This window comes from Canis lupus, chromosome X (genome assembly GCF_011100685.1).
Source record: "Canis lupus familiaris isolate Mischka breed German Shepherd chromosome X, alternate assembly UU_Cfam_GSD_1.0, whole genome shotgun sequence".
Taxonomy (NCBI): domain Eukaryota; kingdom Metazoa; phylum Chordata; class Mammalia; order Carnivora; family Canidae; genus Canis; species Canis lupus.
The window spans coordinates 33,964,189-34,035,554 of NC_049260.1; the positions used below are offsets into that span (position 1 = coordinate 33,964,189).

Genomic DNA, 71,366 nt, shown 5'->3' on the forward strand with positions numbered 1-71,366 from the left:
CAAAGCTGCATAGTCGTGACCCCTTCGTGGAGGAGAGCACTAATGGGACCGTTTGTAGGTTTGGCTTGAGATGTGGGGCCGAAAGGGAATTGTGGAGGGGTAGACTGAGGAAGAGAGGAATCAGAGAATATTTAGGCTTCTCTATGGCTTATTTCAACTCTAAGCAATTTGGTGGCTATGCAAGGAGCATCCCTTGAAGGGAGGGGATGATAGAGGACCACTGTCATATTAAGGCTGATCTGATAAGGTGGAGAATTAACGAATGTGTTAACTTCCAGCCTACAAACTAAGCACTGTCCACCTGACTTGAGACAGGCCCACCACCTCATATCAGGAGGAAAGGACAGAAAGCTGCTTCCTAGTTGCTACCTCTCACATATGTCAAAATATCAACTTTAAAGTTGCTGAAATCAGGACTAGTTTTCTCACTGGCATTCTTCTATGATTAACTCAATGATTAACAGGCAAATGAAGTTGTAGGAAATGACGTTTTCATTTTCCCACATGGGAATAAACAGAGTCATTTTCAGCGAAACAAATGCTATCAAGAAGCATTTCTTTTTTTTTTAACCCAGAATTGGCAAGGGTTTGCTCATCACTGTTCTACTCATCCACCATGGATGGAGAATGGTGGCCTCACTGGTCCTCTAGTATTATCACTAGGACGATCCAGAAAAACCACTTATATTTTCTTGGTCTGTGGTCTAAGAGCTTGTGGTAGATGGCATTGTGCTTGCCAGTTCTTTACCCCACCCTATGGCCATGCCTTTTGCCAGGTGATTTGCTGTAGCTAATGAGATCCTGGAAGACATGATGCCCATAAAGGCTTGAGATGGGCTGTGCTATCAGGCTTGCTCCCTCATGTGGTGGCTGTGGCCCCTTTATCCTGGCCTCAGAATCAAAACACGTGGAGCGGAACTGAGTGCTCCTTGTAGCGTAGATTCAAGCCCAGCTGAACTTGAAGCTTGAAGTGGATCCACTCAGCAGAGGCTAGCCTGGGTCCACTGAGCCATGGGCACTACAGATCCATAAATGTGAGATAGAATGGTGATTTTGTTGATCATTGAGTTTGAGGATATGCATCATAGCTGAAAGTCACGGAACTCTTTAAGCATTTTTTTTTCATTTAATTCAACAGTGCTATATGTGGGCAGTCTTGTTATTCCCATTTTAAACATGTGGAAACTGATGGTTAGGTTAAGGAATTTGCTTAGGTTCACATTGTTTAAAAATGTCAGAATGGTACTTCCAATGCAGGTGTGCAGGGTTCCAAGGCTCGCGCTATTAACAACTGTGTTTCCTTCACCAAGGGCAAACCTACAGTGTGCCTAGGGCAAAGAGGGAGGAATACCACGTACTGTCAGCCAGCTGACTTCCTGTTTCCGCATCACTGGACAATTTGAAACCTTGAGATTTTGAACTGGTCCCCTCTTCTCCCCAGAGGAGGGGTCCTATTCTTAAGAAAACTAGGGCCTATGATACTGTTGACTTTTCAGAGTTTGGGGAAATTCTCTGGTGATGTATTTGCTTACAGAAGGTTAGCTGTTTACTTACCAAGAGTTGTAGGGGGAGTGAAGTTGCATCCCCTGGCAGCTGAAGGTCAATCAGAAGTGATGACCAAGAACCTCTGAAGCCTGATTTGTTATATAATATATCCATTTCAGTCTAATTTCCTAGGAATTTGGGAAGTATGTAAAGCCACTTGGCTTTACTTTTTACTGGCTTAGAATGTGGGTTTTGGAGACAGATACCTGGATTCGGTAACTAAGTGACTTTGGGCAGTTACTTAATCTTTGGTGCCTCGGTTTTTTTCTCCTTTACAATAGAGATAATAATGCTACCTCCTTTTGGGTGGCATGTGGATAAAATGAGATAATGCATATAAAGTACTTAACACAGCGTTTGGCTTTAAGATGCTTTTGGCTGTACGATTAAGAAACGTATAATCTCACATAGTTGGGTGAAGGAAGAGAGCTCCAGGTGGGATCCAGCCAGAGCTCTGGTCTTGATATATAAGCCATTCTCTGGACTTGGCTTTCCTCAGATTGGTCCCCATAGAAACAGGAGAGCTGCTGGTCCCAACTGGGGTGATGGGATTGCTCATCCATGGCCAGTGGAAGAGAAAGAGCAAACCACTCCCAAATATGGAAAGAAATTCCTTCCTGTACATCTTATTGAGCCAACCTAGGTTACTGCCCTCCCCCTTAATCAGTAACTATTGCCAGAAGAGTGTTCCATGGCAACTGGCTTTTGCTTGGCTCTGCAGACTGTCAATCAGGAGAAAAGGAAAATGGATTATGGTGATTGATTCACATGAGTCCGGATTCATCTTTGTTGCTGGAGGTAGAGGATCCCTTTCCCTAAGTTACATGATCTGGGTGAGAAAGGAGTGATTACTTGAACAAGAGTAAGATCTTATTAGAAGAGAGGCAGGGAGGAAGAGATTTGGTGAAGGCATTTAACAGGGGTGACCACAGCAGACAGGAAGTGCTCAATAATTGCTAGCTTTGCTCTTCTACTTTTGCAACCAAAAGTTGTTGTTTTGTTTTTTTTTTTAATCAGTCAGTTTTGGTGTTTTATGATAAGGCAACTGATGTTTGGCCCTTAGCCATGCCCTGAAAGACAAATTTGGGAACTCTGGGGTGACGAATGATTTACATTGAAAGCCGTCTCTACTCCTCCTCCTCTTCTTCTTCTTCTTCTTCTTCTTCTTCTTCTTCTTCTTCTTCTTCTTCTTCTTCTTCTTCTTCTTCTTCTTCTTCTTTTGGAAATTAATCTACCTGGAAAACAAATTCCAAGGACTTGTGAAGACTTGGTTGGTCTAAACTCAATTCTTCATGTCAATGTCACCTTGAAAAGGCAAAGTTGATAATGCACAGCAACTTTTTCCTCCCTGGACCAAGCCATATTTTCCTTAAAAAATATTATGCTTCAACAGTTTCTGTACAAAACCTTGGCACTCTGTGGTGGACATATATTGTTTCTTCCTACCTCTCTACCTTTCCCTCTTTTCCACCTAACAGAGCTTCCAATTCCTATGTGAAACTTATTCTATGTGATTTGGCTAAAGCTGATCTCATTTACACACACACACACACACACACACACACACACACTCACACACACAAGCCAGGTCGACCAATCAGAAAACATCATCTCTTCCTTTGGAGAGAGTTATTAGTTCCAGGTTGGGCACACGACTCAAGCCTAGCCATTCATTCACTCTCTCTCTCTCCTGAAAATTTAAACCTTGGGTTGGATGAACGAGTGTCAAAGGCCACAGCTAAATCTTTATATTATAGGCCAGTGCCTGGCAAATATACTTTCTGTATTCTCTTTGTTTACATCCAGAGCTGATATGGTTTCCATCAGTTATAAGTTCTAATTGTCTTGATTATTAAGCTCTGTGAACTTCCCAGAATTTCTGTAATAAAAATAGCTATGGTTTGAATTGTGTCTCCCTAAAATCCCTATGTTGAGGCTTTAACCCCCAGTGTGACTGTATTTGGAGATAGGGCTTTTAGGAGGTAATTAAGGTTCAATGAAGTCATAAGAGTGGGATCTTGATCGAAAAGGACTGATGGCCTTATAAGTAGGAGAGAGGAAGAGATATCTCTCCACACACACACACACACATACACACACACACACTCAAGCGCAAAACCCTGAGGAAAGACCCTTTGACCACGCAGCGAGGAGGCAGCCATTGGTAAACCAGGAAGAGAGTCCTGACCAGGAGCAACTCTCCTGGCACCCTGATCACAGACTTCCAGCTTCCAGAGCTGTGAGGAAGAAATTCCTGTTGCTAAAGCCACCCACTCTGATTCTTTATGATGGCCGCCTGAGCAAACTAAGACAAATATCCTTTTCCTTCTTAAGTATCAACGTCTATTATTTGCCAACCAAATAAATCCTCATTTTGGAGTAGCCAAGCAGCTGGTTAAATTGTCACCCCTTGAATCTTCAGACACAGGAAATATGCCTGCCCACACCAGCTGCCAGGATTAGGAGGAAAATATCAGGATGTTGTAGTGTGGGGGCAACATTTTGGTAGCTTTCCCCAAGGTCCTACAAGAAAGCCTATTCTATTTGGAAGCTAAAATGGAGTTGTGTATACCTCTGGCTGAAAAGCATGATCCAGAGCCTTGGCAGAACTGGAAAAGTCCTACTTTATGCCCCACACTGAAGTTAGAGCTCATTAAGGGAAGGAGGAGGGAAGCACAGTGGGAAATAAAATTGGTCCCAGGAAGAGATCCGTGGAAAATGGGAAATCCTTGGTTCCTTCCAAATATCTCCAGATGAGTAGTACTCTTTGCCTGACAAAGGTTATAATTATCCTCGGTGTAATGAGTCATTCACTCAAATTGAATGGAAGCTTTGAACTTGGAAGCAAGGGGCAGATTAACTGGCCTTCATAACTAGGCTGCTGTTTTTATTGCTGAAATGCTGAGGCCCAAATAGAAGCTGTTAGATTAAGAATTAGGGGTTACCTGCTGCACACTGAGACCAATTACAACACAAAAGATGCCACAGGGCCAGGGTACAGGTCCGAGTGCCAGAACTCGACAAGGCCTTCAGCTTTGATTAGAGCCACTGCTAGGTCTGTGAGGGCACCTACTCAAGTACCGTTTTGAAGGAAGATTGGGGCGAGCTATATGCACAATTTAATTTTTTAAATGTGGTCTGAAATTCAGAGGCTTGTGTGAGGGGTAGCAATTTATCAGTGAGAATTTAGAATGATGGGTATGGAAAGAGGCACTTATGTACTTGTTTACTGTCCGATCGGTGCTAGTAAAGATTCTTGAGAGCGTCCTGGCACCATCTCTTTCCATTCCAGGCCCAAGAACCATTCTTCGTGTTCTTTAGTGCCAAATGAGTCATTCCTGGACAATTTATCTCTCACTACAAGGAAAAGGCAGCACTCCCATTATTGCCCACCATGCTTGTTGCTCTTTGGAACCTGTTTGCATTGAAACCGTATAGATTTTGTTGTTCCAGCTGCCTTGCACCACTTACTCCATTTACGCAAAGCTGGTTACATCGCCCAGCATGCTGCATCACCCAGAATGCCATGGTAAACTCTGGCAGAGAGTCCAGTGATTCTCTCAAAGGTCACAACTGTGTTTCATTGATGACCATCACAGATGCCAGTCTTCCTGAGCATTCAAGAGAGTGCAAATGATCATTCATTGTTCCAACACCGAACACATCTTCCACTTGTATCTTCCCTTGGTCTCTTTAAGCTGTGGTCATTGCCTTTCTAGAATGTGATCTTTTATGACGTCAACCTCACCCCTGCCTTTCACACATCACTGCCAATGGGGAGGATCGGTGAGGGGCCCATGGGCAGATAGAGAATTCTCATTTGTGCAAGAGATGTCCAATGCCTTATCCTGTGTAGCTTGAGATCAGCCCAGGAGAGCATGCTATTGCACCGATTGAAGGTAAGAGAGGACATAGATCAGAAAGGTCCATTGACATGGCAGGGCCACAATCTAGGAAACCCTTGGAGGAGATAAGCATGTCCACTCCTGGAGGCCTAGGGATGGAGCCTGAGGAAGAGGTGGGTGCCTACTCAGGGTGCCAGCTGCAGGAGGCACATGGGGCAGTGGTGCTGTAGACCAGAGCTGGCACTGTGGTCAGGACAAGGATAACTGTAACTGATGCATAACAGGTTCTCCTGACTCAAACTCAAAAGCCAACCATGAACTGATGGTAGCAAGAACCTTGAACTCACCCTGTGTCCGATGTAAATGAGAGACACCAAAATCAGCCTGGCAGCACCATTATGCCAGCCCAGGCTTTGTGATACTGCAAGAGAAATTCTGTGCTAGCCAGCAGAAAAGATCTCCTCACAAGACCACCCTTCTGGAACCAGGCCTAGGACAATGCCATAGGATAGAGCCTCAGAGTTTCTCAGAGCATCTGATCTATCCCTCTCAGGGGGTCAGGAGGGAGGTAGATGCTTGCAGAGTGCCCTAAAGGAGATAAACAGAGACTCAAGCTCACATAGGTCCTGGTCTGGGCTCAGGGGACCTCATCCAGACAGATGGTGCTGCCAGCCCTGGAGAATAGCTCACAGTCTCTGTTGGAAGATATAGAAAATGTTCCAGTTGGTGTTTCCAGTGACCAGGACCCACACAGAACCAGGATGTCTAGATGAGACACAGTACCCAGACAGTATTCTGGGCTAGTTCAGGCATTGGAAGAGGGTTTTGAAAATTTCAAGGAAAGCACTCCAAAGCAGAGCAGGGGTCCTTCTTGGCCACGTCTAAGGCCTACACTGGCTTTGATCACTAACCAGTTCTCTTTTTGAGAAATCCAATGACTGGTTATTAATTGAGAGTTTTAATGACACTACTTTGCTCATGTACCCACCAAGTATGGGAAGCAGGGATCTATGACTGCTTAGTTGCTAGGCAATCCCAGTCCCCTATAACTGCTTTGACAGGCATGGGGTTGCCAAATGGATATGTCTTCTGGAATTGAATTGTTTCTCATGCCCTCCTTGGGGAAGTCCATGGAAGACAATGATCAAAATAAGTTCGGCCTCTCTCTGTCTCTTATGAATGAATGAATGAATGAATGAATGAATAAATAAATAAATAAATAAATTTAAAACATCTTAAAAAAAAAGTTCTCCCAGAGATCACAACTCTGATGAGCCATGTTCTCCTTTTGCAGAGCACGGAATTTTGCTGCCAACCTCCAAAAGGATACCTAATGTGGGCTCTGGTCCTTCTGGATTGTTTCCTCTTCTCCCCAAAGAGAAGGAGCTTTTGTTGTGATTTTTTTTGTTTTCCTTTACAACTGCCTATGGGGTACATTGTGTGTAGTGGGTAGTTATATTTACCATTTAGATGTAGGGTTCTTAATATAGGGTCTATAAATGTAAAGGGCTTGTGAACTTGAATGGGAAAAAAAAGTCACATTTATTTTCAGTACTATTTAACTAAAGGTTAGAATTCCCTTTTCACAGGAGTGCCTGGGTGGCTCAGTGGTTGAGCATCTGCTTTTCACTCAGGTCATGGTCCTGGGGTCCTGAGATCGAGTCCCACATCAGGCTCCCCACAGGGAGCCTGCTTCTCCCTCTGCCTATGTGTCTCCCTCTCTCTGTCTCTCATGAATAAATAAATAAAATCTTTAAAAGAATAAAAAATAAAATAAAAGGCAATTCTTTTTCTAAAGATTTTATTTATTTATTCATGAGAGACATACACAGAGAGAGAGAGACAGAGACACAGGCAGAGGGAGAAGCAGGCTTCTTGCAGGGAGCCTGACATGGGACTCGATCCCGGGTCTCCAGGATCATGGCCTGGGCTGAAGGCGGTGCTAAACCTCTGAGCCACCCGGGCAGCCCAAGAATTCCCTTTTAATATCATTGCAGGCAAGAGGCCATGACAGCATTTGTAGTAATTTTCAAGAATAAATAATAGATTTTTTTATCATATGAGCATGGTGATAGATTCTCAAAATGTCATTCACGGAAGTCACTTTTGAAATTGCGCTAGTTATTCGACCCACCACTAGAACCATAATACTTTGCTAAATGTATTTCAATATGGTTCTGAGAAGGAGGCCATAGGCTTCACCAGACTTTCAGAGGTGTCCATGGTACAAGAAAGTTTAAGAAACCATGATTTAGATGAAGGTGAGCAGCCTATGAAGATCTACATCCAGAACTGTCTTGGGGAGCAGAAACCCAGAACTTGGAGTTGAACTGAGTATCTAGAAAAGGCTTTGGTTTGTCTTTGTGAAGAAGGTAAGTAGGTGTTTACTGTATGGGAGATCGATGCATTAAGTGGCATAAGGACATTTGTGGCATAGCGTATGGATTCTTGGCTGCCAAGGGGTAGAGTGGAGTGGGTATATGTTAGTCCTATTCCCAAGACTCTTTTCCACTTTCCACTGGAAATGGAAGCTCTGTTTTCTCTGGGGAGCTAAGACTTAGTTGTGTCTAAAACCACCCAGCTCCTCCCCTTCAACTCCTGTGCTGCCTAGTTGGAACATTCCATCCTGTTGGCCAGAGTGGATGGTTTAGAGCAGGACACATGTCCCAAAACAGACCACTCAGAGTCTTCCCTGAGATACTTCTGCTAAAAAAAATCTGGATCATTTTTTGAGATTATGAGTTGTAAGGATGGAAAAACTACAGCTGCTAGAAGCAATCTTTCCCAGCTCAGGGACAAGGTTGTTTTCAGTAGGAGAGAATGAGGCTAATGAATAAAAAGCAGAGACAAAGAAAAGAGCGAGAGAGATGAGTAAGTCGAGTTCAGTTAAGCTGTTTGAATTCATAAATCTCCCTTGGTTTGTTTTCTCCTGGTTGAAAATGAATCTCTATCACTTGTAACCAGAAGATTCCTGACTCATACAGAGAGAGTGAGAGAAAGAGAGATAGAGATAGAGATAGAGATAGAGAGAGAGAGAGAAAGAAAGAGAGAGAGAGAGAGAGAATGAATGTGTGTGTGTGTGTGTGTGTGTGTGTGTGTGTGTGTGTGTGTGTTATTCCAGCAAGCATTGAGAATGATGGAGAATTGCATTTCTATGTAATGGGTAGTAAAGCGTCTATTGTTTTTGTTTTTATTGATGAAGAAATGAAGACACAGTGATTATATAATCCTCCCACTGTCATGCGGATAGAAAGTGACAAAGCCAGGATTTGATCTATTTTATCCCCAAGCCCATATTCTATATGAACTCAAATAGGACAATGAGATAAGAAAAACATCCTTCAGCACTTGGATCCCCCAAACTTATCTGTTGTTTCACCTGGTGGGTAGGATGTGAGTGGACAGAGCACAGCAAGAAATTTTCCTGCTCACGGATGCCTTCACCATCCCAATCCTCTTCTTCCCTGCTGGATCTCCTCCTAGCCTAGTGCTGGGCAGCCTGATCTTACAGCATCATGCTGTGTTATGTCTAAGGGATTTGGAAGCCTAGGCTCTGTGATTCTTTATGGGCATCCTCTCAAAATTTAAAATGCGTTACTCTAGTTATTTACTCCATCATTTCTGCTTTAGGTCAATAAATGCTCCTAGTTGAAATGGAAGATCCCTTTGAGAATCTGGGGATTTCTTTCCTTTTTTTGTTCATCCCTCCTGTCCTCCCTCCCTCTCCTCCTTAACCTCCCTCTATCCCTCCTTCCAATCCTTCCTTCTTTCTTTCCTCCCTCCTTCTCTCTTTTCCTTCCTTCCTTCCTTCCTTCCTTCCTTCCTTCCTTCCTTCCTTCCTTCCTTCCTTCCTTCCTTCCTTCCTTTCCTCCTCCATTTCAAGCTTTGTACTTACTTATTTTTTCATTACGTCTTATCAGATCTCTCTGTGTGTTTGCAGTGGGAGCACAGTGAGCAAGGCCCTTGTTAACTCAGTCTACTGAGTTATTGAAATGCCGCCTGTCTTTCCCATGCCAGCCTTCCACCTGGTTCTTGATGATTTGTACAGATTGCCTTTGTTCTGACTTTAAGGAAACCCGGATGGTGGGGGTTACGGATGTGATCCCATGGTGAGTTTTGAGAGGAGGCGTTGCATCGGCTTGAGCCTGCCTGAGGAGACACCGTGGTCTGGAGATGGTGAGTCTGGTCCACTTCCATCCTGAGAAGTATGGCGTAGATCAGATAAGTCCTTTCTAGTATGAGGAGGCCTAATTAATGCATGCGCTGATTTGTTCTTCCCTGCTGAGGACTGCAGATTAATGCTTACTGGGTGCTGCATATGCTATCTCTTATGTATCTTTCATAAAAATAACACGGGCTACAATTTACAGTGGCCTTACTGTGTTCCGGAACCCTATGCCAAGCCCTCTGCATTCATTATTTCGTTTGCCCTCCCACTACCTGATGAGGCAACTCTTGAGCATTATTTCTCTCACTGTATAGAGGAAGGAGCTAAAGCTCAAAGAATTTCAGTAAATTTCTCAAGGTCACACTGCTAGAAAGAGGTAGGGCGGGTTTCACACCAAGGCTTGTTTGATTTCATAGCACTTAACCACTTGCCACCGTGCTGTTATGTTTTAATGTTAAGGGGAAGTGAGAAATGTAATAATAGAACTTTGGCAAGGTGGCAATAAAAATGAGGTAGCGCTGTTGCCTCCCTCTTACAACTGTCCTTCCCTTCATCCCCTTGCCTTTAAGTGCCAGAGGTGCTCGGAATACTGATGGGGCCACACGAGGGAGCCAGGAGGGCGTGACTGAGGAGCCAGCAGGCTCCCAGGTCCAAGGTGGACCTAGCCAAGCAGGAAGTGCTATTCCTGCTCCAGGGTTCACCAACTAACTAACAGGGAGCTATAGGGTCATGGTATGGAGGGGATAGGGAAAGAGGATGGAGCCAAATGGGCTGGGAAACCCTGCGGGTCTGGAGGGCTAGACACCAGCCAGCTCTGTGACCTTGGGCAAGTTCCTTAACCTCCTTGGGCTTGCTTCAGGGCTATTAGGCTGTGTTGGGGGCTGGTTCACACAGTCTATATAACACTCTGGTTTTAAGCAGGGCAAACAGAGAAGGCCATTCCAGATGACACAGGCTGAGAAAGTTCCTGAGCCGACTAGCCCTGCAGGGGTGCTTCCAATGCTATGTCTGTTCCCCTCTGGCTTTCTGACACTGCCTTGTATCACCATGTGGCTCCTCTTAACTATCAGTAGTCAGCTGTCCGCTGCATCTGCTGCTTAGCTCCAGCATGATGGTGAGAAGCTCTGGCTCAGAAGTCAGACTGCCGGGGCTCAAGTGCTCACTCTCCCACTTACTCTCTGCCTTAGTCTTCTCATCTTTAAAATGGTAGAGTCATAATAATGCTTTTCATGTGGTCAAGTAGCAATGAAACAGATCAGCAGGGGTGCCTGGGTGGCTCAGTGGTTGAGCATCTGCCTTTGGCTAAGGTCATGATCCCAAGGTCTAGGGATCGAATCCCACATTAGGCTCCCTGCAGGGGGCCTGCTTCTCCCTCTGCCTATGTCTCTGCCTCTGTGTGTGTGTGTGTGTCTCTCATGAATGAATAAATAAAATATTTAAAAAAAGAAAGAAAAGAAAGAAAGAAACAGGTTGGGAAACATTTACTGAGCACCTCCTAAGAGTAAGCCCTGCAGGTGAGCACTGTGGGTATGCAGAGAGGCACAGCCATGGTCCCTGATCCCAGAGTTCTGGGGGTGCTCACCAGGTATTGATGCTGAGACCAAGTCTGGGGTAGGAGACATCTGTTCAAAGCAAGATTGTATGGAGAAAGAACCAGAACTGTGTCACAGGCCCGACAAAACTTCAGCCAACCCCAACAGGGAGCTCCAGAACAAGGATTGTCCCTAAGGACACCCTAAGGGTGTCCCATGTCGGATCCAAATGGCCAGGCCTTCATATCCCTGCCTTGCCCACTCAACAGACATGGACCACCCCAGAAAGTACATGATCTTGGGCAAAGTGGTTCTCAGCAGCTCAGACAGACAGCTGACATTGGAGGCTGACTCTGGAGCAGGATAGCAAGTTCTCCTCTGAAGTGGGCTCTGGACAGTGCCATGGAGTGTCCACCACACTCAATGTTTACAAATGATTGAAACATTTCAATGTGGCACTTTCTCCTGGTGTGGACTGTCTCTGGTGGGCTGAGTTTACAAATGATTGAAGGCACAGATGCAGGTCAAACATGGGCAACAGATTGTCCCGGGAGAGAGCTCAGCCAAACCGAAGAGAGAGCCTTGCTGTGGGGAGAACTCAGGTCCTTGTAGAGAACCAAAGGAAAAGTACGACATCTGTGCTTCATGCTGCCTTGGAGGGCGTACAGTGAAGACCCACATTGTGGACTTAAACCCAATGTCAGAATCCTGCAGAAGGTGGGGGGTGGGTTCATCATGGTCCTAGAAGAAGAAAAAGCCAGGGCAAGTGGGCCTCCCATCCTGGCCAACATGGGGGCCGTGGGTGGGTGTCAACTGTGTGGCACTCTGGTGAGCCTGAAGACCTCAAGACTAGACATAGGCCCCATTAGGTAAAGATCCAACTAAATAGGTATTATGAGGGAGAATCCAAAAATATTCTATGGCCCCCATAAGATGATTGTAAGTAAGAAAGTTGTCAAATTCTAAAATCAGAGAGATGTCTCACTTCCTACCCACTGTGTCTCATTATCCACCTGCCTCCGCAGTGATGGTTGTCTGTCGTCTTTTGCACTATGATCCTAGCCACCGTGATGATCTCAGCACATTAACATGGCCCATTCTTGGTGAACATGTTCAGCAGAAAGAGAGAGCAGGGGCTTCCCACCTTGGCCCCCTTAGAAATCTGGAGGCGCTGGCCAGATGCATGTTGGGAAGGGCTTTGACTACCCAGACAAGGAAGGTAGACTTACTTTGGCAAGAACTAGGGAGTTGCTGAAGACTTGGTGATCTAGAGAGTGATTAAAAGAATCAGACTAGTACTTTAGCAGGATGCATTTGCTCTCAGTGTTCTAGACATTCCAGAAACACGGGAGAGGGGAGGCAGACACATAATGCCCTCGGGTTTATTGGCTTAGCTCAGGTAAGAGAGAGAAGCCTGAGCTGTGGGGTAGGGCAGCAGGAGGGAGAAGGCCTGGATCGGACACCACAAAGCCCTCCAGGTTCCTGAACTCCTGACAAGGACCGTGGTGGCTCCCGCTAACAGCCGTAGGGGGTCCACGGGAGGAGCTGGTTGGCGGGGCAAGGGAGCTAGAGAGGAAGAGTAAGCATTTCTCTTGCTTATGAGACTCTGATGGGAGGACAATGGGATGTCTTAGGCATCACCTATGTCCAGTTGACCAGAAGTCAATCCTGAGATGAGGATTTGTGTGTGAGTCGTTCCTCACAGAGGTCCTTTCCGGGTGATCTGCAGGGGCCAAGGGGAGTCAGGAAAGGAAAAGAGAAGGAGCCAAGCAGGGCCCACCCTCAGGCATATCCTTGCCTGGCCTCACCTGCAAGACAGCTCCAGAAGGTGAGTGCCCCCCAGCTGGTACCGCCCAGTGAGGGGAGCTAGGCTTTCACCCCCGGGGTCCTGTCAGCCGATGATTAAGAGCCACCAGGAGGTGGGGGTGGGTGGGTAGGTGACCCCCCCCTCCGGGCACTGCCAGTTGCCTGTACAGGTGTATGCAGCGGCTCCCTTCTCTTAGCCTTGAGGACTGACCTCCCAGGCCAAGCCGAAGTGCTGGATGAAGTGTGCAGAGTCAGAGCACAGCGACTGTAGTGGAGTGCAAGCATAAGGGGGCCACAGGGATCCCAGGGCGACTGGGCAGGACACCAACACTGTCTGCTGTCGCAAGGAGCATGGTCTTGAGAAAGAACAGCGGCATGCCAGTGGCTCTTCTGGCCAGGCTGATCTCTGTCCTCTCAGCCATCTGCTGCTTTGAGGAACAGCGTGGAAGCCTGGGCCAGGGTCTGTTGCAGATTTCACCTCACGTTCACCTTTTTCCATAGAAAATGGGAAGCCGGGAAGCGCATTTCTCAATGCCAGAGCCCCCAACGGGCTGCAAAGTGCCCTGGCTGCTGGCACACCCTTGATGCTTCTGGCCTGCGCAGAGGGCTCCCAGCTCCAGCTCATTAGCCATCCCCAAGCCGGCCACAGGTGCCACAGCCTCCTGACAGCTCTCTAAGGCGCTCACCTGTCAGCGGTCAGGAGACTGGCCTCGACACAGGGGCGGATGCTCCCAGCCCGTTAGGACTTGCTGGAAGTGTCAAGAAATTGCGGGCCACGGGAGACAGCATCCCATGTGAATTGCAGGGGCCTGGAGCACACGGAGCTGGACTCACAAAGTGAATTAAGCCAAGCCTCTGGGGGTGGGGGAGGGGAGGGATGCCACCTCCTTCCCAGCAAGGAAATAACTAACAATGGAAGTCAGGGGATACAGAGCAAGACTAGGGGGCCGCCCTCTCAGACCCTCCCTGCGGTTTAGGCCTGTGCCTGGCGTAGTGCGCCAGGGTCCCTGAGAGGTTAACCCTGAAACAAAGGGGTTGGTGAGGACTCTGCGCCTGCCTCTGGCTGCCTTCTCTTCCGATGGGGCCTTGGCGAGCCCATAGGACTTGTGAAATACTTTGCGTCCCGTCCCCGCTCAGAGCCACCCCTCCTGCCAACCCCGTGGCCTCTCAGCTGTTCTGCCAGCGTGGCCCTGTGCACCTCACCCCGAGGGAGGCAGGCCGGCAGGCAGGCACGCAGGCAGGCACGCAGGCAGGCACGCAGGCAGGCAGGCAGGCAGGCAGGCCTGGCTTTGCCCTCAGCTTCCCAGCAGCAGACAGGAAAACAGTAGACAGCCGGGTGTCAGTAGTCTTTTCCCAGAAGCCTGGCCACCATGTCCCTGTCCCCCATCCCGCCAGAGAGCCGTGCACTGTGTGCTCTGCAGCTGCCCCTCTGGGGGGTGGCCTCACCCTCGGTGGAGCTAGCCCGAGCTAAGTCACGAAGGTGGCGCCTTCTCCCGGTGCGGACCACACCACTGTCTCTGAACCCCCATTCGTCCCCCCCCTTCTCCGGGTTTGCTCAGGTTTGGCATCCTTCCAATCCCACAGGAATTCGGCTGATAAATGAATTCATACTCAAAGGTTATTGACTTAATTTGTCACCCCCATCCAGGAGCTATTTGCACTGAAAAGAGATCCACCAGGGAGAAGGCAATGTTTAACTGCGAAGAATGCCTTTCTAAGAGGCGGTAGGGTGGGGGGTTCAGGCAGTGTGGCCTTCGGGTAGCCCTCTGCGGATCACCACTGAGGTGACAGTCTCTCAGCAAATTCTGGCTGCGGGCACATCCCAATTTTAGTGTGCCCTGGAATGGCCTGGGGTGCTGGGGGGGAGGGAACTGCAGATCCCCGGGGCCCTGGGGATTTGATTTAGCAGGCCTGCAGGAGGCCCAGGGACCTGCATTTTCATCTGCTCTCTCCTTTCTGGTGGAAGTGGTCCATGGACTGCATTTTGAAAAATACTTGGCTATTAGTCCACTCCAGCTCCTGTAGACGCTGCGTGGCTCAAACAGCAGGCATTTATTTGGTTCTGTTTGTTCAGTTCTGGAGGCGGGGAATCCAAGATCAAAGTATGGACAGATTTGGTGTCTCCGGAGGCCTCTGTCCTCAGCTGGGAGACGACTGTAGTTCCCTGTGTCCTCACCTGGCAGGTGCTGTGTCCCTGCACGCCCCCGTGTCTCTGTGAGTGTGCAAATGTCCCATTCTTAGGACACCAGTCAGACTGGATTAAGCCCACCCTAAGGGCCTCATTTTACCTTCATCACCTCTTTAAACACCCCGTCTCCAAAGGCAGTCACCTCTGAGGTCCTGGTGGTTAGAGTATCAGCATGCAGATTCGGGGAAGAGATACGCTTCAGCCCCAGGCGGGCATGTAGAAACAACAGCAACAATTAAAGCATTTTTGAAGTGGTTCCCAAGTTCGCTGGGTTCGCTGCAAGAGAAAAGAGAACCTGGGCTTGAAGAGGTGGTGCAGTAAGCACCCCGGACAGCGCCCCCTGTTGGCACTGCCGGCCTCTGGGTAGGCCACCGCCCTGGCTAGGCCTCCGTAGCGCCTGTTCTGGGCTTCGAACCAGAACCAGCCTTTCTTCCCTCCGCTTCACGGGAGAGAAGTCTCTGGCGCTGGCACCAGTGTGGCCGCCCGAGGCAGCCCTTCCTTCTGCCTCCGAGGGTGCTGCTTTCTCCAGAAAAGCGAGGACCCTTCACCCTCCCCGTTCATCATCACCCGGGGCAATCTAATTACAGCCTCGTCTTAAAAGAGGAACTCATTTACAATTGAGACTTCTTCCTTATGAAAATGTAACATCTTGAACTATGTTTTTCTGGCCCCCTTTCTCAAAAATAAAAAAAGGAAATTAATTAATTTTCCTTGCACACGGGAAAAACTCACGGGGTCTTGCTGGTTGTGCAAGGAAAGGATTCTCTCTCTCTCTCTCTCTCTCTCTCTCTCTCTCCTGGCCTCCCGCTGTGTGACAGTGAAATGCTAAAATGATTTTGGCAGGAGAATATTCTCAAAGGCTGTTTTTATTTCAGCGGCAGAAGAGTATCTCTGAACGCAGGCTGCACCTCTGCCCTGTGGGGCTGTTTCTAATTGCACGAGGTGAGCTGCAGAAATCCTTCTCCTAGCCGGGTGGGGAGAAAGCGGCAAGAAACCTAAGAAAGATAATCGTGTCTGCCACACTCGGCGCTCACCACTTAAAGGAATTAACTTGTTGGAACAAAATATTTCTATGGGTGCACAAACTATGCAGGAGAATAATGAGGCTGACCCCTTTCTTACGCTTTGCAATCACTGGGGTTTGTTGCTTTTCTCTCTAATCACAACATGCTATGTTCCTCCTTGCTCACACCTCTGTCGGCAAGACTGGCTGCGAATACTTTAGATTATCACCTTCTCATTTTCAGTGTGAAATAATTGCCCAAGGATGGAAACTGACAAACAAGAATGTGGATTTCGGAAAGCAGCCCACTCGTTATTTAGGATAGCCTGCATAGGAGGGAGACAGGTGCATTAGGTATCATCACCTTCTCCTGTCCTCACACTCACCTCTTTAGAAACCAGGCTGTGCTCTCAAAGACCCAGTTTGATTCGAAATATGGAAGACAGTGGGGGGACTGATATGGTTAATTAAAGCCCTATCTGATGCTGCAGCATAAGAGTATGAAGTTGTGGGGAGAAGAAGCCTTGTGGGTTTCCCTCTTGGCGCTGCCACTGAGTGACTGTGTGGCCTTGGGCAAATTAACTAACCTCTCTGTGGCTCGGTATTTTCATTTATAGAATAATAACTATTCTTTATGAGACGGTGAGGGCTGAATTAGTACTTGGAAAGTGCTCAGGTCCATGATCAACATACAGTAAACACTCAATGATTACCAGCTATTCTTATTTATGCCCTCAGAAAAGAAAGAGTAGATGCCTTCTTTCCCTCCTTCAGAAATATTTAGTAAGTGCTGTGCTTGGGCATCAGGAAAAGTAATCAAGGCCCCTGTCCTCAAAGAGCTCATAGTTTAAGTGCATATATAAACAACTGACTATAATAGTGCATTAGGCAAATTTGAATTAGTGCTGAGTAAAGATAATGGTACCAGTGTATGGAGGCCCTAAGAGGAGAAATGCTTAATTTGGAATAGCAGATCATGGATAGCATCATGAAGGAAGTGGCTTTTGAGTTGGACCTTGCTAGGATAAAAGGTCTCTGGAAGCAGAAAACAAAAGAAAGATGTTCCGGGGGAGGGCATGACACCTTCAGAGAAAGGCGAGGATGTGTGTAGTGTCGCGACAAAGGAATGGAGGGGATGGGGAGCCGGACAGGTAATCGGAGCCTTCATCTGTCCTGCAGCAAACTGGCATCCTGATTTTTTTTTCCAGGTAAAACAACGAAATGATATGGCGGTATGATGTGTTCCCCATATTTTCCCCCCCGGAAAGAGTTTGGGGAAAAAATTTTAATGATGGGCAAAGTCTTACTGTTACCAACTCTAATTTAGCAGCAAGAGCCCCCCCCCCCCAGACACCCCGGTTCTGTCCTTACAGGTCATTTATTACACCCAGAGAAATCTTTGTAGTCCCCACAAAAGTGCAGCTACCTCTGGGGTACAATGCGGCTGCTACTTAACTGTCACGTAACATGACAATCGAGTGTCCTATTAGAGCTAAAATTTAATTGTGAAGACGGGTACCATATTTAACTGCAATCCTGGGGGGAATTTAGGTTGACAGGCTGTAATTACCCAAACTGGAACCTGGCCAGGACACACCTACTCTTTGCCAAAAGAGCTATGGGGGTTTCAAGGACCGCAGGCCTGAAGCTGCCGGTCTGCGGGATGGGGAATCGGGGCTTGCGGCCCCACAGCTCCCCCTAACAAAGCTAAGTGCAAGCGCAGGAGCTCTGGGGAGCCAGCCTCTTCTGACCGCTCCCCTGCCCCCCCCCCCAGTTCCCCCGCGCTTTGGAGCCTACCCCCAACGCTTTCCCTGCCTCCACCTGCCTCCAATCCATCATGAGTTATCAGAAACTTTCCATTTAAGGCTACATGGCTGTGGGTCCTACAGTCGGGTTCTCGCTGGGTCTTATCTGTGTCTGTCTGTCTGGTTGGCCCTCTCGGTGTGTTTCTCCCCAGGTCCTGCTGTTTCTCTTTTATCATGATGGAAGTGCTTGTCCTGATAAAATAATTACCCACCAGAGCACAGTGGTTCTGATCACCAGCTGCTATTTCTACATAGAGATCAATTAGAGGCATCTTTTCGCCGGGGAAGTGGGCTGGTCGGGCCAGTTTACTAAAAACCCCATTAGGAGTCTTACTGTGAAATGCATTATATTCTGGCCTGCCAGTGCAGTTGCTTCCAGAAAAAAATTACAGAACGGGCCAAGAAGAGGTGGAAATGTGGCTTGCTGATGTCACTGAAGAGTTAAAAGGGAGAAAGTTCTGAACTGCAAGCAGCAGTGTGAATAAATGTGGTCTTAATTTAAGGTTATGGATTTTTTAAAAAGCCTTGCTTTTTTGTCTTCAGAAGTCTTGGCCTTCATATCAGTTAAAAAATAATTTAGACAGAAAATAAATGTTGGAGCAAACTCAAATTATTATGTGCATTTTAAATAAACCCGTGTTTTCTGCCGCAGACATACCATATGAATAATAACATTAATAGTGATCACGATCATTTGTCAACTGATGATCTTTTCCCTCCGACCTTCCAGGCCATTGGTTCCTGGCCCTGCTATTTAACTCACTCCAAGGCCCTTTCTTTGTGAGGGGGGCTGAGGATAACAGCCCCCACTCCCTCTGCAGGTTGGAAAGGTAGAAAAACCCAGGGTTCTGGTCCCAGCTCAGCCCTAATTAGCTGGGTGAACGTGGGCAAGTTGCTTCACTCCTCTGGCCAGTTGTCAAAGGATGGAATGGTCTCTAAGGGTGACCGGTGGAGCCCGTAACGTGCAAAATCAAAAGCAATACAGGAATGTCACCTGGGAAAATTTTTTTCCCTTTTTTTAAAGATGAAAGTTCTGAAAAAAAGCACAGACTCAAAAAGAAACTTCAACAAAGCAATTATTGAATAGAGCACCAGAGGAAGTTAGATTAAGACTCATTTTTTAAAATTTGCGGGACGGTTTTCTACTGAGTTTCTAAGAGCACACACACACACTTACATACATAGGTACACTTTGGTCAAAGGCAAATCCACGTAAAACTGTCCAGATGCTACCAGCAGAACAATGACATGTAAGGTTGAACCATATGAAATTGTCATTTCTATAGGTCAAAAAGAGTGCGATATAAGAAATTTCTTATGGTTCAAACTAATATTATATATGTATGTGTGTAGTATATATGTAAGGTATGTATACAGAACCTATTAAAAGACTTATATGTATTACTATGTGTACATACTTATGTATTATTATATATCAAAAGGTATATATGTATATAATATATAAACCATTATAAATGACATAATAATAATATAGTCTAGAGAACTGTGATTCTTCTATATTCTTATTTTTCTAGCAAATACTTTCACAACAAAAAAAACTTATTCTTCATATCCCTATCCTAACTCTTAGACCAAGATGGCATGAGACCTGTTAACAGAACACATATTGGCATCCCAGGTTACATTTCTACAGACCCTGGTTTGATCCATTGAGAATATCACCAGAAGTTGACATGTGCAAAGGTCACTTGGAGGCACTAGCAGGGATATTGGCTCCCAGCAAAGGTGAAGGGTACCCTGGGCCCTTGGGGAAAGAAATCCCCCTGGAGCTGGGCCCAGCCAGACCTGTGCACAGCTTCACTCAGAGGTTTGAGGGTCATGATATATATCCCTGAGGAGAGATGCTTTTTTAGCAGAGTTTACTGATAGTTATTTTTTATTAGTGATTTTAAATTAAAAATACATGTATAGTTATACCCAATAATGATTGCAAGGATAGCTAATGTGACAGAATGTTCCAGGATATTTTCAAGAAAGAGATGAGGCTGGTAGGAGTAAGGAAGCTTCCATGAATGAAGCAAGTGGATTTCAAAATGAATAAGGAAATAATGATTCTGGAGGGAAACAATCAAATCTTTCACTGATTAAAAATTTCACTTCCTTATTTTATGTATGTAGGTCCTCATTTGTTGCTTCTTTCACTTCCATAAAACTGCCAGAATAGCCAGACCAAGTGCTCCCTAAAAGGTATTTTTCAATGGAGATAATCGTAAATTTTCATTGTGAAAAAAAATCAAGAAATTATGGAAAAGTATAAGAAAATTAAAATCACCTGTAATCTCATCATTCAGAAAGTGTGATTGGAGGCGCTTTTACCCAGACGTTTTTTTTTTTTACACATACATGGTTTAAAAATGCTCAAAAAATCGAAGCATCTTACACCTTCTGTTTCCAACTTTTTTTTTTCATTTAGTGACATCTACATGTCATGGACATATTTCCATATCAATAGATACAAAGCTATTCATCTTCTTTTTAAGGTTTTTATTTATTTATTCATGAGAGACACACAGAGAGAGGCAGAGACAAAGGCAGAGGGAGAAGCAGGCTCCCTGCAGGGAGCCCAATGCGGGACTCGATCCCAGGACCCCAGGATCACACCCTGAGCTAAAGGCTGATGCTCAACCACTGAGCCACCCAGGCATCCCTTATTCATCTTTTTAAAAGTGACTGTATAGTATTCCACTGTGTGCTTAACCAATCATTTAGCAATACACATTTAGGTAGTTTCCGGCTTGGCTATATAAACCTCATCGAGATAACCAATCTTTACTATATGCTTGTTTACTCGTTTGCTTATTCCTTAGGATTCTTTCCTATAGGTGGGATCTGTGAGTCAGAGGACCATGCTTTTGTTCCACATTGCCAGGCTGCTCTCCAGAAAGGCTGAACCTACTTATAGTCCCATTAGTGGCAAATGTAAATGCCCCTTTCCCCTCACTTTGCCTGGGGAGGATCAATAGGTTTAATCTTCGCCTAGCTGGTAAATGAAAAATTATATTCTATAGGTTCAGTCTCATTGGTAATCAAAGAGATACCAAATGAAACAGCACCTCTTCAGTCTTCATATAGAGTTGACTTATATTTCTTCTTTTGTGGATTGCCTACTCATGCCTTTTGCCCATTTTCCTATTTTGGTATTCTTCATTTTCTTATTGATTGCCAGAGTACTTTATATATTAAGGATACTCTTCTTTCAATTGCTGGCTATGTAAAAAAGATTTTTGTCAGTTTTCACTTGTCTTTTGTTTCCATTTTTTTTCTTTTCAATGCCAAAGGTTTATGTTTTATGTATTAAAGTAGTTAACTTCTTTCTAAGGGTTTCAGTCTTCAGGGTCACTCTAGAAAGGCAGCCTCTTGTTTTGCATTTTATTTTTCTAGTCATACTAAACTACACTACAGTTATGGCTCTCTTTTCCCTCCAAACCACAGTTCTTGTTACTTTTCAGAGGTTCTGGAGTGCAAGCATAAGGGACCTTGGAAACCAGAGCAGAGGAAATAGGACTATGAATAGTAACACTTGACATTTCTATTTTCAGTGTGCTATAGGATCACTAATTAGTAACCCCCTTAGCTTAGCCCCAAGGGTCACCCTGGCTGCCTTTTACTCACTCTACAGGATACTGTGGCGTAGGACAGAGAAGGCTGTGGCATTCATTTGGTGGGCAACACTCTACCTGGCCAAGACTTCAATCCAGGCTCCTGATTCCCCATCTGTGCTTAAATTAAGGTAAGGCACTTTTCCTCCACAGAGGCTGGCAGATTCCCGGGATGCACATAGACCACCAGGATGAGTTCTCTGGCTGAAACACCACTGCTGTTCCTTCGCCCTTCCCAGAAACTGGAAATCACATAACCTAGAGGATGGTTTGCAATAAGGCTTGGCAGCTACAACTGAAATCTGATGTGGACTATTATGTTGAAGCTATGGACAGTGAGGGGCTCTAGGAAGAGCAGAGGAGAGGTTCCTGGAGGAGTGACCTCTCTGCTGAGACCCAGTAGATGCACAGGCATTCATCAGGAAAGGGAAGAGCTGTGGCTCTGAGAGACATGAAGGCAACCTGCAAACTTCTGAAGCCTGGAGTGGCAGGGAAGCCAGGAGAGTTAGATTCAGAGAGAAAAAAAGTGTTTTGTAGCAGTGTTTCTTATATTATCTTTGGAAAAGAAGTAGGGACCCCCTCCCCCCTACAACACGTGTCCCAGACCAATTCTTTGGTGATGAAATGCAATAAAATGGATTAACAAAAATTAACAGGCATCCCCCCCCCAAAAAAAAATTAACAGGCATCCAAGATACAAACCGCATTTTTTATTATTAGATTCAGCACACAAAAATTCCTCTGCCAAAAGTTCCCGTTATTCTCTGTTTCTGAACTTAACTTCATGGCCAATCAGCAACAGTTTACCTGCTGGTGTAAGTTCACGAAGCATGCTTTTTGAGTGGCACCGAGGCAAAGCTTTCTGGGAAGAAGAAATGTCGCCAAGGTGTTAAGTCAGGTGTGGTCTGTGAAGCGTCCTTTGGATGTAGCAACAAATAGGTGGTTGCAAAGAGCAGTTTCCGATGAAGTGGTTGAGACAGCAGCCAGGCCCAAGTGGCTTGAGGAGTCCACCAGCATTCACAGCGATTAAAAACCGTGGAGGTGAAGATAAACTGCAACGGGACAGGTGTAGGCCAGGCTCCAAGGCCCCGCGGGGACACGGTGGGTGGGAGCAGTGGGTTTGGCCGGTCCAAGGCCAACACAGACGCTGGGGCATCCCACTTAGCAGGCAGAGAGCAGGCGGCCGAACAGCCCAGTGGTGTGCTGCTGCACAGCCTGATGCAACTGGCAGGGCCCTGAGCCCACTGAAGGAACTTGGCCTTCCCCCCTCAACAACGAGACACTCGGGCTGTGCACTTGCAGGCCGGGGAGGGGTCGTCTTCTGGGCCATGTTCACAGGCATGGCACTGCGTGCACAGAGATGAAGCTGCCGGAGGTGGAGCCCACCGCCTTCCTGCCCTGTTCCAGTTTCTCTACTCGGCTGAGGTCACCACCACGTGGTACACGACCGAGAGGCACGCAGTGTGGGTGCTCGAGGCCCACCGCGTGGACTTCCAGGAGAATAAGCTCCAGGATGGCCATGCGTTCCTGCTGCCCACGTGGGCCAGACTTTTCCACGAACTACAGCAGGCCAGCCCACACCTGGAGAATGTGGCAGAAACACAGCGGACGCCGTTGCTGCTGAGGGCTTCACAGACCTCGACCTGGACACACTGGTGGCATGCTCGGGTCGGACAGACACCCTGAGTATGCCGAGGTATGCTTGTTCAGTTGTTCGGCACCCTGGGCCTCTGGGCTGAGGCTGAGCATCAGCAACAGCAGCCACAGGTGATGCAAGAGAACAAGTGCAAGATCCTGGGCAAGGCGCTTGCCCTCATCTGCTTCCCACTGATGACCATCTGGGAGTCTGCTGTGGAGCCGGTGCAGGAGGGCCTCCTCGTGGACCGCCAGGTGGGCAGCCTCTTCCTGCACTTGACGGCCTCCTTTAAGCCACGTGTGGACTTCATCCACCAGCGGTGCTCCTGCCTCCACAGGAACAGCTTCCAGCAGGGGTACGGAGGCACCAGCAACTGCCTCAAGGTCTCCATCAACACGAGCATTTTCGTGGTTGGCTTTGGGCTCTATGGCTCCAGCCACGGGCCCACTGATGACCATGTGAACATCCAGATCATCCACTTGGGCAGGAACACAGGGCCAGAATGATAGGGGCTTCAGCTGTGATGACTCCACCAACACCTTCCTGGGTCATGTTCAAAGAGCCCATGGATGCGCTGCCCAATATTATCTACACAGCGTATGCTGTGCTGAAGGGCCTGGACTTTCATTAGGCACCAAAGGTCTGCCCAAGGTGACCCATGAGTCAGCCACGACAGAAGGCCTAGACATGTTTTATCTTCTGCTATGTGGCCAGGAACAACCGCGGGTGGGTGGAGGACAGCCACATCTTTACACCTAGGCCCCCCAGGCCCCCAGCATGTCCACGGAGGATGGCCAGGACCCTGAAGTCACCTGATGCAAGTGGGCCACCACGCATTTCATGCCAAGGCCTGGTGGCCCCTGATGCTGTCTGTCTGCCCCCTGCCACATTTCTGGGCATCAGGAGAGGGTCTTCACATTCCTGGTAAGGAGCCAAGAGGTGGCTGGTGGGGGCAAGGGCTGTGTGAGGTAATTCCTTGGGACTTGGGGTATAGGGCTGGCCTGGTCCCTCCCTGAACTGAGGGTCCATAGGGTCCCTGGGTGTGGTTTCCTGCCCACCGTCCCTGAATCTTGGGATTCCTGACCAGCTGCCTGACCATTGGATTTGAATAGGTTTTCGTCTCATGTTTGCTTTAATAGCATGTGGCACTGCATCTTGGATTTCCAATTGTTGTAGGAGTATGGAGGGGGTACTTCTAGTGCATTTGGTTGAGGTCTTGTGTTCTTTTTTCCCAATGAGTACACTGGGGATGTTTAGGCCATCCTTAGCCTGGCCACCAGCACACAGGCCTGACCTCTGGAGAGTAGGACTCATGGAGGGGACTCCAGTCCCCTCGAAGTCCTGAAGGCTGGCTTCCTGCCATGCCCAGGCCCACCCAGTGGGCCTAGGGAAGGGCCATACTTGTCTAGCCTCTCTGAATGGGCCCTCTCCAACCCCTGCAGCGGAGTGCATGGACCTCAAACCCTATGTTCCTGGGAGGCACAATGTTGTGAGCCAGCCTTGGTGGCCATGTCTCTGGCTAGCCCTCCTGTACACACTGTGGCCCTGCCCCACCTGGCCTCTGAGTGAATGCCTTGCTAGGAGGTGCTGGAGGGCACCACCCTTCCCCCAACTTCCAAGTATGTCCCCTCTCTCAAACTCTGTGTACTTTTCCCCCAGAGATTCCTTCTGGAAACTGTGTCCTCCCCAAAATCATGAAAAGTGCGCCTTCCTCACACCATACCCCCAAGTAGTCTTTTAAAATAAAGAAAAGAAATGTACCTGCAAACAAACAAACAACAAAGACAACCCAATGAACAGCTTAGGCTTTATAGAGATAAGTATCATCCTCATTTACACAAAACAATTAACAAAGATCTGTTCTGACATTGAATAAAGGCAGACCGTAATGGGGGAAAAGTGGGTAGTATAGCAGCAAATGTTTTGCTCTAAGAGTCCAGAGGCCTCGATTATCAAGTGGGGCCAGGCGATCATAACCTGTGTCATCCCGGCTTCCTTCTCTGCCAAATGAGGGGGTTGTGCACAATTTCTTCTCTGTGTTTACTTCCAGCTTTTGCATTCTGTGACCTTACTGTTCGATAATCACTATAAATATCGATACTCTCAAAGTGGTGCAACTTTTTCTGAGTCACTGAATTCTTTTGATCTGGCTGTGCATCTGCAAGAGCTCATCCATTGCCTGCAGATAGCTACCAGCAGAAAGCTTCTCACTTGGTTACAACCAGTAAGATAAACCTGTCCCCCAGAAAGTACACTAAGACCCTACACGTTCACAGTTTTTTTTTTAAAGATTTATTTATTTATTCATGAGAGACACAGAAAGAGAGAGGCAGAGACATAGGCAGAGGGAGAAGCAGGCTCCTCACAGGGAGCCCGATGCGGGACTCGATCCTGGATCCCAGGTTCACGACCTGAGCCGAAGGCAGGCAGCCAACCGGTGAGCCACCCAGGCACCCCACATTCATGGTTTTGATAGAGAACCCACTTCATGGGCCAGCCAGAAGGGAGGGGAAAGAATCTGAGGGCATCTTTGGGCTCATCCGGGCTTTGCAGAAAGACCAGAGCAAAAGGAGGCGGGGGAGGTGGGATGGGGGGTGAAATTACGATTGTGGTGCAAGCTGGGCAGGAGTCAGACTCTGCGGTGGGGTGATTTTCCCTGGCTGCCCCAACCCCTGTGAAGTGAAGGGAGCGTTGGCCGGATCACTGGTCCTCACCCCTGTTCTTTCTACAGATAAGAAACTGACCTGTGCTTCTGTCTTTACAGCCTCTGATATCACAGCGTCCCAGATTCAGCAAATTGTGAAGTGTCACTGCCGGTCTTCGTTGCATCCATTATGTATTATCTTTGAACATTACTCCGAGTGTGTAGACCTTCCTGTGACTATGCTCCGCATTTTCTTCTGGGCAGAGTTGGCAGAGGCGCTGTGCGGTCGCAGACACAGATGCACGGGCACGCTCACACGGCGCAGCCAGAGCGAGGGGCGGCGGTTCAGGGGGCCCAGGTAAGCAAGGAGCTGCCAGGTGCTCCCAGGAGCGTGGCTCCCTGCTAATGGGCAGGGTCCAAAGCCCGGGCTGCTTGCCGCCGGTCCCCTTGTAGCTTCGCATCGTTCTCTGCCCATTAAGTGAAACTAGAGCAAGCCATTTGAGTGGTTGCGGCCACATCTGGCTGAAGTGCCCAGCTGTTGCTCTTTCCTCTCCTCGCTTTTCAGTCCCCGTGATGTGGACTCATTACAGCTGTGATCGTTGCTGATGACATTAATGCAGTGTGCCGCTTCTGCATCGCACGTGCCATCTGCTCCCATCAGCCCTGTGGGGTAAGTGGGAGGTAATTGTTTCCCATCGGTAGTCCATTTTCTCAGATAAAGGATGCGAGATTCAAAAATAAACATCCACTCTGAGTCATGGTGACGAGGCCAGTGTGGATCCGGGGGCAGCCATCCCATCTACCTCGAGTAGTGGGTGAGCCTGCTTTCCCGGTAATTCAAGTCGAAGGGCAATTTGATTCATTAACAGTGGCTCCAGGAGAGGAGGAGGTACAGGGAGAGAGAGTGGAGAGGCAAAAAAAAAAAAAAAAAAAAATCCCCGAGAGTTCTTATAAACCAGCAGGGTCAGTGCAGAGAGGAGAGGAGGGCTGGCGGGAGAAATTGGTGATTTATCAGCTAGGGCTCGCTAGTGGATGAGAATGGGAGATAAGAGCCCTGGAGCTGCAGCGCGGGCTCCGGATGCCGGGCCTCCGCTTCAGCTTTGGCTTCTCCACCGGGGACTGCGGGTTCCAGACCAGAGTGGGGGACACAGAGGGCCCGGAGCGCCGGGCAGGGCTCAGAGGGGTGGTCAAGCAGAGAGGCGGGACGTGGCAAGGCCAATAGAGGATCCAAAGGCCACCTCGCAGGAATTACGATGGGGAACAAATGTGGCTTAGCTACAGCTTTCCGGACTCCCAGGGTAGGGCTGGGTTCGTTCTTTTCTTTTCTTTCTTTCTTTCTTTCTTTCTTTCTTTCTTTCTTTCTTTCTTTCTTTCTTTCTTTCTTTCTTTTCTTTCTTTCTTTCTTTCCTTCCTTCAAGGAAATTGCATCCTGCAGTTCACTCTTAACATGTTAAGAACTGTCACATGACATCCTCGACTTGACTTTAGCCTCCCCACATATTTATTTTTTCAGTTATTTATTCCTCCCTCAGTTATTTATTCAGCAAATCTGTACTGAGCTTCCGGGACATCTCTACAATGGGGTGATTATGCCAGTGTCCCCTGACGGGCAATGACACTCAAGTGAGAGCATATGTGGCCCTGGGCGAGAGGCAATAAAGGCCCTCAGGAAGCATGGCAGCTGGAATGAAGAGCATCCCTCCTTTTGCACACACCGGACTGTCCTCACACACCCTTCTACCCATGAGGCCTCCTTGTGCCTCTTCCCTCTCCTCCCACCTGCCTGCCTCTCCGGTATCTCCTGGCTCAGGTGCTGACTCCATAGCTCTTGTGCCCCAGCTCTGGCCCCCACTTTCTTGTGGGAGCTGCCCCATCCCGTGGCAGATGGGGTGGGGGCAGGCCTTCCCTCCCAGGGCCCCCGGGAGCAGCCAAGCCCGTGGAGGGGTTGCACTGGGGCTCCTTCCAGCCAACTGTGCGCTCCGAGGGAACGGGAGATTCCTTTACACCAGGCTTGCTCCAATCGCAGCCAGTCCCGCTAATTGATTCATGTTATTTTATTTTCTGTACCGGTGGTTAGGGCCTCCAGCAATTTTATGCAAATTTATGAACCTTATGCAAATGAGGGCATCCCTAGACTAATTGCACACAGAATGGAAGCTTTGTGGGTACCTCCCCCATTCAAGTGTGCCCTGACTCCTTCTCATCCCTTAAATTACTCCCAAACTCCCCCATGCCCCCAAGCCCCCAAGATCAGCAGCCTCACCCCCCCCCCCGCTACCAGCCTTTCCACCTGCAGGCTTCTCAGTGGCCATTTTGCAATGTCTGAGGGACCCCATCAGCTCTGCGTGCTGGGGCTGCTGGCTGCTGGGGTCCCAGCAGACCCTAGCCCTGGGGGACACTCCTTTCAGCTTGTTTTTATTTTATGCCATTTGAATCCCACTCAGCTTTCTTCCAATCCTCCCAGGACAGGTAAGACCAGCCTACTGCCGCCTAGAACCTGCCAAAGGCTCATGGAACTGGCTGGATGTGGCTCCTTTGGGTGACAGCAGGGCTGGGTGTGGCCCTCCTATTTCCAGGGGCCCCTGTCCCCAGTCTTAGGCTCGTCCTTGGTCCGAGCATGCTGACAACTAATCCTCAGGGAGGTGCCGTCTTAGGTGGGGTTCCCTAGGAGCAGCGCCTGAGACAGGAATTGAGAAGCAAGTGATTTGTCGAGGGAGGCCGGGCTCCCGGGAGAAGCCCACGAGGGAAGCAGGTTAGGGTAAGGGAAAAGCTGAGCAGGTATGGGTTCCGCTGGAGTCTTGACTCAGCAGGGAACTGTGGAGTTACCCACTCTGAGGCAAGAGAGTGGGTTTGTGTATCCGCCCCCACTTTGCGCCCCTAGACAGGCACTGCCTGCCAATAGCCCTAGGAGACAGGGCTGGTAATCTGCCCAGCATTGGGAGTAAGAAGGCTCCCTTCCGAGTGGGTGTCAGGCAACACCTAGCAGCTGGGGGATGGGTGGCCAGCCCAGGTAGGGGACCAACAGCATTTCCTACAGGCACTAAGTGAAACGCCGGATCACAACCACTGAGACCAAGGCCTTTACATTTCTTTTATTTGTTTGTTTAACCTAATTTAATTTTAACATCCCTGTAAAGCAAACATTGAAATCATACCCACTTTATAAATATGCTAGTGCTCAGGGCAGGTTGCCACCTGCTCTGACATCATATCACCAGCGAAACCTCCTGGACAGAGAAGAGATTTAAATTTGGACTGACTTCCTTGGGAGCCTGTCCTGCCTGGCAATGGGCCAGGACTTTTGTCTCCAGCCACTTAGATGTCCAAGGTCAGGATGCGCCACTTCAGGACTCTAATTTACCTAGCTTTTCTCAAGAGCCTTTTTCCCCTTATTCTCTGTTTTGTATGGCTTCTTTTGACAAATGCTTTCAGAGAACGTGTGTGCATGTGCATGTGTGTGCGTGTGTCTATGCACGTGCACACGTGCCGGGATGCAGGCACTGGAGTCATAGAGGACAGGAAGCAGAGCCAAAGCTTTCCTGTCTTCTTAAACCTTTGTTCCTGCCGCTTCCTCTCCCTGCCTCCGTCCTGTTCCCCGCTTTAGTCCCATTTTGGCCTCCTCTCCCCACCTTCACCTCCTCTTCCCTTCCCCTCCCTTCCCTTCTCTCGCACCTGCACCTCGGCTTTCTTCCCTTGCCTCTGTCTCTGCCCCATCACCGCCCTCTCCCTTATCTCCTCCCCCTTCCTACTCCCTTCCTTCCTTGCCACCCCCCCTCACCCTCAACCTGAGCCCCCAGACAAGCCAAGGTCTGTCCTTGGCTGGAGCAGTGCCTCCTCCCTGGCCCTCTGGCGTGGGGGAAGCAGGAAGGCAGCGGGAAGGACTCCGGGTTGCAGAAGCCCCAGCCGACCTGCAGGTGGTACCTGGATCCACCTCCAGCAGTGTGTTGGTCTCACTCAGGGGAAGGTGCAGAGGAGGAGCTGGGTGGAAGAGAAGGGGGGCTGGACGGGATCAATTTATCTTGACTCAGGGAGCAGCCCGGTAGCCAGGCAGCCCTGGCCAGAGAACGGCTAAGCAAGGAACGCACTGAGCGGATCCTCCTCGGAACCGTGTGGCTGCAAGAAGATAAAAGTAAACTGTGATGACAGTCGTCATGCATCAGCCCCATACTCGCTGCCCTTTGGCTCTTTGTATGGACCAAAAGGTCATGGTTGACCTGCCTTTCCCCTGAGAGGTGCTCTCCATGCAGACCAACTGGCCAAGGAGCATAAACATTATCAGAGCCAACATTTGCAGGAGCTCTTACCATGTGTGGTGTCGTGCTAAATTGCCCCATTTGACAGACGAGGAAACAGAGGCACAGTGCAGTTAAGTCACACAGCTGGGAAGCTGCAGAGCCAGGGTTCAAACGCGGGAAGTCTGGCTCCAGGGTCTGGGCCGTTAACCACTATACTGACAGCTTTGTAAACCTCACTAGTGTTTTTGCTCTTCGGGATGCCCCAGAGGCTCAGAGAATGGAAGAGAGAACAATCCAGAACTCCTTTCTCCAGACAGCAGCCAGGAAGGCAGTCCCACTTCTCTGGGGCAGGTGGCCACAAAGCTGGAAGTTTCTTTCTACCCTTACCCTGCATCCATGGGCGGTATGTCTGCAAGTTCCTGTGTCTCTGGTCCTGTCTGGTGATTCTGACCCAAACTCAAACCATGGGAAATCTATCTCCTCAAGAGCAGGAAAAAAAAAATCTGCATTTTCTTCTCCTCTGGGGGTTTGCCCTGGGAGCCACCCTGGGCCATTGCATGTGCCTTATACACTCTTCCATCCCAGCAGGTGGTACTCGCCACTTGTTGCACTAGTGCCTAGGGGACTGGACAACCGGAGTCACAAAGGGCACCGGTTTGCTAAAAAAGGAAAGAAGCACATCACCAGGTGCCCTAAGTAGTCCACTATGAATGGGGCTAAGAATCGACACCTTCCAAAATCCCTTAAAATTTAGGTATCTGTGCTGAGGGCGGTCATTTGTTGAGGCCCTTCCTCCATTCCAGGCTCTTTACAAATGTCTTTGCACGTCTACAAACCAAGCATCGTTACCCCCTACTTTAGAGATAAGAAAACTGAGATTTGCAGAGGGTGAGTACCCTCCTGGCCTGGGGTCCTGCAGCGGGTCCTGCACCTGATCCCCACCCCTGTGCCTTCCCCACGTGGTGCCCCCCTGCTGGGGTCAGACGGAGGAGAGCTGTGAGGTCTGCCTGCCAATGCTCCCCACTCCACTTTGCCCTCAGCCCTCCTCCCCACCCTCCCCCCTCCTTCTCCTGTTCCTTCTCCTTCCTTTCTTTTTCCCATTTCCCACTTGCAGGCCTACCAGCCTCCCCATCTCAAGTCCGAAGGGAGAGCAACTGGGGCGGCAGAAGGCATGGCTCCCTTCCTTTCCCTGCACGGTCATCTCCGGTCCTGACTCCCGACTCAATTACAGTTACTCCGGTTGTAAAAGAATTAAAATCTAAAGCTGGAGGTATCACTAGGCTGAGGACAGGGCCAGACGTGCCTGGGAGCGTGTGTGTGAGTGCGTGTGCACGCCTGTGCCAGGGAGGTGCTTGTGGGAATGTGAAGGAGAGTGCATCTGGGGGTGGGGGTGGGGGTGGTGCCCCCACATTCAGCAGTGTCTGTAATGGGGAGCCGAGTTGCTTTTAGCAGAGCAGGAAAGGAGGTTTCAAGCGAGCTCAGTCGGCCCTCGGTTGTCCCGGCAGCTGGAGCCAGACAGCTGGGCAGCCGAGGGCTGGGTGCACCCCAGCTTCACAGGCCCCACCCTGCAGCTGCCTGCAGGCCTGAGAAGCAAGAATCTGGGTGGCCTTCCCGGTGGAGGTGTGTCGTGTCCGCCTGGAGTGTCAGGAGGGGTCTGGCTGACAAAGAAGCCTGGGACTGGGGAACCTCATGGCCCTTCTGGGTAGCAGGAGGGAGAGGGAAGCCGTTTTGACCAAGGAATCGTGAGGGAGGGCAGACTTCCCCACGGCTCTCCAGGGCAGGGCCGCTGCCTCCTGTTGGTGAGACCTCAGGAAAGAAGGAGGGGAGGGCCCGGGAGGGGTGCTAGGGAGACAAGAAGGGCCAGTTACATGGGAAATGAAGGCTTTGGCTAGGACCTCCCAGCCGGTCGCCTCAGCACGAAGCTGAGGGAGAAAGGAGGGCCGGCTGTCATGTCCTGGGAAGACCCAGATTGCATAAGCGCTTAGTGCCGAAGGCCTGGGGAGCCCTCTCTGTGTGGTCCAGTGCCCCACCCCCACACCCCTGTCCCTGCCAAACAGGCCGGACCTCACGGCCTTCTCATTATGAGGGCTGCCATTGACTGTGGAGGCAAGGGGGAGGGGTTCTCTCTCTCTCTCTCTCTCTCTCTGTCTCACTGGGGTGCTGAGAAACCAGGGCCAGGGGCACATCGGGCTCTTTGAGAGCCCAGGTCGGTGCTAAGAACAAATGGCTTCTGATGGGTAACTGGCCAGCAAGCAGCAGCAAACCGACTCTCTCAGATGCAGTCTTGGGGATTGCAGGCACTTGCTGGCAGGGAGGCGTAGACAGAGGCCTAATTCCGGCGCCGTGTCCCTCAATGTCCTCATCTGTGCTCTACTGTGGCCCAAGCACTGGAGTTATTAGGGCAAGTATAATAATAAGGTGACTAGGCGGCCTCCGCACGTCCTGTTGCCAGAAAAACAAAAGTCCCATCTGTGTGTGAGATTTCCAATCATTCCCTGGGAATTGGAGCCGCTCTGGAGCTCCTCACGTGGGGGTGGGGTGGGAAGGGGGGCTCCTGGCGGAAGTTCCAGCTGAGACTTCGGTCCGCTCACTTCTGACCTGTGTAAGCATGCTTTGCTAGAAGGAAAACTTTTGCTGCCCTGTTCAGAATGTTCTTTCAGGTAGATCCTTCCCAATCCCCATTTACAGGAACAATTAGGGGCGAGTCTTAGAGTCCAGCGGTCCCTGCATCCTACCCCCCTCAGCTGGCACAGTGTCCCTCCTACAAGGCCAGAGTCAGCCTCACCAGGGCCCACCTCCTGGAGGGCCCTTCGGACTCCAGCTTCTGAGCAGATTTATAATGAGATTCAAACGAGATTGAGGTTATCCGGGGTGAATGAGCCAGCTCCTTGCCCCTTGTTTCTCTGGAGAGAGCTGTAGCTCTCCCCCTAGCACTGTAGATCTCAAGCTTCTTCCAGAATTGTCTCTGAAAGTGGAGTTTGGTAGGATGGAGTGGATACAGGCCAGGGTAGGGGGGCAGTGGGATTTGCCCTTGCTGTCCACGTAAGCCCCAGGTTTGCCGTTCCTCAGAGAGATGAGGATAAGGACAAGGGGCTTCAGAAGCTGATCTGAGCACCTATGTGCCCTTTCGATCTTCAGGAGGCTTCCGGAGAGGGATCACCACTGCTGTGCATAGGCGCATACCCGGGGTACAAACCCCAGGCCCGTTCCAGCCACCGTTTGGGGAACTGAACTCAGCACAGTGGAAGGATAAGCTTCATTGCCTCTTCTGGCTTGAGAATCTGGGTTAGTTTTCAGCTACCTCTTTTCTTTTGCCACCCGGAGCATTAGCACATCTCCAGGCACCCCTAAGCAACAGAATGCAGTCCAGTGGGGGGGGGGGTGGGCAACCACTCAGAACTGCCCTAGCCAGGACTAAAAGCCTCGTGCTTTCTGCCCTGTGGCTGGCCACACTTCCTGCGTAGCCGGGCAGGCCAGGCCAGGCAGCCAGACTCAGACTTGGGCTGACCTGCTTGCAGCACTCCAGAACTCTGGCCCCCAGTCTGCGGGATTCCAGCGAGGTGCCATTTCCATATTCTCTGGCAATAACTAATTAGCGATTATAAAGCTCTTTGAAATATGAAGTGCTGCATGATAATATCTGTAATGAGCCTGATTCTTTCCCTCTTCCGTGGGGGGGGGGTGGAGTGGGGGGAATAGGTTTTACACCCATTAAGGGGGAGTTGTGCTGCAAAGCAGCTTCCCTTCCCCGAGGGGCATCAGAGTCCGGGGCTGAGGGAGGGGTACCGGGGAAGGGGCATGAGAAAGCAGCCCACTTTGACGCCTGCCCTTCTCGAATATTCTACCCCTGCCCCCATCAGCTGCTTACCAGCTTCTCACTTACCCTCCCCTGGGTGGGAGCAGGAGGGGGTACTGAGGATGATGGATGGAAAGGGGAGAAGAGAAAGGTGGAGTTAGGGTGAGCAGAAAGAGCGGGGCTCGTGGTCTCCTTAATGTGATTTAGAATTTCATATTAATATATCACCTCAGAAAAAAATTAATGAGAAACGTGAAGAAAATAGGATAATGAATATGATAATATATGGGGAGTGCTTTGGGCTTCTTGGAACAAAGGTGCAAGGAATTATTGCTGTGATTTTCTCACGGTGCATATATATTTTTATTAAACTCTAAAAAAAATGCCAGTAGATTCACTTCTTTGCAAGGTATTAACGCCCCGCAGAGGAGTCGTTCTTCAATTAGTTTCCTGAGCCTCGGCCCACCTCTTGGCTGTTTTTTCGTCACTCTTCTGGAGACTTCCAGCTTAAGGGACAGAGGGAGTAGATTAGAACGCTCCTCGGCTTGGCCCAGAGTGTCTAGCGCACACGTGCCTGGGGAGAGGGCCTTCTGAGCAACCCGGGGCTCAGGAGGGACAGCAGGGAGTTTCATGCAGACCAGGACTAGAAGTCAGGGCCTGGCCAGATGACCACTCGAGGTGGCCAGCAGGAAAGGAGAGCATACTCAGGTTCATTCTTCTGGCCAGCCAAGGGTCTACTCAGGCCAGACTTCTTGTTGATGATTTAAACATAATTGAATGTAAATTCCCAGTTGGAAGGGAACTTTGTGGGGCTGTCTTGCCAAGGGGCCGCAGAGGCCAGAAGGAAGCCGAGAACCACATCTCTTTCTATTTCTCACTGCCTGGTACCAGTAGTCCTCAGACCATGATCTCTGGACAGCAGCATAGTGTCACTGGGATTGTGTTGGACATGCACATCCCCATGGCCCTATCCCAAACCCACTGAATCAGAAACTGTGGGGATGGGGCCAAGCAATCTGTTTTAACAGGTCTTCTTACACGCTCAAATTGGAGGACCCTTGTGCTGGAATGAGTATTCCACAGGAAGCTACGGATTATCCTGTCCCGGGGACACAAAGGTGGGGTGGGGGTGGGGCTACCCTTGCAGAAACACAGGACTAAAGTACAAAAGCTAAGTAGGTGATGGGAAGGTCTAGGATACTGGGTGTCACCGGCTGGGTGTTCCAGAAAGCAGGCTTTGGGATGGAGTTTAGCATGTGGAAGGTTTACTAGGCCCGGCCCTCAGCAGCTGAGCTGTCTCTGAAGAGCCTGAGAGCTGAGAGCAGAAGGAGGAGGGACAGTCTAGGGATAGCACTCTCTGCAGCTGGGCTGTGGGTCCCTCCCCAAAAAGGGATCTGCAAGCACTACCACCTTGGACTATACCATTTTAGTTGCCATAGTTAAACAGAGAACGAGAGTGAACCCCCATCCTCACTCCCACCCCACATGAGGGCACAGACCTCTCTCTCTCTCTCTCTCTCTCTCTCTCTCTCTCTCTCTCTCTCTCGCTTCTGTCTGCCCACTTCACATACCTTGTACCAGGCCAGTGTCCAACAGAGAAGCTGCTGAGGAATGTGAGGGCTTGGGTCCCGCTCCTACTTCTGCCCCTCATCAGCTGGCTGACCTTGGCCAAATTTCTCTCTGCCTCCCTGAGCCCATTTCTCAGTAGGAATTGCTATCAGCCTTCGATGTAGCTGTTCATAAAGGACCTGGGAACCTGAAGATGCTTTCATTCATTCAGTAAATATCTATTGAGAGCCAGCTATATGTTAGGCTAGGAACACCCTTCCTGCCTTCATGACCATGAGAGGCTGATGATGGGGGAGGTCAGAAGTCCAGTAAACACACAAAGAATTAACTAAGAATTGTGGTGTTACAAAGGAACAAAAGAGGAGATCAAAGAAGATACAAAGGGACAAAATTTAGATGGGAGAGGTCTCCTTCCAGGTGTGACATTAAGCTGAGGAATGAAGGATGTAGAATCTTCCTGAGGTGGAGTTGGGGCAACGGGGAAGGCATTCTGAGTAAAAGAAATAGCAGATGCAAAAGGTTTGAGGCAGGAAAGGGCTTGGCTCCTTAAGGATCCATGGTGAGGATGGTGGGAGTTGGGTGCAGCGCCCTGAGGGACGTGCTAAGCAGTTTGGATTCTGTGCACAGTGAAGTCAGAAGCCACTGGAAAGTTTTAAGTAGGACAGTGACAGAGATTACTCTGGCTGCGGGTCGTTGGGGGCAAGAGTGAGTAGTGCTAGGGACTGTGGCTCTGTCCTGGTGAGAGATGATGGTGGCTGGGATCAACCAGGGGTATCACGAGGGGGATAGCTGAGGACAGATTCCAGACTTTGCAGCAGAGCTGATAGGACTTGATAGCTGGTTGGAAGTAAGCAGCTTCGGTTCCTTGTTACTGGCTTGAACAACTCAGTAGAGGGAGGTGCAGTTCACGAAAGTGGCCGCGGGATGCTAGCGGAAGAACAGAGAGGAGCAGTGCTGGGTAAAGCTCAGTTCCCCGACCTGTTGGCTAAATGCCTATTAAAGTGAACCAGGGAGGTCCTGACCCATCTTAGGGTCCATTGTGAAGAATCTAGGAAGCAAAGAATTGGAATTGGAGGGATCTCCCTAAGGCACAGGGAGAAGAAAAAGGATAAGGAGGAGGAGGAGGAAAAGAAGAATGAAGCAAGGCAGATGGTGTAGCAAATCAACAAGAGCTGATATCCATCTAGTACTTGACATGGGCCACGTGCTATTCTAAGCATTTTATGCGTATTATCTTATTTATTCCCGCAGGTGTTCTACAGAGCACCGAAAATTGTTACCCTTCTTTTACATACAAGCAAGAGCTGGACCGGAGAGGTTACATAACTTGTGCTGGGTCACACGTCCGGGAAGGGGTGCGGCAGCCTGGCTTTGACTCAGGCAGCACAGATCTGGAGCCCAAGCCCCCACACATGATGCCTCCATGCCTGTCATAACGGCGGCTGATGGTAAACAGCCATCTACCAGGAGAGCGGTATCACGCACCCTTCTCGTAAGCCTCATTTCATCAGTGTGGAACCTGATGCCTCAGAGGTTCAACAACTTGCCCAAGGTCACTTAACTAGAAAACAGCTGAACCGGACTTCAAACACAAGTTTGTCTGGCTGCAGGGGCCCTGCTGTAACCACCACACTGCACCTTTCCCCCAGAGACATTCAGTCTGTCTTCAAGAATGCAGAGATAAAATCAGGTTGCTCTGTTTTATCTCAGTGGCCAGATTTTATGCCTATGTTAGTGACAGCGACGTACCAAATATCTCCCCTGTCATCATATTCCTCGCTAGGGTCTCAGATTCTCCTTGGAGCTCCAGTGTTCATTCCTCGTCCATCTCTCCATTCCTCGGTGTGGCCAGCCCTGAGCCAGCATTTCTTTGAGACTCAGCCATGTGCATAGTTCTGCTCTAGGTTCTTTGGTTCAAAGTGAATGTAACACTGTGTCCCCAACCTTGGGAGTTTTGCAGTCTAGCTGGGAGAAAGTTAAGGATGATGTACGTTGCTCTTTCTGGTAGCCCAAGCACCTTCCCATGTTTTTACCAGGGACCCTTCCCAGGCTTAGTGTGGTCCTTTCACAGATGAAGGCAATTCTGCCGACAGCCACATGAGCTTGGAAGAGGATCCTAAGGCCCAGAAAGGATCACAGTCTGGCTGACACCTTAACTGTAGCCTTACAGAATTCAACAGAGGCCCCACTTGAGCTGTGCTCAGACTTCCGCCCCACAGAAATGGTGGGGACTCACATGGTGGCAAACCACTATGAGTGTGGTCATTTGTTATGCAGCACAGGAAACCCATTCTGATGGCCACAGTATAGCCCACCTCACACTCTTCCTCCACAACGTGACCTTGGTATTCATCCCATCAAGAGGTGGAGTCTAATTCTCCTGACCTGGAGTCCAGATGGGCTCATGACTTCTTTGACCATAGAAGACAGTGGAAGTGACACAGATTTCCAAGGCTATGTTGTGAAAGGCCACGCAGCTTCCACCATGCCCCTGGATCACTTGCACTTGCAGCCCTGACCTGCTATGTAGGTGGCCTGATGACTCCGAGGCTGCCATGCTGGGGCACTCTGTGTGGGCTCGCCCACCGGCTGTCCAAATCTTCAGGTGAGCCCAGCCCAGACTCTAGACGTGTGACAGAGCAAACCTGCAGATGATCCCACCCTCCAGCCACTGAGTCACTCCCAGACTGCTAGCTCTTTCCAGTGGATTTTCTAAATATCATGGGAGAGAGACAAGCCATCCCCACTGTGTCCTAAACAAATTCCTGGCACACAGAATACATGAACATAATAAAATGGTTTCTGTTTTACATTACTAAATTTGGGAAAGTTTGTTATGTAGCAATAGTAATCAGAAAACATGGCCAAACTCCAAATCCAGGGGGTGAGGAAATAAACTCTGCCTACTGCAATGTGAAATCCTGCAGATTCACACAGTGAAGGGCACAAATGTATGATTTTAGTCGAGCAAGGACCAGAAGATTGGGAACAATACCACAGTCTACCATAAAGCTTTCGATCTGGTTATGTTAAGGATATAACATAAGGCCCAGATAGGGCTGTTGTTTTACCCATAATCACACAGCCTCAGCGTCAACATTTGAGACTCAGCCCTGGCGGGCACCCAGGATTGTCCCTCTCTGTGCATTTGCAGCACCCCAAGCCGGAACTTGTTGAACAAACTTGACCTGAGAATGACCTTCCCAGTGAAAGAGGAACCCAATGAATGCAGACCCTGAACTATTTCCTTAGCTTTTAAAGGCCCGGGGCTGGTACCTGTTGTAAATGGCTGCACAGTATCGATGTTTATTGGACTTGGTATCCTATGAGTCTGTTTTGTGGCTGCGCCCCCATGATGGGTCACCAATTTTTTTTTAAAGATTATAAATGTAACATGCAAAAATCATATTTGTTACATTTATACATATTTATATCATGCATTTGCAGTATAGAGAGGCACTCAGAGGATATATTATTTATAAGCATTGCTGCGCGGCTCAGGTTGGTTAGAGAGGCTCAGAGTGAGAGTGTGTTTGTAAAGTGCTCCAGGGTCCTCTGGGATGAGGGCAGCTATGTAAGCGCGAGTCATTATCATTAAACTAAACTGCCTTCCTCCGATTACTGACAGCACCGAAGAGCTTCTCCCGCCTCCCCTGCCCCTGCGCACGGCCTGGTAATGCTGGGATAATATAAAGATAATATTACCGTAATAAGTGCTTTGCAGCATTTATGCCTTTATTAGCAGAAGCCATATTGTAAGGAAGGGAGAGGCCCGCAGAAGTGCCAAGGGGTTGGTGCCCAGGGTGGAACACTCAGGGGGGACGAGCAGAAGTCTGGGTCCAAGCTAAATGTGGGGGCAATGTAGCATGAGGCCAAATTCTCCCTCCCCAGCCCCCCCTGCAGTGCTTATTTCCAATTTCAGTTGGTTTCTGAAAATGCTATTGAGTCCAGCTGGGTCTGGGGTTGGGTGGGGTGTAATTGATAATGGGCACAGGGTGGGGGGTAGCAGCTCCTGGAGCCGTAGATCCAGGGGTGCCCCACCTCATTTTAGGGGGCCTCCAAACCCAGGGGAGGCCCCAGATTGATTGCAGAGGCCCTCACTTTGATTGGCACGTAACAGAGACGGCCGCAAAAGCCATGGGCTTCCCTGAATGGCTTCGTTGGTTGCCCCCATGACACTATGAGAGAACGTACAAAGAAGAAGGAGCTTCAAAATAGTTCTTATATTTTACAAAGGGTCCCTTTCCCCTCAGTGTGCCAGGTGCGTCAGACTCAGTTTAGGTTGTGTTGCATGTATCCTTCTGCATACACTTGCCACGGGGAGGTATGAGGCATTTGTGGAAACACATCTCAAGGCCTTTAGACGTCCCATTGTTACGTCCACAGCCTCAATGGACCCTTCTCAAACAGCTCCATGAAGCTCTTCTTATCTGTCAGCTCCATTTTATTAGACATGGACACTGAGGTCCAGGAGCATAGTGGACCCCCAGAGAGTGGACCAAGGTGGTATGTCGGGAAGAATCAGAACCGAAATTCAGGCCCTTAGGCCCCAGGTCAGGGACCCATTCCTGCACTATGCCTGTCCCGCCCGGGATGGATTCGTACAATGGAAAGGACCCCACCTTCCAGCCTTGCTTGGGAGGAGACAAAATCAGAAGGGAGAAAGCCAGTGCGCTGGACATCTATTGCTGTGTAACAGAACATCCCGAACCTAGAGGTGTAACCCAGCTTCGATCGATCGTTGTGGGGTGACAGGGCTCAGCAAGGCAGCTCCCCACTGGGACTGCTCCTGTGGTTGCAGTCACATGGCCGGAGGTGGGGACATCTCAAAGCCTTCTTCTCTCTGGTGCGTGGGCTGGGAGGACTCCCGACAACTCGGGGCAGCACAGCTGGGCTCCGGGTCTCTCTGTGTGGGCTGCCCATGTCGTCTGTCCAGCGTGGCAGCCTCGGAACAGCCGGATTGCTTCCATGGCAGCTTGGGGCTCCCGAGTGGCCGTCCCGTGAGCGAGGGCCAGATGGAAGGTGTATCGGCTTTTATCATCTTGCCTCGGAAATCACACAGCATCACTTTTTGTTATTCTTGTAATTATTTGCTCGAAGTGAGTCCCGAAAGCCGGCCCACATTTGCAGGGTGGAGGGCTGGGCTCCTACCTCGTCATGGGGGCCCATCACAGAACTTGATGGCATGTTTTGAAGGCACCACGGCTTTGCTCAGACCACTTCTCCTGGACAGCCCTTGCGGGAGCCCAAGTAGGCTCAGGCAGGGGCTAACCACCGCTCCTGACCTTTCGTCTCCTCTGCCCCTTTAACTGGCTGAACTGCCCTCGAGCCTGCAGGCCTGGTGAGGTGCCTCGGGCACCGACTGATGGCACCATGCTCAGGTGCTAATGACGCCAGAAGGCCGCAGGCAGGCCAGGAGCCCAGGGGTGACCCACGTCCTGGGGAGGGAGTCACAGGTCCTCACCTCCCACCCCGCCCCAGTCAAAAGCCCCAGTAATAGGGCCTCCGCGGGAGCTGCTGGCAAGGGTGGCAGCCCAAGTGACAGCCCCTGGGCCTGAGCTGCTGAGAAGGTGTGTTTGCCTTTTGGCTGAGACGCTTTAAAACCCCAGCGGCTTGGTTTCATTTTGAACCTGACAGATAAAAGACCGACTTTGACTGAGAATATTAACTTTCTGGCTCCCGCCCAAGAAAGCTGAACAGATGAGGAAATAATATAAAATAAAAGGCGTCTGCAAACACTGATTGTCGGCTGCTTTCCATAAAATACGCCCACTGTTATGTGTAACACTCTCGGAGCCTTTCATTGCTCGGCTCCCTCCCTCTCTTTCGCTCCTGGTGCCGAAGGAACTGCCTTCTCTTATTTAGAAAAAAAAGACAGACAGGAAGAGAGGAAAGGGTGCGAGTGCTGAAAACCGCCCCCAGCTCCCCTCCAGGAGGGCTAAGCAGGTGCACCCACAGACTAAGGCTTCTTCTAGCTCCCCAGTGAGGATGGTGGGGGAGGCTCCAGGGGCCACCCCAGGGGAACCTGGCTCCGGAGTCCTGGGGAGAAGGCTGGCCCTCTGGGCCAGCTCCTCCCCTGTCCCCTGCTCGCAGCAGCCTTCAGATGCCAGAGGAACAATGGTGACGTCTCCTCCAGGCAGTGCAGAAGGGCCTGGAAAGGTCTCCCGTAGCCCCTGGCGACTGGCTCAGGGAGGCAGTGGGCGAGATAGGAGGGAAGCTGGGAGCAGGGGCTGTTGGAAGTGCTCAGCTTGGGCCTCTCTACTCCCCACAGCCCCTGCTCTTCCTGGGGCTGCCCCTAAATGGGGGCAGGACTGAGGGGGTGGGGGTACCACACTTGTCACGCCTTGGCTTGCACCCTAAGAAACACAGGGTGGCTCGTCTATTAGTTGGCTCTGGCTGCTGTAACGATGGACCACAGAAGGTGGCATCCACAACAGGAATGTCCCGCCTCGTGGTTCTGGAGGCTGGAAGTCGGAGATCAAAATGTCCCCAGGGTTGGTTCCTTCTGAGGGTGGGAGGGCCATGAGAGAGGGATCTGTTCCAGGCCTTTCCCCTTGGCTCTTAGATGGCCGTCTTCTCTCTGTGTCCTCACACGATCTTCCCTCCGTGGATCTGTTGCCCAACTTCCTCTTCTTATAAGGACACCAGTCCTACAGGACTAGAACCCACCCAGACGACCTCACGTTAACTTCATCACCTCAGTAAAGACTCTGTCTCCAAATGTCACATTCTGGGGTGCTGGGAATCAGGGCTCCAATGTATGAATTTGGAGGGGACACAGCTGAGCTCTTTAGCCTAAGAATTGAAATAACAGTAGGTGCATACCCCCAGCTATGTTTCCCAGCAGCTGCCTTGGGTGCTCCTGCTGTTGCGTCCTCCTTCCTTGCCTGGGCCACAGGAAGTCCTGAGCTTACGAGGAGGCAGTCAAGGGGACTCCTTGAGAAGCAGAACACTTGAGGGCATGGACTCCCTGCCCCGCCACTCTGGCCACTGCACAGCTGGCCTGGTTCGTGACGGAAAGCCTCTGGGCTGTCTAGATAGACAAGATCAGTAAGGGACACTGAAGAAGCAGAAGGTGGCCACTGGCCCCGAACACCTTCCATGCCTGGTCTGAGCAGGAGACAGAAACCGAAACTGCCACCAACATCATCTGGGATACTGGGCACGCTGCCATAGTGCTCTGTGCCTAATTTTCTTATCTAGAAAATGAAGAAAAAGAAATGTAGCCATTTGCCATTGAGTGGGTCCAGTCTACCAAAGTCTGACTGGGCTCGTGATGTCAAGCCATCCAGCAGGCCGGCTGAGGTGGGCCACTTCTTGCACAGACCCCAGGAGAAAAGGTCAGAGGCTCCCAGGAAGTCAAAGCAGTGGCCCTCTGCTCACCTTACCCACAGTGGGCACGTCCTCTCAATTCTCTGGCACTGAGAGGTCTGAGGCAGTTACAAGACCTCTGAGTTGGCCTTCAAGCAAACAGAATACAGGGGAAATATAATTGTTCCTGGGGAAGTGTTTCTCAAACTCTTTTTTATTGCAACACTAAGAAATTCTTATAACCCCTAACACACACACACACACACACACACACACACACACACACACGTGGACATGCACATGCACACATACCCTATACCTTCAAATTATGTTCAGAACTGTCCCAGCAGCCTCCCAGCTGGTCTTCCTGCTCTTTCCCATCCCCCCCTGCTCAATAATTTCTCAACCCAGCAGGGAGAACGAGCCCTTAAAAGGCTAAGTCACATTACTCCCTTGGCTTAACACCCTCTCACAGTACATCTCAGGGCAAAAACTCAAGTCTTCCCAGGGACCAACAAAGCCCTCTGAGTCTGGCCCCCATGACCTCTGTCCTCACCTCCTCTCCTTCCCCCCTGCTCCCTGTGTTCCAGCCACACAGCTCCTCCTTCCTCATCAGACAGGCCAGGGCCCTCTTGTCTGTACCTTGGTGCCAGCTTCTGAAAAGGCTGTGGGCGGTGGGAGGGGCTCCATACCTCTCTTTTCAGGAGCCCAGGGGAGAGTGAGAGTCCCTTCAGTACAAGGCTCCCTGTGCCCACCTCTACGCCGACCACAAGATGCCAAAAGGGGCCAGCACTCACTCCTTGCAACTTGATCAAAAATCAATTGGCCATGCTACCATGAGTTTATTTCCAGACGCTCTATTCTGTTTCACTGATCTATGTCTGTCCCTCTGCCAATACCACTGCATCATGATTATTGGAGCTATGGAGCAAGTCTGAGAATCGAGAACTATGATTTCTCTATTCTTCATTTTTTTTCAAATTTGTTTTAGCTCTTCTAGTTCCTTTGTCTTTTTATATAAATTTTAGAGCCAGCTTGTTTATATGTATACAAATCCTCCTGGGGTTTTGATTGGTGCTGTATTAAATCTATAAATCATTTTAGTGAGGAATTGACATATTTATTATGGTGAACTTTAACAATGCATGACCATGGTACATCACTCCATTTCTCCAACTCCTTTAGATCTCTTTGATTTCCTTCATCACTACTTGGTATTTTTCAGCAAATAGGTCCTGTACATGTCTTGTAATATTTATGCCTAAATAGCTCATTCTTTTGGAGTGATTATAAATTGTATTCCTTTTTAAAATTGTGGTTTACAGTGGAACATTGTTAGTACACAGACTTATAGTTTCATTTCGTATGTCGAACTGATATCTGCAACCTTTCTAAACTTATAGTTCCAGGAGATTTTGTTTTATTTTGTAGATTCCTTGGGATTTTCTGTGTAGACAATCACATTGCCTGCAAATAGAGAGGATTGTATTTTTTCCTTTCCAATATATATGCTTTTATTTCTTCTTCTTGCCTTATTGCACTGCCTAATCCACTGGTGTTGAACTGGTGGAGTAATTATGGACATCCTTGCCTTGTTTCTGATCACAGGGAGAAAGAATTCTGTTTTGCATCGTTAAGTATGATATTAACTGCAGGGTTTTTGTAGATGCCCCTCTGTCAGGTCAAGGAAAAGCCCTTCTAATTCTAGTTTGCTGAGAGTTTTTATTACAAATGGATATTGAATTTTATCAAGTGCTTTTTCTGCATCAGTTGATAGGATCTTTGGTTTCTTTCTTCTTTGGACTTGTCAACATTGTGAATTATATTTATCCATGTTTGAATATTGCACTTCTGAGGAAAATCCCATTTGGTTGTGTTATGCTTTTATGTATTGATGGATTCAATTTGCTAATATTTCCTTAAGGATTTGTATGTCCATGTTCATGAGAGATATTAGGGTCTAGTTCTTTATTCTTGTGCTCTCTTTGTCTGGCTTTAGAATCAGAGGGTCATGTAAAATGAGTTGGGGAGCATGCCATGCTCTGCTATTCTTAGGAAGATTTTTTATAGAATTGATGTTATTTCTTCTTTAAATGTTTGGTAGAATTTACCACCTGGGCCTAGAGATTTATTTTTTGGAAGGTTTTTAACTACATCTTTAATTTCTTTCATGGTTAAAGGATGATTGAGGTTCTCTATTTCTTCTTGGGTGAGTTTTGCTAGTTTATGATTTGCAAGAAATTGGTCCATTCCTTCTCATATGCACAGAGTTGTTCGTATTATTCTCTTATCCTTTTAATGTTTCCAGGGTCTGTAATTATATTCTCTTCCTCCTTCCTGATATTGGTAATTGATGTTTTCTCTCTCTTTTTGTCAGCTTTGCTAGAGATTTACCAATTGTATCAATCTTTTCAAAGAACTAGTTCTTGGTTTCATTGATTTTGCCTATTGCTTATTTGTTTTCTGTTTCATTGATCTCTGTTCTTTATTATTTCCTTCCTTATGCTTGATTTGGATTGATGCTGTTCTTCTTTTTCTAATTTCTTAAAATGAAAGCCATTGGTTGTTTGAGAGCTTTCTTTTTCTAATGTATGCATTGAATGCTATAAATTTCCCTCTGGGCACAGCCATGGATACATCACACAAATTTTAATATGTTGCATTTTTATTTTTGTGCAGTTCAAAATATATTGAAGTTACTATGGATATTTCTTCCTTGATTCAAGGATTATTTAGAAGTATGTGACTAACTCTCCCAGTATTTGGAGCTTTCCCTGTTACTTTTGTATTATTGATTTTTATTTTAATCCCATTATGGTCTGAGAACATACTTTGTATAATTTCAATTCTTTTAAATTTGTTCGGGTTTGTAAAATATTGTCTATCTTACTGAATGTTTCATGTTCACTTGGAAAAACTGTGCTCTCCTGTTGTTGGGTAGAGTATTCTATAACTGTCAATTAGATCCAGTTGGTTGGCATCATTGTTCAGTTTTATATGCTTGCTGATTTTCTGCCTACGAGTTCTATCTAATACTGTGAAGCAGGTGTTGAAAAGTTTCTGCCTATAATTGTGGATTTGTCTCTTTCTCTTTTCAGTTCTGTCAGTTTTTGCTTCGTGTGGTAGAAAGTCTTTTGTTAGGTGCATGCATTTTTAGCACTGTTATGTCTTATTGGTGAATTGATCCTTTCATAGTTATGTAATGTCCCTTTTGATCCTTGGTAATTTTCTTAGCTCTGAGATTTCTTTGTCTGCTATTAATAGAGCCACTCTAGTTTTCTTTTGATAGGTATTTGCATGGTGCATCTTTTTTTTTTGTCCTTTCACTTTTAACCTACCTGTATCATTATATTTGATATGAGTTTCTTGTAGATAGCACATATTTGGGTCATGTTTTTCTTTTATCAATCCATTCAGATCATTTTTCATTTAACTGATGTGTTTAGGCCATTTATATTAATGTAATTATTGATGTTTGGATTAATTCTATCATTTTATTATTCAGTTCCTCTTTCTTCTGGTTTTTGTTCTTCTATTTCCCTTTTCTTGCCCAATTTTGGGTTATTTGAACATTTTTTCTAAGTACAGCTTATATTTTGAGAAACATACAGAAACGTTGCAGTGATAATACAGAATTCTCATATAGCCCTCACCTAGTTTTCTCTAATGTTAAGTTTACATTACTATGATATGTTTGTCAAAATTATGAACCCAGTAATTGCTACATAATTATTAATTGAACTCCAGACTTTATTTGTATTTCATTTTATTTATATTTCTACTCATCTCATTTTCCTGTTCTGAGATTTAGTCCAAGGTACCATAGTGTATTCACTCATAATGTTATTTGAACATATTCGACTTTAGTTTATCTAGTGTGATTTATACTATATCTCATATGGTTATTTTAGTGGTTGCTCTAGGTATTAGAAAATATATACTTAATGTTCCATCATCAACTTAGAATCAATATTTTGCGACTTCAATTGGAACATACACAATCTACCATTATTTATGGTCCTGTAATCTTCCCCTTTTGTATTATATTTTTCTTATGTATTACATCTACATGTACTAAGCCCTCTAGAAGATGCTGTTATTTTTGCCTTCAATGGCCAAATGTATTTTAAATATCTCAAAATTGAAGAATGATCTATTACATTTACTCAGATGTTTACCATTTCTGTTGCTCTCCCCATATTTCTGATATTCCAAGTTTCCTTCTGTTATTATTTCCCTCCTGTTTGAAGAACTTCGTTTAGCAGTTCTTTCCAAGCTGATCTGCTGGTGACAAAGTCTCTTAATTTGCCATCATCTGAGTATACCTTTATTTCACCTTCATTTATTCATGAAATTTATTTTTTACTCAATTTAAAATTTTGTGGACAGTTCTATTTTAACATTTTAAAAATACTGTGCTGGGGGCTTCTGGGTGGCTCAGTTGGTTAAACATCTCAGGTCATAATCTCAGGCTGGTGAGATGGAGCCCTGCATTAAGCACTATGCTCAGCACAGAGTCTGCTTGAGATTCTCTCTCTCCATCTCCCCCTGCCCCTCCCCCTGCTCTCTCTCGCTCTCTCTCTCTCAAATAAGTAAATAGATCTTTAAAAATGCAGTACCACTTCCTTTTGGACTCCATGATTTCTGTCAACTGTTTGCAGTCACTGAAATTGTTGTTTCCCTGTAGGTAATGCATTGTTTTTCCTCTGGCAGCTTTCAAGAATTTTTATTCTTTTGTAGTTTTCACCAATTTGTGATGTGTCTGGTCATGGCTTTCTTTGAGTTTATCCTATTTGGTGTTCACTCAGCTTCTTGAAGACATAGGTTTATGTCCTATGGCCAAACTTGGGAAGCTTTTGGCTATGATTTCTTCAAATATTTTTTTGGCATTGTACTCTTTTTCCTCTCCTCTTGGTCTCATAAACATAAATGTTAGACCACACTGGTCCCTGAGCCTCTATTCATTTTTTTTCAGTATTTTTTCTGTCTGTTACTCAGACTGGATAGTTTCTATTGATCTATCTTCATATTCAGACTCTTCCCCCACCCTACCTCTACTCTAGCCTATTCTTAGTAGAATAGCCCAAATGATCCACTGAAAACCCAAGTTGGAGCAAGTCCCTCCTCTGCTCAGAACCCTCTGTCTCACTCAGGATCAAGGTCTGAGTCTTACCATCGCCCACAGGGACATAGACGATCTGGCCTTACTACCTCACCAGTACCATCTTGCTCTAGTGCCCCTTGCTCATTTGGTTTTAGCCACATTGGCCTCTTTGCTGTTCCTCTAATACTTCAGTCTGTTCCTGCTTTACAGCTGTTGTACTGGCTGGTCTTGCTTCCTGAGGCTGTCTTCCTACCTCTTCATAGAGCTGACTTCCTCACCTCTGTAAGTCTTCACTCAACTGTCTTCTTTTCAGTGAGGCCTTCCGTGACCACCCTATCTAAAATGGCAGCCCCACTTTTGCCTTTCCTCACTTCAGTTTTTCCCTATCACGTTATTTAACACAATATGTAATTTATTTATTCATTAATCATCCAGAATGTGAACTCCAAGACGGCAGGGTCTTTTGGTCTTGTTTCCTCCCATGTGCCCACGGCCTGACACACATATTAGATATTTGATAAATAAATGTTGAAAGAATGAACAAAAGTACTAGCTGGGTCTGCTTCCACTGTAGCCTATAGAAGGCAGAGAAGTTTTTGCTTCTTACTGAGTGTTTCCAAGTATGGACACTGAAAAGTTCCTGAATATTTGCACGAGCAGATTCAGTGTCATTGATGGCGTAGGATCTTTTAAAAGAAATCAATGGTTTAGGCACCTGCTGTTACCACATCCTCCTAGAACTGAGTATCAGAAATGCCAAGAGCGTGAGGTTCTGCACAGATTGACTCGTCGCAAGGTGTTGGAAACAGGTACCGAATTAGAAACTGAGAGCTTTGTACTTGGATTGATTCACAGGTTTCATCTTTTCAACTTCCCAAGTGCCGTTGCTGCTGCTAGTTTCTGAAATATCTTGTGAACCGTCGGCCTAGCTTCTGCTGGTGTGCACACGTGCGCCCACGGGCACGCTCCCGTGGGCCCCTACACCGGGTGCTGTTCCGGCACGACCCATTCCCCATCCCAGCCGAAGTCTGGAGTGCTCAGATGATTGTCCAAAGAGGCTTTTTGCTGGGACAGAGTTTCTCAAGCTCCCTGGTTCCCAAGGAAATGAGGTGTGTCTGATGGTGTCCCCAGTCCCCTCCCACATCTGTCAGCACAAGGGTATATGGCAGATAATAGGATTTCACTGTATTGTGGTGGCTTAAACAGGCATGAGAAGATGGTGATTTCAAACCTGTGTAAGTTGTAGATACCCAAGTGGTTGTGGCTTCTCCTCCGTGTGATTGTCAAGGGAGGTGAAAGTTCCAAGGGACCCTTAGGCTTACACCTGGCCCTCCCCTGCTTCCTTCCCTTCCACAGCATGAGATTGGGCTTATACCCCTTTTAGAACTTCCCCCCTTTCCATCATGTCCTGCATCCCTTGGAATCCAGCCCCTCATGGGCTTTCAAGTTCTATGAAGGAAACCATCTGCTGGACTTGTTGCACAGAATGGTTATTTGAGGTGCTTTGTTTGTGTGTCTATGTTAGGTGAACTGCAGATATTCTTTTTTTTTAACTGCAGATATTCTTTTAAAAAAAAAGATTTATTTATTTGTTTGTTTGTTTGTTTACTTACTTACTTCTTTATTTGAGAGAGAGAGAGCATGAGTGGGAGAAACAGAAAGAAGGAGAGATAATCTCAAGCAGACTGCATGCTGAGCACAGAGCCCGACATAGGGCTCGGTCTCACGACCCCAGGATCGTGACCTGAGCTGAAACCAGAAGTCAGATGCTTAGCCGACCGAGCCACCTAGGTTCCCCTGAGCTACACATTCTTGTAGGAGTAGAACCTAGGACAAATGAGAGCCTTCTCCTGTAAAATATACCTAGGCTCACAGATACGTGTCGTTTTATGGATGCCAGACACTCCAGAGAGCCCAGGGCAAGAATACCACACTTACCATGTCAGCGACTTATTGATTTTTGTCAGCTTTGCAGATATATAATTAACATACCAAATGCACCTATTCTAACTTTATGTCCTGAAGAGTTTTGACAAATGCATACAGCTATGTAACCACTACTGCAACAAGATAAAGAAAATTTCCATCTCGCTAGAAAATTCCCTGTGCTTCTTTCCAGTCAAAACATCTTCCCATCAAGATAATCACTATTACAACCTCTATCACCATAGAGTTTTGCCTGTTCTAGGACTTTGTGTAAATAGAATTCTAAAATACACGCTCTTCTATATCTGGCTTCTTTCGCTCATCAGGTTTTTGAGATTCATCCATGTTGTTGCCCATATCTATAGTTTGTTCCTTTTAATTGCGGAAAGATATAAATATACCACAATTGGTTTATTGATTCACCTGTTGATGGACATTTGGGTTATTTCAGTTCAGCTGCTCTGAACATTCAAATACCAGTCTTTGGACTCTTTTCTCTTGGGTAAATAAATACCCAGGCATGGAATTATAGGCATATGTTTAACTTTTTAAGAAATTACCCAACTTGGCCAAAGGTTGCTTTTTTTTTTAAACCATTTTATATCCCCATTAGTAGTGTAGAAGAGTTCCAGCTGCTTTTTGTATGTCAAAAGAAGGTTCTAGGGAAAAGGCAATGATTAGTCTCTTGGGGCCAAATGCAGTGGTGGAATTTTAGGTATTAGAGGGGAGCATTTCAAGTTTGGGGAGTGTCTCAGAGCCCTACCGCTCACATTATTGCCTTCCAGTTGGTATCCTGCTTCCTGCAGGAATATACGGCCTGATACACTTGTGCACAACAAGAAGGGAGCCAGGGAAAAAGGAAGTGGCTGGGAGATCAAGTAGGGCAGGGCAGGATGGAAAGAGCTCTGGACTGGTCATAATGGAAAGACCTAAGTTCAAATCCAGTTCTGCCATGGACCTGCCGGTGATTTGACCCTTACCCTATGTTTTTTAGTGTTCTCTTCTGGGGAATGGCAATCATAGGAACCACCCTACCTGGTTCACAGGGTTACATGGAGGCTGAACCGGGACAGAGGGACTGTGTGTGCAAGGACTTTACTAACGGCAGGGATTGTGGTAGCGTTGACGGCAGCAGGACAACAGCCGGGAGTCTCAGAATTCTGGAGCCCTGGAGTTCAGGCAGAGAGAAAGAGATGCAGGATGTGGCTGTATGCAGCACCACTGCCTGGGCAGGGCCAAAGTCTTACGTAGAAGAATGTCCTGCCCTGCTCCCCACCTAAAGCCTTGGAAGGGGACAGGGCATTAACACAGGCAATAGAAACTGGGAGACCTGGGTCCGAGCCTCTGCTGTATTAACAGCCAGCAGGGTAAATCCTTTTAACCTAGCTGCACTTGAATTTTCTCACTGGCAAAATGGAGGTGATAATGCCTTCCCTGTGACACCTCTCCAGAAGCTGAAAGAACCCTGGGAGGTAGAATTTGTCGTGTGGACAGGGGATGGCTGGGGCCAGGGCTGGAGCTGTCAAAGGAGCAGAGAGAGAGACCCACACTCAAATCCTGCTGAAGCCCCCATCCCTTTGCTTAGCACCTCTCAGGCCCCTATGTTAGGACAGCGCTAGAATTCCATGAGTCAAAAGCTGTGGATCAAGTGCCAGGCCCGGGCTTGAGCCGAGTGAAGTTTCCCAGTAAATGAGGCAGTAGCAGCAGAGTAAGGTAAAAACTACATCTGCCACCCACTGCTCGCTAGCCACGGGAGCTGGAGATTGCCTACCTCAGGTGAGATCCCAGGGAAACACTCTGAGATGGAGATGGAGATGTGAGTGCAAGAGGTTTGTTGAGGGGTGCCTTTGGGGAGGTAAAGGAGGCAGAACTGGGCCAAGGGAGACCTCAGGTCACGCCCCCACTCCAGGGTGGGGGTGGGGGGTTGGAAGAGCCGGGGTGGCCCTGCAGAGTTGTCCTGAAGAATTGAGGCAAGAGGGGCTCTATCCTCCCATATAACCCTGTCCTTGAATGTGGGCTGCATGCCAGGAAGAGAACATGACCTTGGGTCAGTTTCTGGAAGGGGAGGGTGTTAAATAACGTACGCCTTCAATATATACAATTTCTATTTTTAAAAAAAACTTTACTATGAACTCTGCTTTGCACACTCCCAGCAGCAGGGGAAATGAGAGCCCCCATCCTGAAGGGACAGCTGGGCAGTACACCACAGCATCCACAATGCCTCTCGGTGCCTCAGTTTCCTTATCTGTAAAATGGGGATAATAATAATAATAGTGCCTACCTCGCAGGGTTAACATGTGGATTAAAGGAGTCAGTATGTGCGAAGTCCTTAAAATGGTGGCCGGTACAGGTTATTCGTAGTCCCAGCATCGTAGAAAACATTCCATAAATCCTTCTTTATCAAGTGAATGCATAGATGGATAAGCCCTTCCAACCCTGTCCATAATAAAAGACAAACGTCATGTCTGCCCTTTTGGGAGGAAGCAAGCCAGTAGCCAGGTGACAGTGCATTTGGCTGGAAAATCGAGGATTCGGTATATTTTAAACCACGGGACCCGTGCTCACAGGAAATGTGAAATCTCCCTTTCGAAACCTTTGCCGCCCCTGAGGGTCTGGCATCTCCTGTGTGGGCACTGCCAGAGACCTTTACCCTCAGTGTGCTGAGCTGCGGTATGGGGATTTGACAGCTGAAGACAGCTCAGCAGGGTGCAGGAAAGCAGACAGTTAATGTGCTTTGACAATACAAAGGGTTATATAAACGACCCAGTTTCTGTAATTTTGCTGTAACTGTCATGGGAATTGCTATAGACAGATACGGAGAAGGCCCTGTTTATGCACTTAAACTTTAAAAGGTTTAACCACTAAACACACAGTTTCTTTCTCTTCCCCTCCCCTCCTGACAATCCTGCATTTAAATGGTACCGGAGCCGGGGTGCGGGGAGCAGGCGCGGGGGGGGGGGGGGGGGGGTGGCGGTTGAAATACTGGGCTGCCTTTATCTGCCCAGGTCCTGGACCAGAGCCCCACTTTCTGACTCCTGGGCCAACCGCCTGCCCCAGCCAGCCTCCTGGGGGAGATTTCCTTACCTGCTCCCGGCAACCAGATGCAGAGAGGGGGAGGGATGGCAGGAACGGAATTGCACCCGCTCTGAGCTCCCGGCTTTTGCCCAATTTAAATCTGGTTCCCGTCCCAGTGTTCAAAGCACGTCTCTGTTTGATTCTTGCCATCTCATCTTAGAAGACTTTTCCCAAGGTGGGGGTGGGGATAGTTCTAAAGCCAGAGAGGCAGGAGGCGGGAGGGTTTATGCAGGCAGATACCACAGGCTTCCAAGCTAAGTGCCTTAGCAGGGAGAGCTCCTGGCTGCTGCTGACATTTCTCAGACAGGAGATCAATAAGTGGGTAGAGCTTGAAAAGCAAATCATGCTTCTACCTGCCCTGGGGAACCCTCAGCAACTGTCATGGCAGAGGAGGCATCCCAGAGGAGGCCAGGAAAGACAGGGGGACGCACATAGCCTTGATACAGCCGAGATGGGGGGCAGGGACATTGGGACTGCCCAAGGAGATGAAAGGGGCAAATGCTACGACCACCCCCCCACCTTCCCACGCACCCCCTCTTGCTTCACAGATCTTGCTGAGTGTGTGAAGATTCCTGACTTCTGCCTCCCAGGGCCAACCAGACCCTCGGAGGTGGGTTGTGCAGCTGATGTGGCCTTTCCAGGCCCAATGAGCCTGGCCCGAGCACGGAAGGCTGTACCGGGCGGGAGACCCCGTATGCGCAGTTGGGTCCCTCGGAGAGACCGAAGCCTAATTCCCTGCCCCGCCGGCACCCGCGAGGACTTTAAAGATTGCTCCACGCGACGTGCAAAGAAACTTTCTATAGCACATTTGAGCTTTCTCAAGAGCCCGGCGTGCCTTTGTAGGTGTGTACGTGTCCGCGGGAGCACGCGTGCACACGGGAAGCCCTGGGAGTAAGTATCGAACCTGGTTCTGATCCGGTCAGCTTGGTCCACTCCAATGCTTTCAACAATCCGTTTGGGCAATTGAGTCTTTTTTTGCTTTAGATAGTTACTCTTTCCATTCCGCTCTCCCTCCCTTGATCCTCTCCAGGACGGCCTCTGGGTAAGCAGTGGGAGTGCCTCATCCTTCAGGCCAGTGTGGCTGGGCGTCCCTCTGGTGTCACCGGTCCCCTCTCTGGGCCCTTCCGGTCTCCACGGCAGTAGATACTCCTAGCGGTGGCCAGTGCCGAAGTCAGTAGTTAAGGGATCTTGCTGTGCCCTCTCCCAGGGTTCTGTGATCCTCCCTGCTGACTCAGGCTGCTGCTGAAGACCCCCCCGCCCCACACCGAGACATGGCCATGAACCCTGTTTGGTCTCCCATTCAGGTGGCCCAATCATTGTCTCGACTCTCAGATCATTTACACTCCAGGGTGAGCTCTTCAGCTAGTGTCTTGCCAACATCTGCGTTCACCCAGGGCCTGTAGCCATCTCTGGGATTTCTCATGTGCCAAAGAGGGCTGAGGAAATGTCGGGAATGCTAACTCAGGCTTGCTCTCTACTTACACAGTGGCTGCCCTATGTTACTGCAGGTGAGTTGTGCTGGGGGAGGGGGTGTCTTCCTGGAGTCCTGGTAGGAGAGTGGACAGACGCACTTCTGCTATTGGCCTTGGCCTCTGCCCCCATCAGACAACTCCCTACTCAGAAACTCTGCTCTAGATAGAGTCAGAAGGAGGCTTTTCTCGCCTGGTTGGGACTTCACCTGTGCCATATTCTGTGCCTTTCTGACCCCACTCTAGCTTCCCCCATGGTTTAGCCTTAGTGGCAGAGGATGAGCAGCAAGAGAAATGGCTTCCTCTCTTACACTGGGTTCTCTCCAATGCAGGGCATGACACGAGGCTTGGGTGAAAGTAGTTTGCCTGAGAGGTGATCATAGCAACTAGGAGCAAAGGAAAGGAGAGCGACACAGGGAAGAAAGAAATGTGGATCTAAGGAAGGATAGCAGGGGCTGATCTCCTAGGAAGTGTAGAGAATGCCTTGCAGAATTGTCCACAGGAAGGATAGGAGCCTGGGGCCTTTATCCACCAGCTGCCATCTGACCTTGCTTGAGGATTGCCCCTTCGGGGTGCTAACTCCAACCCACTTCTGGGCTATACACACACACACATATGTAAACTAAGCATGTTCCCACATGGGTGGAGAAGGCCAGGGGCAGAAAGAAGATAGAGACTCTCAGTTTGATGTGAGTCTGCCCACTGAAGCTGCTACTGAAATTCGAGGTGGACCAAGGGCATGATGGGAGTCACTGAAATGCTCTCGTACGCTTCCCCCATGGCAGTTCCATCTCGGAGGATTTATTTTTAAAGATTTTATTTATTTATTCATGAGAGACACAGAGAGAGAGAGGCAGAGACACAGGCAGAGGGAGAAGCAGGCTCCATGCAGAGAGCCCGACGCGGGACTCGATTCAGGGTCTCCAGGATCACGCCCTGGGCTGAAGGCGGCGCTAAACCACTGAGCCACCCAGGCTGCCCTCGGAGGAATTTTTAAAACATATTACAGTAGGCTTAAAGATCTTCCAGTCTAATCTCCGTGTTTCAGAGGGGCCCCTAAGATATTGTGATTTAGGGGCACCTGGTTGGTTCAGTCGGGAGAGCGTCCTCTTGATCTTGGGGTCATGAGTTCGAGCCCCATGTTGGGGATAGAAATCGTTTTAAAATAAATTAAAAAAAAAAAAAAAAGAACTTACCGAAGGTCAAAACGGTCTACCACTGAGCCAGAACTAGAATTTGGGTGCCAGAAACTCATGTCAGAGCTCTTCTACTGTATCACATGGATCCATTCAACTGATGATTATATGTTTATTGACTGCATATGGTGCTCATAGCATTGCAAAGTATGAGATACAATTCCTGCTTTCAAGGAATTTGCAGTCTTGGTGATGAGAGAATTTGGGTGTTTAGTCATCACATGTGCTTGCTAGAAAAAGGACGGGCTTAAGTACCCTATTCAATCAGACAGTACTCCAGAAACATAAGGAAGAGACAAAAAGGGCCCAGCAGATAGAGTGCCCATGGCAAATATTCACTCAGCAAACTTTGAGTATCCCTCCCAGCTAAAATATGGAAGGAAAACGTTAAGACAGCCCCGCCTGTTCCTCATCTCCTGGCATTCATGGAGTGTGGGCTAGACCTAATAACTCACTTCTAGCAGACAGAATGTGGTAGAAATGAAGGGATGTCACTTCCAAGATTAGGTTATGAAAAGACTGGCTCCTGTCCTGGGTGCTTTCTCTCATTCACTCTCGTGTTGCTGGCTCTGGGGGGAGGGGTAGTTAGCTGCCATGTCACGAGGCAACCCTCAAATGAGACACATGGCCATGAGCTTGGAAGTGGATCTTCTGAGGCCGGCCTGAAGCCATGGCAATGGGCTTTGGAGCAGATTGTCCCTCAGTTGAGCCTTGAGATGGGACTGCAGCCTTGGTAATGTCTTGATTGCAGCCTTAAGAAAGACGTTGAGCCGGAGAACCCAGCTAAACCATGCCCAGATTCCTGACCCTTGGAGATCGATAATATTATTTTCTTGGCTTTTTAGTTTATAAGGTTTGAGTAACTTGTTACATGGCAATAGCTAACTGATACAGAATGCATTCCATCAGAAGTTGTCAGTGAAGGGCACCTGGGGGGCTCAGTGGTTGAGTCTGCCTTCGACTCAGGTCATGATCCCAGGGTTCTGGGATCAAGTTCCGCATTAGGTTCCCCACAGGGATCCTGGTTCTCCTTCTTCCCCTGCCTATGTCTCTGCCTCTCTCTGTGTCTGTCATGAATAATAATTTAAAAAAAAATAGAAAACCGACTTCACCCTGCCAAGATAGCACCCTGCTGTGCTATGCTTGCAGAAGACTGTTGGGAGGACTGAAGTCACTCTTCCAATGGTGGGCAAGGGCACACTCATGTGCACTGCTGAGGTCCCGCACCTGTCCTCCCACTTCTCCATCCTTTGCACGTACATGTATGCGTGCTTGTATGTGTGCCCATGTGTGCGTGCACACGTTCCCTGGAGTGTTGAGCAGAATCACTCCTGGGTCTGCTTTCTCAGGCCAACGAGAGCTCAGCCTGCTAAGAAGTCACCGTAGCCAGGGAGCAGCACCAATCAGCTAGTTCCTTGCTTTGTGTCATTTGCATGGCACTGCCTCATTACAGTATTGGTGAAGGTGTGGGTTTTTACTTTATTAATCTCAGTGTGTAAACATTTTCCTGTGCTTTGCATTTCCATTAGCCCAGAGGAGAAATGGGTAGAAATAACAACCTCTGTGCAGTTCAAGCCTCAAACAGAAGATGTGACTCAGGTCTGGAATCTGAGAAGGAGGCACCGTTCTTGGCAACAGGATTTGCATGTGGAATGCCAATCTGACATGGCAGGCCCATTTTTTCCTTTGCTTTCTTTTCCTTTCCATTTCTGCCCCCCTTCACAAAGTGAAGCACAGTGGGTGCAAAGGGGCTGAGACCCCGGTACCTTTGTGATAGTGGGAAGCCACCTCTCATACCAGTGAGGATGGATTAGCTAATGGCTATTAAATGCTTTGAAATGAATTGTCTCCTGTACCCAAATACTCAATCTGATTATAGCCCTGGGTCTGATATCACTGGAGGGAAATGCAGTTCCTGGCTGACCTCAAAGTGGGCCTTTGTGTGGGAGGGGTCAGGAGGAGGAATCTGTGATTGTTGCTTCCATGCTAATCAAAGGATGACACATGGACAAAGGGGAATGATGCTAGGGCCCTGGCCAATGGCTAGGGATGGGCAGGGAGAGGGGCATAGAGAGAAGGAGACACGAGGCAAGTCTCACAAGAAGAAGGAGGCCCGGGGTAGGGGTGGGGAACAGAGGGAGAGGCAGAGAATTCTATTTCTTACCCTTATATTTCTGTGAAACGTGCTGAAAACGAATGACATCTTAGGAAAGATAAGGTTTACTCTCCCCACTGCCACACACCCACCCACCAAAAGCTTCTGTTCCAAGTTAAGGTGTCAGAAATTATTTTACCTGCCTCTGCTTTCCCTGTTTGCTTATTTGGTCGGTGAGTTGCTTGATTGGCTGCATTTTGTTATTTTAGTTTAAAGTTCAACCAGATACGACTCTTGTATTTTGCCAAGGTGGCTTTTATTTCTTTGCCTGACATGTGGCCCGATCACCTGCCCCAGCTCTGGGGAGATGCAAGCTGCTTGGACCTTCTTGGATTCTGTTCCTGTCTTTGCCTTGGAAAGACCTGTGCTCGGGCCATCATTCCAGCTGCCCTTGGTTGGAGGCAGCCGGGGCTTGCTAGTACCCATTGGTCATGCTGAGCCTGCAGAGTTGGATTCCCTTCTTTATCTTTGGGGAAGAGGATATGAGGCAGCTCAGAGATGGCAAAGATAAGAGAGGGTTCCTGTCAGGGAAAATCTGACAAAGAGAAGGTGCGAGTACTGCTGAGTTTGTGAGTTATCACCTGGGGTAGGGGGAGTAGGCGGCTGTCAATGCCCAGGCCAGCAGATGTTACCCAGAATGAGCTGTAGGATCGATCATCCATCCAACCATCCATTCATTCACTCATCCATTCACCCTGCATTCATGAATTATAATCTCTATTCATTCTGCGTTTATTATATGTCCATTCTTTCAACAAAAATGTACTATCTTCTCTGTATCAGGTTGCTATTCTAGTTCCCGAGTCTACAGTGATAAGACAGAGATGCTCCTTAAGGAATCCGGCACCCACCCAAATAACCGTCTTATGAATTAAGCACAATACTTGTCTTCCAAGAGGTACCAGTGAGGTTTGCTGGGTACCCTGGGAAGAGGGGTGACATCAAGCTGGAGTGGGTTGAGAAACTTTTGCCAAGGAGATAGCACTTGAGTTGGGCCCAGAGGGATGGAAGAGCTTTTCCCACGTGGCCAGCCATGGGGGATTGGCAAGAGATAGGACTGTCGGCAGGCCCGGCTTAAGGAAGGGGGCCAGACATTGGATGAGTGCCAGGGAGGGCAGGCCACTCAGGATGACTGGAGCACAGACCGAGCGAGGAGGGGTGGGGGGGGCAGAAGTGTCCCCAAAGTCCACGGTCAAGACATGGCCGTTGGAGGGAAGCAGGAGATAAGGCTGAGTGGATGGTGGGCAGGTGGCCTAGAGTCTTTCCCCACCAGCAATTCAGCCCAGATGAGTTTGTCACGTTCCCTAATTTTTATCAAAGAATCATGTATCCTAGTCCAAGCTTGTGGAGCGAAATGATTAAGAGTGTTGGGCCTGGGTTTTGGATTTCATGGACCAATACGATGTTTTAAAAATCAAAGGGACTGCCATAATGATGTCAACTTTTGATTTTGGCAAGGAAAAAATGTCCTCAAAATTTGCCAATTTACTATCACCATCTGTGGCGAAGGCTGCTAATTGCCTACTGAGTATCCATTCCCCCTTCCTCCTGATAAACAGAATGCTGTTTTATTTGGGGTGGCAATATGGCCAAATCAAAACCACATTTTCCAGCCGCTGTTGGTCACTGGGCAGAGCATCTGGGACAGCTCTTAAAGGGGGCCGACTAGTCTGCATGTCTTTCCCCCTCCCTGCTTAAAATTACCCTGGGACCACAGGGCACCAGCATCATGCTGCATATGGGGCTCACTCTGCAGCCTTGCGTCTCCCCGAAGAAGCAAAGAGGAACATTATCTGCCTGGTGTTTAGAACCCTCTGAATCCCTCTTGGCGATTCTTGTTCCCTCCATGATTGTCCTCACCCTGTTTGACCCTCGTAGGTATGTGAAGGGTGTGAGCATGCTGGCAGCCGACCTCTGGCCCTCTTCTCTTTTTTTTTTCTGAGACTCCTCTTTCCATCATGAGGGCTTTTGTCTGCCCCTCCTTTCTGGTAGTAATTGCTCTTGAATCATGCATGACCTTCTCATTTCATAGATGGCACTATCCCCACGGTAATGTGCGGCCAAGACAGCATAAAGTGTTCTAGATATTTCAAAACAGGGGATCCCCAATACGAAGAACTGGTTACAAAAACATTGGATGGGCAGAGCGGCCATGTGGTGGGCACCAGGACCCTTCACCCAGAACCCTTTCCAGGAAGGACTGGCCCTAGCTGCTGGGAGTGCTGTGGGTGCTGGGCACAAACAGGCTGTAGCTGTCAGCTCTCTTCAGGGTTGGCCTCAGTGGCAGAAAGCACTTGCCCAAGGCCATGCACCCCCCACCCTGGGCAGATGACTCTGATGGGCCCTGTCTACTCCAGATCTCCCTGTGGAGCTGGCCAAGGCTTCGTCAGATGAGCCTCACAGTTTTGACTTCTCCCTCTACCCAATCCTGCTGCCTCCTGCTCCATCCCACAGATGGCAATCCTTAATAAATATCCTGAGTGCCAGACTCTGTGTCAACATCAGCTTCCAGAAAACCTGACCTGCGACCTGAGACTGGATCACAGAGATGAATAACTAACTGCAGAAAGTCACAGACACCCCTAGACTAAGCAACAGAGGCCAGGAGGCCTGGCATCAGAGTCCAGGGGCCTGCTCACCGCTGTGAAGGCTGGAGCATTTGCTGGAACAGAGCCATGGTGGAAATTCCAGAGCCCCCCATGAGCCCCCCAGCCCGAAATCGCTACAGCCTCTGGAGCCCTGAGCCCCCTACTGCTGATAGAGACCCGAGCTGCCCACTGCTGATAGAGACGCCACTCTAAAGAGAAAAAAGAGAAATGCCTCCTGTCCCCTCTACGCCTTCCCAGTCACCAACCATTTCTTTCCATTAGAAGAGCCTGCCTGGCAGCCAGCTGGCAAAGGCATCTGGGACATTGTGTCTTGCAGGCTTTCAGCCCCGAGTGACACAGAGCCGAGCACAGAAGGGCAGGAAGGGAGCTGAGAGAAAAGAGGCCCATGACTGGCAGTAAACCCCCATCTTAAGAGGGACTGAAGGGGAAGGGAGAGGGAGGAGCTTTCAAATGAGACCCCAGGCCTGGCTGACACCCTGAATGCAGCCGCCACCAAACACACTGAAGCAGGGGATGCAGGCTCCTGACCTCCAGACGGTGGGAGATAACACATGCGTGTTGCTTTAAGCTGTTCATTTGTTTGGTAATTTGTTACACAGCTATAGATGACAGATACAGGGCGGGGTGCTGACAGTGTGGGGCAGGAGGAAAGCTTCTTAGAGAACATTTGGAGTAAACAGTAATGTGTCATTTTCTTTTCTGTTGAGATGGCCTTACTAGTCGTTCCCATCTTATGGTGCGATTATGTAGATAAAAATGAGATAATAGCTGTTCAGAGTTCTCCTGAAATTCAGAAGAACTCTTCAAATATGATACATGATCACGTAATTATGAAAATCATCATCATGCTAATAGCATTATGCTAATCATCGAAAACCTTGCAGAGCCCGGGATCCACCACCGTGAAGTCACCGAATCAGGGCTCTCGGAAGGATTTGGGGAAGGTAGTGAAGTTTGAATTGTGTAGGCGGCAACTAACTTAAATCTTGGTTTTTCACTTCCTACTTCCTTCCTCTGGAGTTGGAGAAACTTCCGCTGTACCTGAGGAGAAGAAATGCATTTGGTCTCGTGATAAGATTTCAGCTTAGCTTGCCTACTTGCATTTGAGTTCAAAGTTTCTTCAGATATATTATCATTTAAACTGGAGGGAAACAGTATTCCTAAACTGGAGCACAGGCCATGACCTTGCCTACATGATGGGCAGCTAATCCACTTAGAACCAGTGACTCGCTTTGTTTAATTTATAAGACCCCACGAAAAGACAGGCCTCCATAGATTAATATTTCAGCTGTCTCCCCCTTGCATTTCATCCTCTGGATGTGGCAGCAACAATCACATGAATCATTCCTGAACTGAGTCGATATCAAACATCCAGAGCTTCGTCTGCATTCAATGAAGGTTCAGCTCATTCAAGGGAAGTTCCTATAGGATTTCAAATACATGGATGATTTACCTTGGACACCTTTTACCCCAACCTGGCTGTGGTGGATAGAAAAAAAAAAGACAAAGCTTGAAATTCTTTAATGCTCCTTTTATTCAGACATGGGAGTCTGGGTCCCCTCCCCTGGAATCTAGGCAGGCTTGGGACCACCTTGCCCAATAGAGTACAGTGGAAGTATGTTGTGTATGTGACTCCTGACTTCTTGATCAAAAAAAATGCTGTGCAGCTTTCTCTACGTCTCTTGTAATGCTTATTCTCTGAATATTCTCCCTTAGGATGCTTCTTTTCAGAACCTGGTTATTATGCTGAGACGTCCAAGCCATAAGAAAGACAGACCCTATGTACATTTGTTTATTTATTTATTTGATCAACCATCCCAAGAGACACCTAGCCTTTGAATCACCTCAGCCTAGGCATGGAGCATATAAGTGAAGAAGCCTCTAGATGATTCTAGACCCCAGCCATGGATTCACCCAGCCATTCAAGTCTTCCTACTTGGGGCGTATGGTGGAACAGAGACATTGAAGAGAGCACAAACAAGCCATCGCTGCTGTGCCCTATTTGAAATCCTGACCCACAGAAGTCATGAGCACAAGAAAATGGTGGTTGCTTATGTCACCAAGTTTGGGGTGGTTTAATATGCAGCAGTTAATGATTGGAACACTGGCAGATGAGGGTGATGTTTGTTTCTTTTCCCAGGTCCATGAGAAATGATTTGGTTCAAGAAGATAAATTTCTTCAAAACCAGCAAACTATTCTCTATTTCTGGCTAAAGTAACGAAACAAGCCTCTCTGTGGGAGCTCTAGATTGTTCTTCCCTGTGTGTTGACTTTTTGATGCAAAGACCGTTCTCAGTGTCAAATTTCCTTTCTCTCTCCTGTTTTTGGAGGTTTTTGATGATTCGTGCACAAGTTCATTTTTTTATCCAATAAATATTTATGCAGTCCCTTCTATGTAGCAGGTCCTCTTCTAGATGCTCAGGATATGACGATGAGAAAAGCCTACATGATCTCAGCTTTTGTGGAGATGGAGTCTAGTGTGTGGGTCTTAATTGTTTTCATGTCACAGGCCTCTTTGACACCTAGTGAGGTCTTTGAACCATTTTTCAGATGGTGCTTTTACACACACAAAATAATATGCTCATAAAAGAAATTAGTTATATTGCAGTAGTTACCAAAATATTTTAAAAACACATTTGTGCCATTATATATGTGTTTCATTAAATAACAAGATCCAGTGGTGAGTCCAATAAATTTAGAGGTAGTGCAGAGTCAATATAATATATTGAGATACTTGCAAAGATTGTATTTGTGATTTCCATTGGTGACAAAGTCACAGGTACAGTCAATACTGCTATGGCTTATTGCCTACATACCAAACAGAAGGAAAAGCTAAATTTTAATAAGATTTAGTGAAAAGAAATATGGGATTTCTTTCTTTCCCAAATTAATGGATCTTCTGGATTCTGTAATCCACGGATCCCGGGTTAAGAACACTTGGTTTGGGGTACCAACAGGCATCAACCAAATAACAGCACCTACTCTGAAGCCTCCTACATGAATATATTAGTTTCCTGAGACTGTTGTAATGAATTGCCACACACTTGGTGGCTAAAAAAAGGAAATTTATTCTCTCTCAGCTCTGGAGTCCAAAAGGCCAAATTTAATATCACCGGACCATATTCCCTCGGAAGGTCTACAGGAAAATCCATTCCTTGTCTCTTCCAGCTTCTGATGGCTACTGGCATTCCTTGACCTGTAGCTGCATCATTCCATCCATCCTGCTCTGTCTTCACGTGGTCTTCTTCTCTGTATGTGTATAGGATTTCCCTCTGGACCTTTCTTATAAAGATAGTACTCATGACTGCATTTAGGGTCCCCTTGGAAAACCAAGATGATCCCCCCATCTCAAGAGCTTTCATTAATCACATCTGCAAAATCTTTGCCATGTAAGGTAACATTTATAGGCTTCAGAGATTGGGATGTTTATATATTTGGAGGGGCCATTTTTCACTACCACAGTTGAGCAGGTGTCTTGATTCAAGCTGGGGCTGGTGATGTGCCAGGGATGGCTTTCCAGCTGGGGGAGGTGATGTGCCAGGGATGGTTTTCCCAAGGAAGAGACTTTCGACTGGTAAGTGATGGAAGAGTAAGAGTAACTAGATGGGAGGGGTGGGCAAGGCAGGTTAAGATTGATTTAGATTGGGGATCCCTGGGTGGCTCAGCGGTTTAGCACCTGCCTTTGGCCCAGGGCATGATCCTGGAGTCCTGGGATCGAGTCCCACGTCAGGCTCCTTGCATGGAGCCTGCTTCTCCCTCCGCCTGTGTCTCTGCCTCTCTTTCTGTGTGTGTCTCTCATGAATGAATAAAGAAAATCTTAAAAAAAAAAGATTGATTTAGATAGGAAGACTAAATCAGGCAGAAATCCAGAAGCTTGGAAGGTCTCTGCCACAGTATGGGCATGAAAGATGGATGATGTGTAAGGGCCCAGAGGGAGCCCAGGTGGAGAGCTCAGAGATTCCCAGGAGGGGTCAGTGGGGGCCAAATTACGAAGTGTCCAATCAGATTTAGTTATAAGGATCTCCCTTGTGGCAATGAGAAGACATTGGAGGGTGCTATAGGCTGAATGTTATGTCCTCCCCAAACTCATATATGGAATTCTTAGCCCCACAGTGACGGCATTAGGAGGTGAGGCCTTTGGCAGGTGACTGGGTCATGAGGGTGAGCCCTCATGAATGGGATTAGTGCCCCTGTAGAAGAGGCCTGAGAGAGTTCCCTCGCTTCTTCTACCATGTGAGGACACAACAGAAAGGCAGCTGTCTATGAACCAGGCCCCAGCAGACACCAGATCTGCCAGTGACCTGACCTTGGACTTCCCAGCCTCCAGAACTGTGAGAAATAAACGTCTGCTGTCCACAAGCCCCCTAGTCTACCGGTCTGTGGTATTTCGTTATAGCAGCCCAAATGGATGAAACCAGGGGCTGTCATATGCTTAGAGCTGGTAATCTGAAAGATAACTCTGGGTTAAGTGAGAAGAATGGATTGTGGGGTGGAGGGTTGCAGGAATGAGTGGTCATGGGAACAGGTTGGAGGGTGTGGCAGGGTCCCAGCTAGAGATGACAGACACTTCATCTAGGGTGGAGGTGATGGAGGTGGGAAGATTTAAGAATGGCTTAAATCACTGGACATATCAGAAAATCTAGTGGCTCAAGACCACAGTACAGGGTTGGTTGACCATAGACAAACATGACTGATGTAAATTGTCAGCGTGTGTAAAGTATGAGTTTTAACTTATAGATGTGCATGCAAGAAGTGAAATGGGCCTCTGTTTGACTAAACTGAACTTTATCTGTTCTGAGCTGGTGGGAAATTCAGTCTCAACTTTCTAGGAACCTACATGCCCCCTTCCCAAGGCTGTATGAAAGGTTTGGGTCCTGGGACGCCTGGGCGGCTCAGCGGTTAAGCATCTGCCTTCAGCCCAGGGTGTGATCCTGGAGTCCCAGGATCGAGTCCCACATCGGGCTCCCTGCATGGAGCCTGCTTCTCCCTCTGCCTGTGTCTCTGCCTCTCTCTCTGTGTCTCTCATGAATAAATAAATAAATAAAATCTTTTTTTTTTTTTTTAAAAAAAGACAGGTTTGGGTGTTTGACACAGATGACATTTGAGGAGGGCCCCTGGGGCATGTTCAGTGCTCAGTGATATCTATATCTTCATGTTCGGTAACCTGTTTCCCTGCGATTCCAAAGCAAACTCTGCTTACCTCTTTTCGGTAAGCAGAGGTAGCCCCCGGAAACTCTGAAATGGGGAAGCATTATCTACTCTTCCTATCACCTTGCCAACAGAATGCAAGTCTTTGAACAAATTCGCCACTTGCGTGGAAATTTATTAACTTCTTTTTTCTTTTTTTAAAGGCAAACACAGTTCACACAACCCATAGCTTGGAAACCCAGAGTCTCTGTCTTTTCAGGTGCCTCACACCCCACTTTGCTTGAAAGATGGACTCAAGGCCCATCTGAAAGCTCCAGAGGCAGGACTCTCAAATCACGTGGTTGAATTTCTCCTGTTCGAAGCTGGGTACGAGATCGCTTAGAGCTTGAGTCTAGAGCTGCCTGTGCGTGTGGCCCGCAGGGCTCACTAGCTCCTGACGGCCTGTACGTGCCGCTGATGGGGTTCTCCCATAAGCCGGAGACAGTTTGGTTCTTTCGTAAGCCAGGTAGTCCACTTAGGAGGTGAAGAATGGATAAGGGAGCCTCGGGAAGAAAGGCCGGCCGGTTGAGGGTATATTGGCAAGCCAGTTCACTGTAGGTGGCCAGAGTTTAAATCTGTAGGACAAATACTGGGAACCAGTGTGGAACACAGGCATGAGAATTATCCTATCTGAAGGGCAAGGGCTTGGAGAATTTATGTACCAACTCTGGTTAATTACTGAATGAGGGCTACTCTAGAGGAATTAATTTCCAGGCACTTTTGGCCAGCCACACAGGCAGCAGAGTGGGCTCCAGCGACAAGAGAAAGCCCACAGGCCAGGCCAGGCAGCTGCTGGCACTTGGCATTGCCTGGTATGACCAGAGTGTGAGGTTGAGGAGAGGTGGGTCACATGCCATCAGCATCTGATGCAGGTGGGAAGGGACCCCATTTCTGGCATTCCTCCTGCGAGCTAACGAGCCACTACTCCACCAATGAAAACCGATTTCTGATATGCTGTACTAATTAAGAAAGTCTCACGTGCTGATTGAAACACAACGGATGCTGTGTTGGGAGGATCCACCTCTGGAAGGCGGCCTTTCTGCTCTAAGTCAGCTGAGTACTCCTGGAGTGGGGCATCTCCAATATGCAACCGATGGTCCCTAGGGCCGAAATTGAAACTATCCCATACATAAAACTACATGGACTATGCTGAAATCGCCTAGAGTGGATTACAGAAATCCTCATCCTTGCCACCCCGGGGCCCTTCCATAGGAAGACCTGACCCAACTCAGCGGCTGTGTCTAGAAATAGAACTCAGCATCCCTGTCACTCGCAGGACCTACAAAAACCCAGTGCTTTTCCCCAGAAGAGTCTCAAATAGTGTCTACCTCTCCTCCCTCTTCAGGGGGCTTTCTCCCTCTTAGAATCCTTGAACTTCAAACATCCTCCTCCGTTTTCTCCCCTCCCCCGACACACACAGGTGCACAGATGCACACTTTATCAAGGCAATTCTTTTCAGTGGCTCCTAAACAACCGACTGGAGTTGCACTTCCCATCCCTTGGTCCTGGGAGTGGCAACCCCCATGGTCAGCATTCCTGCCGGGAGCCCAAGTGGCAACCGAGGGCCTGGCTCATTTTCCTGTGGGGAGCGGAGAAGGAGAAATACCTAAAACCACAAGGTTGGACTGCAAATTACTCCCTTCATAAAGTATCCTTCCACGTTGGTGTCAGACTTACACTCCGCGCTTTTGTTTAAAAAACAAGTATGTGATTTAAAAATACATAACACAGATTGATGCTCCCATGGCACAGTTACCAATCTGTCCCATGCCTCCCGCGTTTCAGAGTCTGTGAGCTGATCAGTCTTGAGATTGTGTCATTGAATTCGCGAGAATCTTATGTGAGGCACGATTATCCCCTTTCTACAGAGAAGGAAACTGATTTTCACAAGGAATCTTTAAAAAAAAAAAAATCCCCACCATTTTTTATCCTGACCCAAAAAAATGTTAATTTGCAAGAAAATTTAAAAGCTCAAAGAAGGAAATAGAAATGCTCGTAATCCCTCAACCCATAGATTACAATTTATAACATTTTGATTGTACCCTTCCTGTCTCTCTCTCTTTTTTTTTTTTTTGATGTCTATTTGCACATACATTTTGAAAACCCCAAATTGGACTCTTTGAGTAGCGATCATTTTTATTTCTCCTCCGCAAACGCCGAAGGACGATTTTCTGACATGGGTTTTCTCAAGCTGGAAACGAAACTTGCACCAGGGTGATCCACAAGCATGTAGCCTTCAAATCATTCATGGTGCGAAGAGATTGTGTGCTGAGAGTGGGGCGGGGGCTGGGGGCGCTGGGGGGGCGGCTTCTTTGCGCAATTTTTGTGGGTTCTTTGTGAGACTCTTGGCCTGCCGCTTATAAAACCTTTGCTGGCTTTGGGAAATAGCCCTTCTCCCTTGGCCCCGCGATCTTCCATCTGATTGAACATCTGCAATTTCGATTGTGTTACTTTAAAATTTGAGGCCATTCTCATTGGTCATCTGGGACCATAACAAAAATCTACACATTTTATTCCTCCGCTTTTCTACTTTCTCCAATGCGGGGTAGTTTGAGACCTCTAATTAAGTAGCAAACAACAGTTTTAGAGTGGCTCTCAAAGGCTAAAAGGAAAGAAAAGAGAAACCCTCCTTGAGTCTCCTCGCCAAACTCCTCACAAGCCCACGATTGTCTGGGGTCTGGGTCCCAGCTGAGCGAGCACATTCCCTGCCTGGGGCAAAGACAGGGCTTGGCTTCTTCCCAGCGCTCTTCATTGTGATGGGAGGCTGAGAGCCGCCACCACCGTTGCAGTGGGAGGAATGGGGAGGACTGGGAACACCATGCAGTGGGGAGTGGGTGGCCTCACCCCTGGCAACCAGGCTCTCTCTGGCTGCAGTTCCTTTCAGGGACACTGACAGCCCCCCTCCCATGCCTGCCGCCTTGGTGCGGACCATAATAACCCAGCCTGTGAATGTTTTCAGACCACAGACTGCGGCTGACCTATTTCTGAGTCCTCGGCCCCTAGCAGTGCTCAATGTATGCTTAGTGAACGAATGAATGAACGAACGATCTGATGTCCGTGATACCAAGGCGTTTCCCGGATGCAGCAGGTCCCTTTGGCCTTCCAGGGGCCAAATGTATGGGATGCATCTCAGGATATCCACCCCTGCGGAAATAGGGGTCCCAAAGCCAAATTTGAACAAACCCCTTCCCCTGAGGCCAGACCTAACCAACCGGGACTGGAAGCCTTCCTCCTGCTTCACTTCTTTCTTCTACTCCCCCCGGGTCAGGTCTGGCCTAGCCAGCCTCACAAAAGGAGCTCAGATCTGGCCTCTGCTCGCTTGTCAACCTCACCGGCACCCCACCTTTCCTGTCACCATGGGACCTAACCAATCTTACAGCAAAACACTTCCATCGAATGCAGTTGTATGCAAAGACCCAAGGAGTCACACTGTTGAAAGCTGTTGCTCTGGATGAGGGTGAACGTGACCCACATATCCTCCTGTGCTAAATTGACTGTCGTGTGGAAGCATGGGCTCTATGGGACACACTTTGAAAGCCACTGACCAAGACTTCTAGAACAGCCTTCTACCTGGCCTCCCTGCCTCAGCTCGATAAAATGAACATCTGATCATGCCACTCTTCTGCTCCACTCTTCATGTACTACTTCCTGTCGTGGATGGGACAGCACCACGAGTCCTGGATGGCATGTGAGTCCTTCCGGATGTAGCCCCAGCCTGCATTTTAGACCTGTCCCTTGCCGTGTTACCCATTGCTCCCTGGGTTCCAACCTCTCTAAACCTCTCTCTCCCCTCTTAACACCTCAAGACTTTTCACCACCTGGTACCTTTGCATATGACATGTCCTCACCCTAGGATGTTGTTCATTTCTATTTTTGCCATTCAAATTGTACAGATTCTTTAGGCTCTTTCTCATGTGCTCTTTCTTCCATTTAGCCTTGTCTGAGGACAACTTGTGTTTCTTCTCTGTTAGACTGTGGGCTTCTTGGGGGCAGAGACTGCGTGTTATTCAATGGCTGTACTCCAAAGGGCCTAGCACAGTGCTTGGGCCAAGAGCAAATGATCAATAAATGTTGGTTGAATAAATGAATGGATCGCCACATGCAAGGATACACAGTTGTTGGCAGAAGCCTTCAAAGATGGATTCCAGAGAAGCTGAATTCTGTGGCACTGGAAGGATCGGCATAAGTGGGAACTAGTAGGATTTTAATATTCTGCTGACTTTTGCTGATGGAAATCAGGATTATTGCCCCAACTGGCCTTCAGCAAGGAAGCGTAGATAGGAACCGAGGTAGGAGTTCCCAAGGCATTTATTTACCTGAGTAGATCATGGGTTGAAATTTTCAGAGTCAGTGCCATCTCCATTAAGCCATAGTCACTTCTCTACCTTGCCCCATCCAACCCCTGTCCATTTTCCACAGTTCTCACCCTTGGGGACTGCATCTCCTGGTGCCCTTGCCAGATGAGTTCTGGTTCGATTCTGACAATGGGAAGCCCTGGCAGGAGATCCGGAGCATGCAGGGAGAGAAAGCTCTGATTTCACATCTTAGGCAGGGGCTGCATTGTTCAACTGCATCTCTGTGATGGGCAGAAAAATGACCCCCAAAGCTGTCTGTGTGCTAAGCCCCAGATCTTGTGATTGCATTAATTTAAAATAACTCAAAAAAGGGTCCTTGCAGGTATGACAAAGTTAAGGATCTCGAGATGGGGATTATCCTGGATAATCCAGGTGGGCCCAACATAACCACAAGGGTGCTTGTAAGAGGGAGGCAGGAAGCTCCGAGTCAGTAGTGGATGTGAGAACAGAAGCAGCGTCTACAGGGATGCAGTGATGGGGCCATGAGCCAGGGCAGGCGGGCCGCCTTTAGATAAGCTGCAAAAGGGAAACAGATTCGCCCTGGAGCCTCTTGAGGAAACACAGCCCTGCTGATACCTTGATTTTAGCCCCGTGAGACTTATTTCAGACTCCAGAACTGTAATATAGTGAATTGGTGTTGTTTTAAGTCACTACATTGTGAGAATTTGTTGCAGTGGCAGCAGGAAAAAATACAAGCTCCTGGTGGTTCACTCCTCTGTGGCTCCGAGTCCTACCGGTTCAGAGAACTCTGATTATTTCCCTCGGACTTGTTTTCCCGGATTCTTGCTGTGAGTGAGTCTTGGAGGTGTCTCTACATTCCTTCTTAGCTCCCACAGCCCCTCCCACATCTCCGTGAGTTTTCCTTTCATTGAGTCGCTAGAACCCTCTGCTCTGGATTCTCCTTCCTCCTAGGGCTGTGCCTCACCCTCCACCAGCGAGAAGCACACACGTGGATTTCTCCGGCCACAGCCAGGGCTCTCTCTGGGCTGACCGGTCTATGCAGTGCGGCCCCAGCATCTACTCTGTGGAGTCTGACTTTCCCAGAGGCAAAATGTCTACTGGCCTTTTTTTTTTTACAAAGTCTTTCAGGATTTCAAGTCATCAAGATAGCCCCTCCAGGGGCACGCCTGGGTTATGCGTCCATCCGCCTCTTGATTTTGGCTCAGGTCATGAGCTCAGGGTCGTGGGACGGGACGGAGCGCCAAGTCGGGCTCCATGCTCAGTGGGGAGTCGGCTTGAGGATTTCTCTCTCCCTCTGCCCCTCCTCCTGCCCTCTCTCTCTCTCTCAAAAATGAGTAAATAATTTAAAAAAAAGAGACCCCCTCTAGCAGTGAAACATGGAAATAAATCCTGCTCTTTTTCTAGATTAAGGATTTTGAACCTGGGTGGTCCCTGAATGGACTTAGGGGTGAGCTCTGTGAATTGCCTGAAATTGCAAAACTTTTGTGCAGCTTTGTGCCTGTGTAGATGGGTAAGAGCCCGAAGGGCCTAGAGCTTTTCCTAACTGGTTTCTCAAGGGAGCTCTGCTCAGCTGCTGGGGTTCCTTCCATGTCTCAGATGGAGCAGGTATGCTCTGTGCCCTGGGCC

General features: G+C 48.3%; 1 long non-coding RNA gene and 1 pseudogene across 3 annotated transcripts; one reads left to right on the plus strand and one right to left on the minus strand.

The window, feature by feature from the left end:
* Positions 1-22,342: 22,342 nt before the first annotated feature.
* LOC100688680 lies at positions 22,343-24,260 on the plus strand (annotated as a pseudogene).
* A 4,616-nt stretch (positions 24,261-28,876) lies between these two features.
* Positions 28,877-54,275, minus strand: LOC106558372. Of its 3 annotated transcripts, none has more exons than XR_005386250.1 (3): positions 52,818-54,274; positions 52,015-52,169; positions 28,877-29,905 (listed from the first exon to the last, which is right to left on the minus strand). It is a non-coding gene; the product is annotated as an uncharacterized LOC106558372 (long non-coding RNA). The 3 variants fall into 3 exon arrangements; XR_005386252.1 differs by lacking the exon at positions 28,877-29,905 and adding an exon at positions 34,158-34,329 and having other exon boundaries at positions 52,818-54,275; XR_005386251.1 differs by lacking the exon at positions 28,877-29,905 and adding an exon at positions 39,156-42,591 and having other exon boundaries at positions 52,818-54,275.
* Between the last annotated feature and the right edge of the window lie 17,091 nt (positions 54,276-71,366).